Source organism: Hydra vulgaris, chromosome 02 (assembly GCF_038396675.1).
Source record: "Hydra vulgaris chromosome 02, alternate assembly HydraT2T_AEP".
Taxonomy (NCBI): domain Eukaryota; kingdom Metazoa; phylum Cnidaria; class Hydrozoa; order Anthoathecata; family Hydridae; genus Hydra; species Hydra vulgaris.
In genome coordinates, this window is record NC_088921.1 from 14,788,765 (window position 1) to 14,860,853 (window position 72,089).

At 28.5% G+C, this 72,089-nt stretch overlaps 3 protein-coding genes and 1 pseudogene across 3 annotated transcripts; 2 read left to right on the forward strand and 2 right to left on the reverse strand.

Annotated features, from left to right (window-relative positions):
* Positions 1–7,316: 7,316 nt before the first annotated feature.
* On the reverse strand, positions 7,317–49,925 carry LOC136075871 (NACHT, LRR and PYD domains-containing protein 3-like). Its single transcript, XM_065789310.1, has 7 exons — positions 49,787–49,925; positions 37,446–37,753; positions 31,684–31,731; positions 12,231–13,683; positions 10,660–10,784; positions 10,218–10,555; positions 7,317–7,403 (listed from the first exon to the last, which is right to left on the reverse strand). The coding sequence occupies exons 2-7, from the start codon at positions 37,741–37,743 to the stop codon at positions 7,317–7,319; spliced, it is 2,349 nt and encodes a 782-aa protein (XP_065645382.1). The 5' UTR covers positions 37,744–37,753; positions 49,787–49,925.
* LOC136076762 (uncharacterized) lies at positions 20,555–21,929 on the reverse strand. The gene is made up of 4 exons (XM_065790206.1): positions 21,809–21,929; positions 21,085–21,163; positions 20,878–20,961; positions 20,555–20,689 (listed from the first exon to the last, which is right to left on the reverse strand). The coding sequence occupies exons 1-4, from the start codon at positions 21,859–21,861 to the stop codon at positions 20,555–20,557; spliced, it is 351 nt and encodes a 116-aa protein (XP_065646278.1). The 5' UTR covers positions 21,862–21,929.
* A 15,564-nt stretch (positions 49,926–65,489) lies between the features above and the next one.
* On the forward strand, positions 65,490–66,545 carry LOC136075872 (zinc finger MYM-type protein 1-like). Its single transcript, XM_065789311.1, has one exon. It carries the CDS (start codon positions 65,490–65,492, stop codon positions 66,543–66,545), a length of 1,056 nt encoding a protein of 351 aa, XP_065645383.1.
* Positions 66,546–69,365: 2,820 nt separating this feature from the next.
* Positions 69,366–71,540, forward strand: LOC136076756 (zinc finger MYM-type protein 1-like; annotated as a pseudogene).
* Positions 71,541–72,089: the final 549 nt, after the last annotated feature.

Here is a 72,089-nt window from a genome sequence, read left to right on the forward strand (position 1 = left end):
AGCAATGCAACTAACAGTCGAATCTGGGACTGTTTTGATATATATATATATATATATATATATATATATATATATATATATATATATATATATATATATATACCCACATACACATTTGTAGTAGCAAAAACCAAATGTATATCGGCTCATTATTTTAATTAGAAAGATTTTAAAGTGAAAAGTAGAACATCAAGCTTTTTATACAATCATATGTTTATATTTACTTTATTTACTTTCTTCATAAAAATGTTTAAATTTACTTCATAAAAAAACAAGTCCAAGAAATAGTTATCTAACTAAAGATGATTAAATAATAGTTTGCAACTACTTTTTTTAATAACGTTTACCATGCCTTTCTTATTGGAACTATTGGACATCTCTCCATGCTAGCAATTTAACCTTGAATGTAAGCATTTCTTCTGGCCTGACCAAAGACATGACAAGCACTCTCAGATGTCATTTTTACACATCTTTTAACAGATTGCGTATGGGAAGGCCACTTTGTTACTTTCATTGGAGTGTTAATAAATTCTTTAACTGCTTCAGTTGATAAATGACATGTTAGAGGTGGTTCAGTAATATCACTCCAGTCTATAAATTCAGTCAAACAGGTTGCTTCCATAATGATGGCAGGAGTCTTTCGAATCCTTAAAGATCTCCAAATTGAAGTGCATCATTCCCTGCTACTCTTATTTCAGCTATTTTATCAAACAGGACTGATTTCTAGTAATGCAAATCTCTTAGGCAAAACTCCAGTTTTTTTTTTTTTTGTCACAATTTGGTGCGCATAGCTTTGATCAGTACTTAGATCTTTGATAATGTCAGGACTAAGGTAGATAAGTGGAGAGTTTTCACACACTTTTAAAAATTCTGGGTTAATTTCAAGTTTGGTAGCATCATTCAACATCTAACCCAGCGGTCCTAACCAATGATTGCTGGCTTTAGTAGGACGATCAAGAAACTTAATAAGACTTCTTAACCCTAGTTCCCTAGTGTGCAGATCACATACAACCCATACAAGTTTTTTTTCAACCCATTGTATTACTCCTCCTGCCTATCCAGTATTTACATTAGTACTATCACAACCTATGGCTTCCAATGTCAAATGTAAACATCTTTCTTTAAGTCATTCAATTAAATGATCAGCAACTATCACTGCAGGTTTTTTTAAATCTGATTCTTCAGGAACAAAATGGAATAGATAATTTCCACCAGGTTCACTGCATACAGTATAATGTTCTGCTTTTATTAAACCTGGGAATTTTTTGCCTTCAACATCAAAGAAAATTTTAGTGTTATCTTTTCTACCATAAAAAAAATATAACTCAAACCATTATTGTTAAGTTCATTTTGTAGTTTTAAAGTCAACTCTTTTCCAATTTTTTCTTGAGCTCTCTTAACTTTGTTGTGGTCAATAATTAAGCAAGTGTTTTGTTTAGTGATAATTTTAGCATCAATAAGGGCAGCAGTTGCTATTTCTGCAGTTTCCCTTAAACCTGTATGATGCCTTAAGCTTGCTAATACTATATGTTTTATATTCATGGTGTTATATAATACACTTTTTTCTTTTACTTTTTTGGTTTTTGAATTTTTCAAAAACCAAAAAAGTAAGAGAAATTTTTTTTTATTTTGAATATTAATTTTTGTTTTATTATTTGTATTTTCACAGACTTCATCTGAGTCACTCTTGAAAAAAAAAAAAATTTTCTTGATTAAGATTCTATTGGTCTGTTTTTTATTTTTTTTTGTTGTGAAACCTGATATTCTATTGAATGTCGTTTTATTTTTCTTTCCAATCAAGTTACTAAGTTAACAAGCTGATTTACTTTGGGTCTGGTTGTATATGGCATTTATAAATAAATTTTTTTTTAAAAAGATTCAAAAAATTGTTTATGATCTAAAAATATTTTATTTTATCAACAAATAAAAAAATAAGTCGGAGGCGTTTTACTAATACAGTAATCAGGGATGTGGAGTCCCAAAAAGAACTCCGGATTTGAAAGTCACAAAAAGATTACTTTATCCTAGTTTTTGGTATCCAGGAGCTTTAAAAATATAAATAAGTTTATGAACTACTAATAGGAAAAAAATTAAGACTTTTAGGTCAGTGGAACAATAGTTCCTTAGGTATAATGGCGACAAGGACTCCAGGACTCCGGGCTTAAAAACAATAAGTTTCAAGTCATTAAATCTCATGAATTTTTTTATTATAGCAGATAATAAGTCAGCAAACATGCTTAGAGCTTCAGGACACTACAGACTTGGAAAAGTAGAGATATAAAGCCAGAGTCCTTTTGGGACTCTGCATCCCTGACAGTAATAATTTTTAAATACATAGAGCCATCTTTCTGTAAAATAAATTAATTTTATTTATATAAATTTTTATTATATAAATAAATACATACATAAACAATTTTTTGAAATAAAAATAAATTTATATATATACATATATATAAATATATATATATATATATATTTATATATATATACATATATATATATATATATATATATATATATATATATATATATATATATATATATATATATATATATATATATATATATATATATATATATATATATATATATATATATATACACACACAAGTTTTTGAAAGGTATTAAAATTTATAATAAAAATTACAATTTGTGTCACCATGCTCAAGATTTTTCCGTTCGTTGCATCTGGAATTTCTTTGCTACAAGCCATGGCAAATCTCCATGCGATGGAATAGACAACCACTATTAAGTTATGACTTTAAAATAGAGAATAAGTTAAATACTAGGAAACGTATAACTGACGTATACAGACTTAAAAAGTTGTAAGTTGTATAAAAAAAGAAAACATGAAGTGAGTAAGAGTTATAAATTTTTTTTGATGTTTAAGGAAAAAAACTGGATTAATAAAAGTTTTTATAGCATGAAGGGGCAGATACAGTAAAAGGATGCAACTTGTTGAATAAATAGCCAAGCATTTTTATCTACATTTATTTTATCTACATTTTTGAATTCAGCACCCTCAAAAATGGTCAGGTACCAATTTTTAGCCACATTCTTCCACTAGATCTTAAATTATTCAATTAAAAGTACAACTACAAAATCCATAATGGCGGACTTCGTAAAAAAGGAACGTTTTAGGCTGAATTTCAAAACATCATAACTTTTGAACCGTTTGAATTTGGGAGCTCAAATTTTGCATTTTTTCATGTTTCATTAATAGGTACTACTGGTTAAAATTTAAAAAAAATACAAGGGGTGACTGAAATGACTGCCCCACTTTTACATGGAATTACCCTATTATGTTTTAAGTATCACTTTTACTCTAACAACAAAACACATAACTTGTTGTGAAATTAGGTTTGAATCTACTAATCCTGTTTATACATGCTTGCACTTGGTCACTTAATCACCTTTCTCCTAATTTTCTAATTTTTTTTTTCTGATCAATTTTTTCAAGCCTTATCTATTTATCTAAGCTATTGTTATTAGTAACTTTAACTTCACTCTGAATAGCTTAGCTCTAGTAAAAATGACACTTTTGATATCAATGAATTCACACTTTTAATAAAATTATCAAAAGTCTAGAACTGCAAGTTCAGATATTTAGTAGTTTCCACCACGTGTCCATGGAACTGCAAATTTAAATATTATGCAGGGATGTAACTGACTGGTTGTTGTGATTTTAATAAGTGTCAATAATTTGTCAATAATTAGCAAAGCTAATTATTGACTAAAAAGTCACACGTTGCATATTTTTATTATTATAACGTTTTCTATAACTCATATTACTCATTAATTATTGACAAGAGTCACAAGTTGAATTTTTAAATGCTATATATAGCGAACAATTTTTTGTAAAAACATTGACGTTGTTAATAAGTAATACAAATATTTGAAAATAAAATAAGCTGAACATCAAGCTAACCGGGCCTGTTTATCATCTTCGCAATATGAAGATGGACAGCCAAAGCGATTTATAAGGCAGATAACTTATTTCTTCGTGATAAAAAATATTACTTCAGATTGACACGTATCGTACTTGCTTGCTGCTCTGCTGTCGAAGATTTACAAGACCATGGAAGAATTAACAGTACCTGAAGTGACAGATTTGGTGGCGAAACTAGAAACGTTGGAAATAAGAAAATCATCGTTAATCTCATGGTATGAATTTGGGAAAACTTATCATGGCAATGAAGAATCGATACAGACATTTGCGCATTGAGTGATCTGAGCAGCTCAAGAATGAAAGTTCTTGCCTTCAGAGAGAGATGGCCAACTTCGTGATCAATTCATGATTGGCATTAATGATGGTGCTATTCTGAATATGAATAGAATAATTTGAATAGCTTTGACGATTGTATCAAGACTTGATCCATGGTTGAACAAACTAGATTAGATGTGGCATGTTTATCTGTAAATGAAGTAGTAAATGCTAGTTACTGAACAACTGGGGCTGTTATGATAAGTTATATACAAAAAGAAAGAAATGCGATGTTTCAACATCACATTTCTTTCTTGTGAATATGCAAATTATTAAGTCAATTTGTTCATGAATGTACCTCTTTATGCAAGAAATGCTCGCATAAACATGCTTCTACAAATGTCGACAAAACCAGGAAAACTTAAATGGGATGAGTTTGCATTAGGTATTTCAACAAGAACTCGACCGAAACAATACTACTTACTATCAACTTGGTAATAAACGCAAGAAAAGCAACAGCGCTTGTGGATACTGGCTGCACGCAATCAATCATAACCAAGAAGTGATTCGTATAGTGGATGTTGCAACAATGGGCATAATAATTTGATGTGAAGAAGTTGTTGCTAAAATATATCACCCGACGAATGGGTGCTTGGTGGATGCGTTGGTGCTATGTGTGGATGAAGTAATAAACAAATATGACATGATTATGGGATCTAATAAAGTCGTGTGATGAACTGAAAATTGGCACTGGAAAATTCAAACTCTGTAATTCTTTAATTAAGTTGCCATCAACACCTCGTGCTGCGACAATTAAAATTGGAACAAGCAAAGCTTATTTTGATGACCAAAAATGGATTGTAAGTTGGAAGTGGGAGAACGAACCTAAAATGAAAAACAGAACAAGTCAGTATAACGTATCTAACCAAATTGCAAGGCGTTTAACAACGAAATTAATGAATGGATCAAAGAAGACATATTTATCAAATATGATGACAAAATTATGGGAAAAGCTAAAGGATTACTACCATTGCACAAGGGGGACAAAATCAAGTTTTTCGTGGCAAAATTATTTTCGTAGTTTTTATTTTATTAGAATAGCTATATTTATATATAAAATGCATAAATAAAGTAAAAAACATGTAATTATATAAGACAACTTTTATTAGTGTAAACATCAAAAATATTACTTTTCAATGCATGTATTTTGTCATAAAATACCATTTTTAGATTTCTATTTACAGAACTTATATATTATAACAGTAATTAAAGACTTTGTAGGTATTCTTTGTGTGCAAACATCTTTTTTACGTGTTCAGTATTTCTCATCAACTGCACATTAACCCAAGACCAATGTTTTGTTATAACTTTTTTTATTGTAAAAAGTAACAAAATATTTATGATGCATGGCTATTTACATACGTTTAGCATGAGAATTGCATAATCAAATGTTTGGAGGATATTGGAGGATGGTTTATCTTATACCTAATAGCAAAGGTTGGTAGCCAAAAAATTATTGAAAACTGTCTGTTTTCGATGCATAAAAACTAATGATTACACTTACATTAAATTGTTTTAAAAAATCTGAGGAAAAAAAAAATTAATTAAAATAATATATTTTAAAGTTAAAGTCAATAAAGTTAATTTAAAACAATAGTAGTGTAAGAAAGTCGATAAACAAAAAGGTTTGAACCTGTTTGGTTTGAACCTGTGATGATGAGCTCAATACTACGATATGCTCTCCAAATTCTGCACTTACAAAATTAACATAAGGATACATTGATGACACCTTAGCAACCAATGGAAATGGAAAAAAGCTGGTGGCACATATGAAGAGATGGGTCTTCACACAAAAACACCTGAATATTTTGGCAAAAACCCAGTTCAAGCACTAGGATTGGAAGTAACAGCAAATCCATCTACAAAGGAAATGTTTTGGAAGAGAGGACGTGAGATTCTCATTATTAAAAATGTGCTCACCAAGAGGGAGATATTCTCATTGTGCGATAATCTGGTTGCTAATCTACCAGTTACTGGATGGTTGAGACTCGCATGCAGCTTTATAAAGAGATGTACAAATGAAGAAGGTAGGGATGAACCTATTATGAATAAGTACGTTAATGAAATAATGCAGGAAGTCGTGGATAAAGTCATCAAATGCAACACAGCAAAAGGCCTATGGAATGTCAAACCTAATGCATCTCTAACTGTATGGTGTGATGCAAGTTCGGTGGCAATAGGATTTGTGATAATGCAAGGTGACAAAAAAATAGGAGATGCGACATAGCTCCAACCAAAGTCTGATGCAATGCATATCAATGTAGCTGAATTAGATGCATGTATTGAAGGTTTCAGTATGGCATTGAAATGGAGCCCAAGGAATGTCTCTATCAAGACTGATTCTCATAGTATTTGGAAAATTGGTCGAGGATTACGCCATAAATGTAAATGTTACATGGGTACCAACAACAAAAAATATCGCTGATGAACTCACGCGAGTGCCAACAAAATAGATAAAAAACAAAATTGCAATGCAAGAATGTAATATCATTTATAAGCACAATAATCAGCAGATTAAAAAAGTTCATTCAATAGCACACATGGGAGTTTCCAAGAGGATGGAGTTATGCTCGCGTGCTGGTATCTATGTTAACAGAGACACAGTGAAACAAGTTGTCACTGAATGTGATGAATGCAATTCAATTGATCCTAATGTGATTTTGTAGGCTAAAGGAAATCTTGCTGTCAGCAAAGTGTGGGAAAGAGTTGCCTGCGATGTTACTCACATTGGTTTGTTGCTATATCTCACCTGTATTGACTGTGGCCCAACCAGATACACGTTGTGGACACCATTAGGCGACGAAAGTGCAACAATGGTTGTTCAATTGTTAGAAACAATATGGTCATGGACCTCATTCTGAAGTTCTCCTAAATAATTCATAGTCGTTTATATATCAGACTATGCAAGCTATGGCGTCGAAATGGGAAATAAGACTTATTTATCGAACTGTTGAAAAACCATCGCGAAATGGAATTGTTGAATGAGTTCATTGGGCGGTAAAAAGAACAAATGTGAGGGCAAAATGTGGTATACCCATGTTTCTATTCTTAATCAACAACCAGTGTTGTTTAACACTAATGTGTTGAACAACACAGGTAGGACAACTTGGTGAGAATGATTCACTTTTGTTTGGATATCCTACAATAAAACTCAGTTTAACTTCAGATTAGGATTTTCTCAGAAAGTTGTAGTATTGAAAAATTTCTTGTCGCAAATTTGTACAATTTATTTTTCTCACTTGAAAAGATCATCAAATCTTTCAATTTTCTATTTGGGTGGTTTCATATAACCAATTAATATTTTATGTTAATGTACAATTAAATGTTAACATAAGTATGTTAAATTAAATAATCATAAAATTTGTTCAGCAAAAAAAAATGATGTTTTCAATGTATACAAAAATTGAAATGTTAGATATTTTGGAAATACCCACTAAAAACCCGCTTTTTGTTGAAAAAAACAAATACCTTGAATGTTTATTAAAGTAACGATGTGACAAAAGTAATGTTTATTAAAATAAAGCATCTTCATCGTCATCAGAAACATATAGCCCGTTTAGTTAATTCTTGTGATTGACGAACTCATTCAAAGCCTCTCTTAAAAAAATGAATGTTATAAGCATATATGAAGAGTTTATTTTCAAAATGCGGTATGAGTAATTTTGTTTTTATGTGCCAACTTAAGTAAAAAACTTTAAGTAATTTAAAAAACAACAAATAAATAATAATAACAAATAGTTATGTAAAAAAGCAACTTTGAAAATTTATCAATTATAAATAAAATCATAAATACTAATTAATTCCACTTTCATGCGCAAATTACTTTTTTTTTAATTAAACAATATTTAGAGCAGCGCATAAAAACAAAATTGCTCATACCGCGTTTTGAAAATAAACTCTTCATATCAACTTAACGTATATTCTTTGTTTTATGTACATTTATAACGAAAAAAAAAAAATAATTACGATCTATGAAATGATGATTTTTTGATGCAACCATTTTCAAAAACTAATCATTGTAAATTTTGCATATCATTTCGTGGACCTATCCTTTGGAACAAAATTGTCTTAAATAACTTTGTTCTTCCTTGGAATGGAATTTTATATGTTTTAAAAAAAAGTTGAAAGAAGTAGTTTTTGAAATTGAAAATTTACAAATGTACTTTTAAAACCTTTTGAAATTCTTTTTATTTAATATTTATATCGGTTTATATGATTTGTAATGTATGATTTTAATTGTATGATTTGTATTTTAATTATTTACGATATGCAAGCCAGTATTGCTATTATATTGTTTGTCTATAATCTCAATAAGAATTTTTTTTTTTTAATTTTCTAAATTATTATGTGTTTTTATTTAAATCTCTTTTTTCTTGATATAATTTGTAACTCAATTATTTACGATCTGCAAGCCTATATTGTTATTATGTTATCTTTCAAATTATCTTTAAGAAATTTCTTGTGAACTTTATATTTTTTTGTAAATTTTTTAATTTTGTTATTCTTTTTTTATTGCAAAACACTTTTTTGTAAATTTACTTTTTTATTTACTATGTAAAATCTTTTTTATTTGGTATGTTTAACTATATTAGGCAATACTATTATGTTAGAGAAATTTATAGTATTTTAATATTCTTTATTTTATACAAACAATATAAAAAATAAAAAGTTTTTAAAAAATAGATCCAAAAGTATATATATATATATATATATATATATATATATATATATATATATATATATATATATATATATATATATATATATATATATATATATATATATATATATATATATATATATATATATATATATATATATATATATATATATAAATTATGTTAGTGTATTCTACAGAGTGCTCAATGTTATTAAAGAACATAGCAATAATAAATTAGTAAAAACACTTATCTAATTTTTTCTTTCTTCTACACAGTGTTTCTCCATCAGTAGGTTCATTCAGAAAAAATTTAGGAAGGATTCTTAAACTGATGAACCTACTGATGGAGAAACACTGTGTTGAAGAAAGAAAAAATTAGTTAAGTGTTTTTACTAATTTATTATTGCTATGTTCTTTAATAACATTGAGCACTCTGTTTGTAGAATACACTAACATAATTTATATATATATATATATATATATATATATATATATATATATATATATATATATATATATATATATATATATATATATATATATATATATATATATATATACTTTTGGATCTATTTTTTAAAAACTTTTTACTTTTTATATTGTTTGTATAAAATAAAGAATATTAAAATACTATAAATTTCTCTAACATAATAGTATTGCCTAATATAGTTAAACATACCAAATAAAAAAGAATAGAGTTTATCATTTAGAGAAATAAAGATAAAACAGCTTAATAACAAAACTTATCTAAATAATGCTGATAAACTTTTGATTTTAATAAATTGTTTTTATGAAATGATAAATTTATTAAACTAATACATTTATTAAATTAGGAAAAAATTTTGTATCAACAGAAGATTTTTTAAGTATAATTTTATATTATTTATATCCTCACACCCATGCTGAACCTGATTTTAGTTTGATGAAATGACATAGGGTGGTGTCATACTTTGTTTAAATTGTTACAACTATGCCATTCAGGGAAAGTTAGTGTGAAAAATCATATAACTAACCTTTAAAAAATATTTGGGTTTATACAGCGGGCTAAATAGGTCCAGGACTTGGGCACCCCACTGACTGATCTCAAGATTCACTACAGGGGTGCATGCAATCGCTGTACATTTTGTCAGTAAATATGACTAGTCGTTATATGCCCTTATCAGATGGGTATTAAAAACAGTCTAAGAGGCGCAAATGCCGAGCACTTTTTTTATCTTAAAATTAAAAGGAAAAAATAACATTTTCAAAAAATATTTATTAAATATTAAATAAATGTTTTCCATTGAAACTAACCACATCTTCTTTTAAATACTTTGCGTACTTTTGATGGTTATCAGACACTTTGAAACGTTCCCACGCTTCCTTTAGAAATGAGTAGTGAGCAGCTTCCCCTGCTTGTTCACTAAAGAAACACAATCCAATATCCTTGTCTTTACAAAAAGGACCTACAAGTTGAAATATGATGTGTAACTTCACAGTAACTGTCATTTCGTAATCTTCCACCAAGATTGAGTAATAATTCTTAAACAACCTGATGTCTTTTGCAAATGTTGACCTAATATTTACACCAAAACAAGAGCGAGCAAGGTTATCCAGAAGTCTGAATGCTACAGCCAATGGTTTTAATAGGACTAGAACCAAGTTATAGTACTTTACGCACTTTTTAAATAAATTTTTTGGCAACCATTACCATTATACGATCCATTTCTTATTGATTTTGAAATATTTTAATCACTTTCAATCTTTAATAGTATTGGATCAGCAAACTTGTTTATTGTTTTAAAGATATAGTTCATTGCCCCTTTCATCAAACGAAGTTCTGGAGGCGAAAGATGATTAACAACTAGGTCATTATCATTTCTAATTAAAAGAACTTCATCAATACAGTTAAAATATTCTTTTGCTCTAACTTTCTTTGATCTACTCGATTTATACAATTTACTGCTTAACCTTAGTGATTTTGGACCCCCAAAAGTGACCCAAGTGTTTGTAGCTCAGTGCTATCATTTTTAAAAACTCTGTTCTATTCCATGTACAATATAACATGGACGAGTTGCCATGGAACTTGAAGACATACCACAAATGACTTGACAGAATTTGATATCTGCTACACAAGTAAAGCATATTTTATCCAAACAGAGTTAGTTAAGCAGAATTTTAATATCATGATTTGTCTCTGGTACATCTGGAATCAGTGCTATAATAAATGATGCTTTCACAGATCCTTCCTTGAAATTTGATGATTTAATTTCTCCATATTTTCTTCTTTTGTTTTTAAATGTTTACTAGGATTTGATACAACGTTTAAACAAACCTAATTAATTTATAACAATTGACACAAGATTTTAAATTATTTTATTTTTATAATAACAATTATTATAAAAATATTTTAAAAACACATCGAAAACACACTTTAAAATTTTACATAAAATTTACGAATTTATATAACATATAATAATTCTTTAAAAAATGTTTCAAACATTCTATACAAGTATGCAAATATAACATAATATATTACAAATAAAAATGCTGGCTATTGTAGTATATAGGTTCCTTATTAAATGCCATTTAACATTACTTACAAGCTTTGTTTTTAACTTCAGTTTTAAAAATTAAAACAAATAAAATGAAAGTATGCACAATTAAGAAGTTACACATGTGGTAATGATGAGGTCTGTTTTGTATAAAAGTATTGTTTTGTATAAAAGTATTGTTTTGTATAAAAGTATTGTTTTGTATAAAAGTATTGTTAAGTATAAAAGTATTGTTAAGTAATGTTAATGTTAATTTACTAATGCTTAGTATAAAACTATTGTACAATATTTGTATTTTTTTAATGTAAACATATTTGACTATATTAATAAAGTGATTTTTAATATTTTATTTTTGTTGTTTCAGAATTATTAAGTAAAAGAATTATTCATTATTTATACACTTTTTTATAAAGTTTAACAATGATTATATACAAAAGGGTCAAAATGGGTGATGAAAATTGGTGCCCCTCGGGTTGTCTTTGGGGCTCTTTAGAGGGGGCAACTTATAACTAGTTATATCGTTTAACAAAATATAAAACAGTTGTTTGCCCCTCTCAGATGGGTCTCATGATCAACCAGAAGGGCGCCAATGTCTGGGACACATTTTGACCCCTGTTTAAATCCAAATATTTTTAAAAGATTAGTTTTATGATTTTTTTCACCAACTTTCCCTGAATAGCATGGCTCTAACAATTCCAAAAAGATATGACACAACCCTATGTCATTTCATCAAACTAAAATCTGGTTCAGCATGGGTGTGTCCTTTAAACACTTGTATCTTAATCTAAATTGACTAATAATAATGCAACAAAATATTAAGGACTTACCTAAAATGGAAAACAAAAATAAAGGATCTTCATAAGCTTTTTTTGAAGAATTAAGATTAAAAAACGAAATCAGTTTAGAAAATAGAGATTTTGAAGGATTCAGGTTAACAAGAAACTTTAATAAACTGTTTTGACTTTTATTGGTTAATCCACAAATCATTGATAAACAACTCTCCAGTCTTTTTTCAGCCATAATCTCTTTACTACTTAAACAATTGTATGCATATACAGATGCACAAAACTCCATTATTGTAAGATGTGCAAATTGATAATAATAACCTAGATTTGTTTCAATTCTTTCTATAAATCCCAAAAAATTGTCTTTATTTTCATCAAAGTCAATGATAAAAGCTTGAATGTCTTCTTTGGAAAAAATTACTTTATTTTCAACAAACAATTGATATGCAATTTTACAAATATTTAAAACATATTTTTTATTGCAGTCCTTTTCCATTATCTGATAAATTAATTCATTGCTTTTGATGATGTGCTTTTGCAAAAAGTATAAAAAAATATTTGCATACAAATCTGTCATTGTTAAAAAAGAATTTTTATCTACATTTTTTGCGTCACTAATAATTTTACACATGGAAGATAAATAAAATGGAACAGATGACATGGATTTTGCAATTGAAGATTCCTTTAAAGTTGCTTTCACAGCACCTTTTCTTTCTTCTAAAACATTATTTTCTATGTAATTGTTTATTCCATTTTCATTAAATCCCATTATTTGAATGGTTAACTTATCACTATGCTCTGTAGATATATTTTGGTATTGATCAATTGCATAAACTCTACCAGCAAGTACATATTTGTATTTTTGAATTTCTTTTAAAGCATTAACAATTGGATCGTTATAACTTGAACTTGGATTAATTAATTCATTTAAATATTTAAATTCATCTAATCCATCAATTATAAACAGTGCAGGATGATTGCCAATACTAAAATCATTTATAATATCTTTGTAGAAAATATTTAGTAATTCATTGATATTAGAAATATTTTGATATTGATTTAACCTCCTGCATTCCAAATAAAACACAAGTTTAACATTTTTCCAAATTTGATCATTTGACCAATCAAGCAAACATTTTCTAAGCAACCATGTTTTTCCAATACCAGCTATTCCAGATATTAATGTTACAGATTTTTCTTTCATAAAAATTTCACTATATGGAATTGGCGTATAACGCAATTGCTTTTCAAGAAATTTCTTTCGCTCAACTCTATAAACAGCATCTATTTGAGTATTAACTGCATCAACGATACATAGATCAATAAATTTATGCATTAAATCAACATTTGCAGACGATTTTAATGGTGGTTGAATTTCATTAATTTTTCCATAATTTGTAAGATAATGACTTTTAAGTGCTGTGCATATCTCAGATATATCTAAATACAATAACTCATCATCATCATCATCATCATCATCATCATCATCATCATCATAATCATTATCATCATCATCATCATCATCATCATCATCATCATCATCATCATCATCATCATCATCATCATCATCATCATCATCATCATCATCATCATCATCATCATCATCATCATCATCATCATCATCATCATCATCATCATCATCATCATCATCATCATCATCATCATCATCATCATCATCATCATCAATATCATCATCATTATCTTCATCAACTTATCATCATCATCATCATCATCATCATCATCATCATCATCATCATCATCATCATCATCAGTATGTGGTTCTGTGTTCGCTATTGTAACGCTATCATCGGCACACAGGATTTTAGAATTTACCCGCATCGCTTGCGATTTAAAATTTTTTTTTTTTTTAATTTTTATCAGAAAGATATAAATTTTTAAGATATGTTAGTTACGAAAAAAATTTTTGAGAAAAAAACCTTACAGGTAAGGCCCATAACGAAAAAGGCGTTGCATTACCGAAAAATCTAAAAAAGAGGATTTATGCATGGGGATCATCAAAAAATGATTCGGATATGTCTTTTTTATTCATTCCCTTTAAATCAAGCTATAAACGAAAAAAATCCATTTACCTAAACTTTGAGGTTTTTTATATCATCATGGCGATTTTAAGTTTCTGAGTTCAAGTAAACTTTCTATAATATATTAATGTGCAATCTCCTACTTTGATTTTGAAAAAAAAACGTTACATAAAATTTTTTTAAAAACTTTTTTAAACTTATTTTTCTTGGTGGATGTAATATATATCATGTCGAATGTCCAAAAAACATTTACTTCGCTTTTAACATTATTTTTTTTGCGGGGAATTAGGGTTTTAAACAGTAGTTGTTGCAATACCGAAACTATCTAGGTTGCATTACCGAACTCACTTATTTTTTGATAATGGACGAATGGAAAAGGTTCGTTATTTCTAATTTACTGTTTAGGTTTAATTCCTTTTTTTTTCATTAATCAAACTCCTTTTATAAAATCTAAACTCCATCGTAAAAAAGCAGGAATGCTCCGCGGAATGGGTTTTTTTGGGTTAAAGAAATTGACTAATGGAAAAATGAAAACAGAAGAAATTAAAATATTTTTTTACATTTTACAATTGTTTATACTTTTTTTTCAAAAAATAAATCTCAAATAAATAAAAATAGTTTATTACACTAGTATCTATACCAAACCAATACGTTTTTTGAAAATCCTTCTGTGGGCGTTTTTCCAAAATAAACAAATTTAGCAATTTTAAGTTTATAATAAATTTAAATAAGTTTACAATGATCATTTCGTATTCTTACATACATACATGCATCTTGATACTAGTTTTGAATAAGAAAAATAAAGTTTAAGGCATTTTACTTTCTTACTTTTATTATTTGAGTTTGATTTCAATCAAGAGCGCGTTTAGGGTGAGAATCAAGGTAGTAAGCCCCATCCCCCACGTCACCCCACGCACACCTCTTGGGGATAAGCTATATATTTTTCAAAGGCGAGTATTAAGATATTTATTTATAACATCAATATAATATAGTGCAGAACTTACTAACTAGACTATTGTGTAAAGGTTATTGATTTATCTTAACTATAACAAAGTCTTAATTTCAATTAGCTTTTTAATTATTTTTTAACTCTCAGACCCTCCCTTGCTGCAAGGGCTGAACCAGCGTGTTTTTTGTTGGAGAGATAACTTCCATACATAGAACTCCAAACACTTATTTGTTTATACTTACGTCAATTAAAGATGCTTTGCAAAAAATTGCGATGATTAAATTACTAAAAGACATTACATCTTAAAATGGAAAACTAACATACTCAATTAATGTGAGAAAAAGTTCAACAATAAGAGATTTATTTTTCAAAAAGAAAAATACCAAGAAATGAATATCATGTTTTATAAAGTGAATTGGGATGAAATATTTGATAAAATAAATACAAACCAATGTTATAAATACTTTTTAAAAATTTATGAAAAAGCTTGCAAACAATATATTCCTCACCACTTCAAACCCACTAGTTCTATCCAAAATCCATGCATCAACATAAAAATCAAGAATCTAATTAGAAAAAAACGTAATCTATGGTGCAGAGTGCGTGCTACAAACTTCAAAAATACAAACCTAAATAATGAATACAAACTAGTTAATAAAATGATTAAAAAGCAAATTAAAAAATCTACTCTTGATCATGCAATAAACTTAGCAAAAGATGTAAAACATAACCCAAAACTCTTCTATGCATATGTGCAAAAAAATCAAACACATACAAAACTACAAGCACTTAAAACTAGTGACAATAAAATAATAACAGATAAAAAAGTCATTGCTAATCTACTAAATTGTAGTTTCCAATCAGTATTTGTCAAAGAAAATCAAGATCTACCACATTTCATCGATAAAACAATGCAATTGTTTGAATGTGACTGGGACCAAGAACTAAAAGAAGATATTGTACATAATTATTTATTAGAACTTAATGAAAACAAGTCACTTGGTTGTGATAACATCAGTCCCTATGTGCAAAAGCATTGTGCAGAAGGATTATCCAAACCTTTGTCATTAATACTCGATAGAAATCGATTCATTTAGGAGAGATGCCAGAATTATGGAAATCTGCAAACATTGCATCACTTTTTAAAAAAGGAGGCAAGGAAGATCCGCTCAACTACAGACCTATCTCTTTAGTATCAATACAATGTAAGATAATAGAGAAAATAATTAGAAAAAAGCTGATAATTTATATAACAGAAAACAATCTGTTAAAGCCTCAACAACATGGATTTGTACAAAATAAAGGATGCCTAACAAACCTTTTAGAAACTTTCGATATTATTACAACTGAAATTGAAGATGATTATCCAGTTGATATATTATTCCTAGATTTTGCGTTCGATAAGGTGCCCCACCATCGACTTATATATAAAATTTCTAACTATGGAATAAAAGGCAATATTTTAAATTGAATTAATTTTTTTTAAAAAAACAGAAAATAAAGAGTGGTAATAAGTGAAGCTGTATCAGATTGGTGAGAGATTTATAGCGGTGTGCCACAGGGTTCTGTATTGGGTCCTCTTCTCTTTCTTTTACATATCAATGATCTTCCCCAATGTATCTCTTCAATTACAAAACTATACGCTGATGATACTAAAGTCAAATGTATGGTTATTGGATTTTAACATAAGCAAATGCAGTGTTATGCACATTGGGAGAAAAAATATTAACTATAATTACACAATGAAACACGACAATCAAAGTTTTATTTTAAAAATGACAACATAATAATTAGACTTAGGTGTAATAGTTTCATCCAATAAGAAATGGAATCATCAGGTTCAAGCAGCTACAAGTAAAGCACAAAGAATCTTATGTTTAATAAGAAAAAGCTTTACTTATCTTAACACTGAATTGGTAGGGCAATTATGCACATCGCTGGTTAGACCACACCTGGAATTCGCAGTTCCAGTGTGGAGTCCAGGTAATAAAAACGATATCAATGACCTAGGAAAATTCAAAGACGAGCAACAAAGGTAGCACCTGAACTAAAACATCTAAGTTATACTGAAAAATTGGCAAAGTTGTGTCTCACAACTCTGGAAACAAGACGTACAAGAGATGATCTTATTGAGTTTTTCAAAATAACAACTGGTATTGATAAGATATTGTGGTATAAAGAGCTTTATAAAGCTTCTTCCCAAAGTCTAAGAGGTCATTCAATGAAATTTGAAAGAGAATTTGCAAAAACAACCATTAGACACAATTTTTTTACGAACAGAGTGATACCTCATTGGAATGCTTTACCTGAAAAAGTGGTTTCTGCAATGACAGTAAATTCTTTAAAAGGTAGACTAGATAAACATTTGTTAACGGCTGTTAAAGTATAAATTTTAAATTTTATGCTCGGCGACAATAGTCGTTACAGCACCTTTTATTACTATTAGAGCCCGATAAAAAAAATGCCTCCAAAAACACCCCTCCCCTGACCTCAAATGTGAAGGTAACAAACTACCATAATATTTTTTTTCTATTGTTAACTAAAAACATATTCATCAATCAATTTTAAATTATATGCAATAATCTCTTAGCGTTTAAAAATTATGTCCATAAAAAGTTTGAATCCCCCTCAATTTGAGAGGGTTACAATATTTATCAAGCTATAATTTTTGAACGCTAAAAGATTATTTCATGAAATTTCAAACTAATTGTTAAATTTGAAATTAGTTTAGAATAGTATAAAAAATATTTTGCAAACTAATTGCCCTCACAAATGGGGTAGGGGGGATAAATTTATTTGAGTATATTATTTATTTTTATTTTAGTATTTGCAAAGCATCGTTATTTAATGTAAGTATAACCTAGTATAAAAGTTATTTAAGTAAACCTGTAAGTATAAAAGTTATTTCAAACATAAAAAAAAAGCCAAGATCAGCCTCTGCCTTTGTTAGTGAATGATTAATCCCGCCCCGAATTAAAATCAAGAAACTGAAAAATATTATCTTTTTAAAAAATAATCATTTTCAGGATTTGCATTTTATTTTGATTTGAAAATTCAGAAACACAATTTCTATAATGACAAATATAATTACATAATACTAATTTTAGTATTATCTAAATCATTAATAATAATGAAGTTCTATTTGCAACTTAGGCAAGTAAGGTTTCCCTTGTAAAATAATCATTCGACGCTGGCTATCAGCTCTCTTTAAAAGGTTTTGCAGGAATGGAGATAACGCTTTAGGATCAAAGGTGCTTACGGATCAAGGGTGCAAGTGCTTCCATTTATCTCTTTAATATTTGTTGAATATAAGGAAATCGGCAAAATGCAAAGTACACACTAGTGAAATGCGAACTTTTGTGCAAACCAAAATATCATATTTTAAGGACCATGATTATTTTATTAATATAAGTTAAATTAATATGAATATATTGGTAATGTATGTTATTAAGTGTAAATGCATTTACTGACTATTAAAGAGAGCATGCAGGTAAATGTAAATACATCGACTGAGGGTTTTGGTTGGAGCAGCGTAGCCATGTTTATAGTTCCTGTTTATTGATAAAAATAATAAACATGACTAAAAAGCTGTTGCAACATGAAATACCTTTAGAATAATGGTCCGCAATTCAATTTCGCATTTTACTTTGTATTTATATTGAAGCACTTTTTGTAGTTAATGTATCAACTGTAGTTAATGTATGCGGTAGTGGTGTAGTGGTAAAGTGCTCGCTTCAGAAGCGAGACGTCCCTGGTAGTACCGCGCTCAACTTGTTTCTCCGCGCAGCGGCCTTGTTCGTCGAGGTTCGTGTTTCGGAGTTATAGAGTTGAGAGAGGGTTATAACCACTAATGAGTAGCCTCCTCATCTGTAGTGGCCTTCATGGCCTTGAGGAGGTGAATTACAAAAAAAAAAAAAAATTATATTTTACATTCATTTTCACCAACTTAAGGAAAATATGTTGTACCTAATATGAGGAGCCCAAATTTAATTTCTCTAAATGTTTCAGTATTTATTTGTTTGATTATTTTATTATTTTCTAAAGGTTTCAGTATTTTTATTTTTTTTCCAATAGTATATTGTAAGCTATATTTCTATGATGTAACCATGTCGAAATATTTTATCAGAAATTTAAATATCAAGTTTTATTTCAATTATAAAAACGAAATTTAATAATTTATAGGTTTTATTAATAATAATGTATTTCTAAAATTAAAATAAATTGAATACAACATTTTCTGCAAACATCAAGAACGTTAGCGTAACCATTTCTGCCACTAATCCTATCGGCTAAGTCAGTTTAGCTTTTTCAATCTTCTACATTAGTTTCGATATTGAAAATATAAATAAAATATAAAAAATTAATCTATATATATATATATATATATATATATATATATATATATATATATATATATATATGTATGTATATATGTATGTATGTATATATATATATATATATATATATATATATATATATATATATATATATATATATATATATATATATATATATATATTTGCTGAACATCCAAGTGGTACATCAATGATTATAGTCGGATCTGTTTTTAAACCCTTAGTACTTATAGATGAATTTGATTTGCCAATATCTTTAAAGGATTTCTGAAAAAAAAAAAAAAAAAAATATATATATATATATATATATATATATATATATATATATATATATATATATATAAATAAAATAAACATTTATTTTTCAAATTTAAAGAACACACATTTTATAATTTATTATTTAATATCTAAAACTATTTTATTGAATTCTTTAATAAATTTGACTTTAAAATTCTCACATTTAATAATTGATTTTCTGAATAAATTGATACTGAAAAATCTACATCTAAAAGATAAAAAAAAAATATAAAAACGTTATTCTTATTACATTAAAGCTAAATATATTTCAATTCTTTTACATTTTTTTAAATTTTGAAAGTATTGCTTTACAGCCCTTGGAATTAGGGTTGGCATTTGGCAATGCAAACCTAACTGCCGAACTTAGCGTTTGAGGTTGCCAAATATTTCCGAACGGTTTAGGTTTCTACTTTTTATGATGGAACTTGTCAATAAATGTTTTTGCTGACCTGATGATGACCTAAAACATATCAAGGTCTGCAATTTTTTGCCAACTTTATTTTTTTTTATTTTTAAGGGTTGGGTGTTTTATAATAATAAAAAATAACTTATTTCTATACCTTGTTGCTATAAACATTAAATAAAATATATATATTGATTGAATACCAGTGTTACAGTCTTACCAGTTTTACAAGTTGATTCTGGTGAGCTACAGAAACGCTTTTTATCTCTTAAAAAAAAATAAATAAATGTGTAGTAATAACTAATAATGGTAAATTAGTTGAAAGAATAATAATAAGAATAAAATAAAAATATAAAAGTTTGTATTGCCTTTCAGAAATAAAAGTACAGAGAGCTACTTCAGCCTAAATCGAGAATGCGCAAAAATATTATTAAAAATAGTTATGATATTAATAAAAGTTATTTTAAAAAATCCCTTATTTATATAATTATACAAATTAGTAATATTTAATTATATAAATAAGTCATATTTAATAATTTAAGTAATTAATTACTAGAATAAAAAATTGAAAAACAAAAGCTTTTAGATTACCTTTATTCTTGACACATTACTAGCTTTACCAAATATAAATACAATAGATTCAGGCACTAGAATTTTAAATACATAGTCACTCTCCTAAAAAGATCATTACTTAAAAAACAAAAATAATACTGGAAAGTTGAATATTATCCAAATAGATGATTTTAAGATGAAATAATTAGAAATAAATATATGAATAATATTTTAGATTATGATTACCTTCAAACTATTAAAAGCTAAAACAAAAGCTTTAAAAAGATCATGCAATTGATCTTCTGTCATTAGGCTAAGGAGATCTCTGTAACAAAAATTTTCTGAATAAATAAACGGAAATACAAAAACATGTTAAATAATCAAGAAAAAATAAAAATAAAAATAAAGCAAATGGAATAATAGAGTGTAAATTCCTATATTTTTATGTAATACAAACTTTTATCTTATCCATCAACAATAAACCAGTTATGTCTGTAACTGTATAACTGAACATCAAATACAAAAATACTATTTAAAGATTTAGCATTTAGTAAGTTTTATCTACTTTGACTAAAAGTCGATTTAAAAAAAAAACTATTTGACTTCAAGTATTGAAAATTGAATACTCAAAAACAAAATATTGCAAAAGACTTTATTTATATTAAAATATTACATGTCATTTTGTTTCCAAACTGATTTTTAAACAACTCCCAATAAATAAACAAATGCTAAAATATATTTTTAAGAACACAGTATTTAATGAACTCTAGGGACCTTCAAATTTGTTCAAAATAAACTCCCTTCATAATTGAATAGTAACTGGCAAAGGTGGGATTTGAATCTGCAATCCTGCTGCGACAGGCTATCCATCACAATAATAGCAGCACACTATACAACTGAGCTATCCCGACTCAATAGTATATTATATAAAAATGTATCTGTGAATTATAAATTTAAGTAAGATACTTACTTGACCAGAATAAATAGATTATAGCAACTGAGAAGTGCTATTTCAACATACATTTCTTTGAAAACAGATTCAATCTTATAAACATTTATTATATCCTTATTTTATTACAAACAGTTATAAAAAAAATATTACCACAAAATAAGGTAGACTGTATCGGGGTTCTCTCACATCTAGACTTGAAATTTAAAAAGAATTTCATGCAAGTTATTAGATTGTATTGCAACCTTACACCTGTGAATCTATCGAACATAAAAATTCTGATCCAAAAAAAAAAAATCTATTATTAAGTCATCATTTAGTAAAATCTTTACTTTTTGGCTTTATTTTGACTGCTAATTTTATGAGTTCAAGCTTAACGCCTTATTAAGACTATATTTATTGAACAACACTTTTATTTCTTATATATTTACACGTCAAAAATTGTATACAAATATGTGTATCAAAATTTATAAAATATATATAATTTTTAACATATATATAATTTATAACATATAATATACACAAATACGTGTATCAAAAATTATATACAAATATGAATAAACCGTATACCTGCTGTAACAAATGTATCCAAGTCTTCGATATCACTTGAACTACCTTGAAAGAATTATTAGACAAGTTTGAATTTTTGTTTTGTTTTAAACAGAAAACAGAAAAAGTGAAAAACAACAACTTTATATTTAGAGTATAAGCAGAGTGCTCAATGTTCTTAAAAGAACAGAGCAATTATAAATTAGTAGAAAATCACTTAACAAAAATTTATCTCATTGATAAATTTTTGTTAAGTGATTATAAAATTAACCACTGAGTATCATCAATAAAGACTCATCAGAAATGATGATTTTATGATGAATCTTCATTTATGAAACACAGTGTTAAATGAGATAAATTTTTGTTAAGTGATTTTCTACTAATTTATAATTGTTCTGTTCTTTTAAGAACATTGAGCACTCTACTTGTAGAATATATTTAAAAATTTTATAAATATATATATATATATATATATATATATATATATATATATATATACATATATATATACATATATAAATATATATATATATATATATATATATATATATATATATATATATATACATATATATATAAATATATATATATATATATATATATATATTTATGTATAAAATATTTTATGTATGTATATAATATTTTATTTAGTATTTAATGGCGATTCAACAAATTTATTGCCGGATTACGATCAAATATATTCTTAAAAAACAAAAAACTTATAAGGCTCTAACGTACGTTCCCGGAGTTGCAATAACGAACAACAAGTTGCAATAACGAACAAAATTGTTACAAAAACGAACATAGGCCGCGTCAGGTTGCATTAGCGAACAAAAATGTTCGGTAATGCAAATTTTGCGTTGCTATACCGAATATCCATATGATCATCATCATCATCATCATCATCATCATCATCATCATCATCATCATCATCATCATCATCGTTATCATTATCATCATCATCATCATCATCATCATCATCATCATCATCATCATCATCATCATCGTTATCATTATCATCATCATCATCATCATCATCATCATCATCATCATCATTATCATCATCAACTTATCATCATTGTCATCATCATCGTCATCATCATCATCATCATCATCAGGCTTGGCCAGGAAGGCGTGCGATTTCAAGTCTTTATATGACCACGCAAATAATATTTTGTTTTGATGATTTAACCACGATTTTAAACAAATGCGCTGAAATAATTAGTTTTTAATTACTTCGAAAATAAATAATTTCGACACAATGATCTTTACTAATGTTTTTTTATTAGCAAAACGCTTTTAAATAAAGTAGCTAATGATTTTAATTATCATTTTAAGTATCATTTTTTTATTTATATTATTTAATTATATAAGATTTTTTTTATAAGTAAAACAAAAGTAAAAATTAAAAAAAAAAAAACTTTTATAAGCGACGACTTTAAACAGCGAAGGTCTCTTTAAACTTTATATTAGAATCATTAAAGTTTTTGCTGAGAAGAAAAAAAAAGATAAATTTATTTGAAAGCCGTTTGAATTAAATAACTTTGATTTTTACGTTTTTATATTATTGAAACACATTTAAATAAAGTAACAAACCACTGCTAAAGATTTTTTATAAAAACATTAACCCTTTGAGCGCTTGATAAAATTCAAACGCCATTCAGAAAAATTCAACTAAAAAACCCGGCAAAAAACATAACAAAAAAACAAACAAGAAAACAACTGTTTTTGAACTTTATTTTTTTGTAGGTTATGGAACATTAAAAGTACTTCTAGCCATTTCAATCTCTCTTGATGTTCATCTATTAGAAATTACTTTCACTGGAAAATAATCTCCGACTAAACTTTCCACTATAGCCATCATAAAACCTATTCTTGACATTGGCTTATGTTCATTTGTATTGAGCTTATACAATAAATAGCTATTTAAAATTGTCCTACCAAATAGAGAAAAAGCAACTTTAGTTGTCGACTTTATTGTTTTACGCTCAGACAAGTACACATAGAGCTGTGCATCACCCAAATCTACACCGCCCATGGTTTTATTGTAAAGGGCAACAGCATTTGGCTTCATAACTATATTTCCTCTTCTGTTACGCATTTCAGTAAAACCTGCTTTAGCAACAGTAGATAGTAATATAGGCTTTTTTTTACCATCTTGGTATGCCACACACAACAAAGGACCTTTTCTACATTGGCAAACCTCCTTGTTTTTTAATTTTGATTTCTCAGATTTCTGGTAGGCCTTTCCTGTTGACTCTCACTGTGCCTGTTGCAGTAGTATGATGAGCATATAGATCTAATAGCAGTTGAGGAGAAGTATAATAATTGTCAATACCTAAGTGATGACCTAGATGGAGGAAATTAGTTTGGCGCAAAAGACGAAAAACTAAACTATAAGGTACCATACCATAGGCAATGGCAGCTACATCTGGGTCTTTTCCTCCTTTGTAAATTTCAAATTGACACAAATAACCATTGGTACTGTCTGAAACACACCATAACTTAATTCCAAACCAAGAATGATGTTTGTTTGGCATATATTGACGCAGATGTGGTGTCTTTCCTTTGTAGCCAACCATACTCTCATCTATAGAAATGTCTCTTTGTGGATAATAATAATAAAGAAATTTGTTGTTAAAATATTTAACTAAAAACTGAATTTTATAAATTTAATTGAGTGGTTGTTTATTTGGCACACGGATGTCTGAAAAATGAAGAAATTTAAGCAAAAGTTGAAACCGGTCACGATTGAAGTGGGTAACAAACCAGGGAGTAGCACAAGGATGACTTATATCCCAGTTCAGTTTAGGGTTAGCTTTTTTGATGAGACCTTTTGATGTTAATTGCGACTCCAAGGAAAGCTCTTATCTCTAAAAGATTGGTCTTTCCCTGTTTAATTCATCCATGACCTCTTGATGTTGGATGGGACCTCAAATGTTGTTGATTATTTTGAATCCATGTATCAGAGTAATTATTAGTAAAATTTACTATATTTTGCAAAAATTCATGAGTAAAAAACAAGTCAAGATATTCAATAGGCTTAGACTCTGGTGAAATTGAGTGCTTGGGTCCTGATTCACCAGTAAAGTGAACAACATCAGGACCATGGTCATCTCCTAGAACAAATACCCAATCATCTAAAACATTGCCATCAACATCATCTACATCAACATCGCCATCAGAACTGAAGTCTACATAAAAATTAAAATAAAAACTCCAAATTATCATACTAGTTGATATATTTGTATTAAATAATATTGTATAAAATTTTTAAATTAAAGTTATCGTGCCTTCATCAAACAAACTGTCATCGCTGGAACTTAAAAATTCTTCGCTGGTACAACTTATAACATCCATACAACTTTCTTCACTGTTGCTCATTTTTAATGCCAAATATATAAAGACAATATACCAAAAGATAAAAAAAAAAGTGCTCTATTCAATACTACCATTTTTAATGAACAAATAGCGGTATTTTGCTGTAAAAAGTCATAGTTTCAAAGACCACTTTTAAAGCCACGATCGTGGCTCTTCGAGCTCTGACGGTATAGCCACGATCATGGCTCGTCGCGCTCTAAGGGTTAATGAATAATATGTGTTTTTTTATATTTATCTAAGGGTTAATGAATAATATGTGTTTTTTTATATTTATTTTTTATTATAAATGTTTTTAAATAAAAAAAAATTAAAACAATTTTTTAAATAAACGATTTAATTATTTTTACTTTTTTTACTTTTTGTGCGAAGAATTTTTAAGAATCTTTTTTTAAACTTTTAAATGTACGCATTTATTAAACAATTGTCAGTTGTAAGTTGTTATTTTATTTAAAAAGGGTTTCGCATAATATGAATTTATAAAAACATTAGTAAAGATAAACGATTCAAAGTTATTTATTCCAAACATAATTTAGATAATCTTATCGTTATAGTTTATTATTTATTTTAGTTAAGTTTTAATTTTATATTTGCTGTTTTAGTTTTAGTAAAGTTATTTTTATTTTGTTTTTTACTATTTTTTTTTATGAAGATTTATTTGCTTCTTTGACGAAGTTTCTTTATAGCTGAGTTAAGATTTTTATAGCGCGTTTCTAAAACGCATACAAATTTTTAAAACTTATTAACAGCCGTGGTCAAGTTACATAAAATCAAATAGTATTTGCGTGGTCATATTATGACGTGAAATCGCACGCCTTCCTGGCCAAGCCTGCATCATCATCATTGTCATCATCATTTAAAGAAATTAATGGTAGTTATGTAAAGTTGAATATAATACTCCTAATAAACTTCTTAAAGTTAATTATTGTTATTATTTCTATATATACCATGGTTATTACTTATATTTATTACTATCTATAATTAAATATGAGAACCAACTTAGAAAACATGAAATCATCATTCTTAACATTTTTTAAATAATTGTAGTTACACAATCAAGTATGTTATACAATCTGCTGTCTAGTTTTAAACAATATAATCATTTTTTTTGAACTGCATTTATCTGCTTGAGGCCTGGTGATAAATTCAACCTTTACTTAATCTTATAACTTTTCTTATTTAAACTTCCTTCTTGTTTAAAGCTAATGCACAACTATACAGGTTTGGTTGGGAAGCAGGTCCCAGTTTATTTCTGAATACACAAACCATATTTAGTCGCAACAACTTGGCCATGGCTTTTTAGATGTTTTGAGAATATTTCAAAAATGCGCAAAAAAATCTTAACTTGACTGACGTGAGAAAATTACAAAAAAAATTTATATATATATAAAAATGTGTATATATATATATATATATATACACATATATATATATATATACACATATATATATATATATACATATATATATATATATATATATATATATATATATATATATATATATATATATATATATATATATATATATATATATTTATTTATATATATTTAAACAACTTTAAAAAGTATTCTACACAATAGAGTGCTCAATGTTCTTAAAAGAAAAGAGCAATTATATATTAGCAGAAAAAAAAACAGTGTAAAATAAAAAAAATTTTTTACAAAAATTTTTTTCATTTTACACTGTGTTTTATCAACATAGATTTATCAAAAATGAATGATCAAATTAATAAAACTTCAATTTATACCAAAAATTAAATTACAGGAAGTTGCAAATGTCTTAAATACTGTAAAAATTCACACATTTGTGGAATTTGCTGACACTATCATAAAAAGAATTCTTTAGAAATGATTACTTATGCTTTTTTTTAAATGTTTTTTAAAAAAAGGGTATTTAATGTAAATATTATTTGAACTCATTTATTTTTATAGTTTTTTAGGAGAAACTTATTTGCGTGCCTACATTTAGAAATTAATTCCGATTTTTTGTTTAATAAGCATTCTTGATTTGCATGTGTAATTATTTCAAATTTTTCTTGAAGGCATAGTATGCATTTTTTGGAAATATTGTTATATGCAGGTGCTTTTTTAAGGATGGACCAATTCAGTATAAAATCATCAATATTTTTTTTTTTTAATTCAAAATACATATTTGACACTATGGTGTCTTCTGAATACTTTTTATTTTTGAAAGATTGCTTATGATTGGCAAAACGTTTTTTCCATTCACCCTCTGTTATGCCAATATATTGTTTATCAGGTACATTCTAAGAGGAAACAACCTATTTATATACCACATTTTTTGATAAACAACTTCCACTCATTGGACAATTATATATTTGTATGTTTGTGTTTTTTAAGGACCACTGGCGCAGTACGAGTTCATCTGTAAGTTACTTTATATAAATATATATTTGTGTTTTGTCGAACCTCTGGCATGGTTTTTATCTACTCATAATTTACTAATTATGTTTGTGTTCAGTCGTATGTTTTTAAATTCATATAATTTGCCAAACTTTATATAATTTTTAATAAAACTTTCTCAACATAATTAAAAAAAAAACAAAAACTAAACAATTACAAAACAACTAAACTTTTGTAATTACTGTTTTGTTTTAAATATATACAAGAAAAATATTTTTTTTTAATTTATAGAACTAAAATAACTGGTGAACTGTGTCAAGCTAACCTGAGACACTTCTTGCAGAAAAAAAATGTCAGTATCCTTACTTATGCTTTTATATTTCTTAATATTAATTTTCTGACTAGATGACATAGCATAAATAAGAAGTAGACAACAAAAAATCATATCACTCAGCTGATATTCTGTCATGTTGATTTGAAATGCTATCACTTAGCAGATTTTTCTAAATTCTTTATAGCCTATCTTCTGAGATATGAGAGTTAGTAAACTGGGAAAATCCATTTTTCCAGTTTAGCACTTGGGAAAATCCATTTTTCCAGTTTAGCACTTGGGAAAATCCATTTTTCCAGCTTAGCAACATTTTAGATTGTTTTCTTGCAATAGTAAATAGGCATTTGTTCAAAAGAAAGTTGTTCTTTTAAAAAAGATGAAAAAAAAATAAATACAACTAGATATAGCAGCTACAAAAGAAGATGAAAATCATAGATTAGAATGAGGCTTGACTTAAGCGACAAGACGGAATAAAAGTTTATAAAGCAACTTAACAATTGGCAGACAACTTAAAAGATTGCATATTATATGAATCAGGAAAGCAAGATATAGGAAGCAAATTTTTAAAGAATTGATGTTAAAGGAAAAAAACTAGACGAATTAGAGTACTTAGGAACAGTCACAGAAAAAGGATGAGACTTTATTGAATGACGAGTAACACAAGATTTAATTTTAGTAGTTGGCACAAGAGAAGCTAGCTCTTTAGAGCAGTGTCCATTATAGTATTTATAGAATAGATAAAGAGAAGCAACATTACAAAGATGTGATAATAGTTGGAGGTTGGCTGCAAGAGCAGGTCCAACTATGTTTACAATGCATTTTTGCACCTTGTCTAAAAGAGAAAGGGCATCATCGAAAGATGTGCCTCATACAAGGACGGATTTAAGATTTATAGAGATAAAGAATAAAATCCAGTGAGTAAGTCTCGAGCACGATAAAGAGATGCAACCTTAACAGATGCTAATTTTTCAATGGATTTTATATATGGTTTCCAAGAAAATTCATTTGATTCATTGAGTACATTACCATTCATAAATATAGGAAGATCTAAGTTATTGGCTGAAAAAATTGGGTTTTATCCGAATTAAAGTTCACCAGCCACTGTGAGCCCCGTGCTGTAACAAAAGTGAGATCCTTTTCAGGCTCAAATGCCTCCACCAAGCAATCAGAGAGTGTTGGCTTCTTATTAAGACAAAACAAATGGTAGTATCATCAGCAAACAATGCCACCTTAAATGTGAGAATATCTGGAAGATCATTAATGTAAATTAAAAATATTATAAGGCCAAAGACAGAGCCTTGAGGAACCTCTGAAGTTACAGAATATGAAAAAGAGTGCTGTCCTTCGAGGACAACTTTTATACTAGGATTGGAAAAGAAGGATTCAATAATCTTAAAGAAGTTACCTGATAAACCGTAAGAAGAAAGCTTATGGAGAAGAACAACAAGCCAAACTTTATCAAAAGCTTTAGAAATGTCAAGAGCGACAAAAACCTATCGGTTATTACTGTTAGCAATTCAGCTGTAGAACAAAATCGAAAACCATATTGATAATCAGAAAGTAAGTTATTAGATTCAAGATGAGAGATTAAGTGTTTGTTATTTAAAGATTCAAATATCTTGCTTATGATAGGAAGAAGACTAATAAGATGATAGCAAGACGAGTCAGAGTTTTTGAAAATAGGAATAACAGATGCCGCTTTCCAGCAGGTCGGAAAACAAGACTCTGATTAGCACTTGTTAAATAGTTTTGAAAGTATAGAGGACTGCTCCGGAAAACACTTCTGCAAGACTATGATAGGTATCGTGTCCGGACCACAAGTTGTAGAAGAGTCTAAGCAGGAAATCACTTTAGATACAGAAGTTGGAGTGATACGAATGTCAAGCAATGGATCAACCTGTTTGGCAGCTATATCAGGTAGAACGTAACTAGTGGAATCAAGAGATGATATTGATGAAAAGTTCTTAGCAAACAATTCAACTTTGTCTTTAGGTGAGGTGACAAAATCTGAACCATACAAGAGAGGTGGAATAACAGGTTTGCCCTTATTTTTGATACTGTTCAGGATTCTATAGAAGTCACTAAAGCCTAATTTTTGAGATGAAATATGAGATTTCATGACCTGAGAATAGTGGGCTATGGTGTTTGAAAAAAATTTTTTCAAATAGTTTCTAGCAATAGTAAACATTTTAAAAACATTTTTTGGAGAAGTGTTTTACTGATAGATATGAAAGTAATGGTTTTGATTAGAAATTGCAGCAGCACAATGTGAGGAAAGCCATGGAGAAGAGTGAGGCTAAAAATGGTCGAGAGGGAATAAAAGATTCAATGCCAGCCTGAATCCAAGAAGATATGTAAGAGCGTTTGTCAGAAGGAAGATGAAAGATTTCTACTGAAGGGCCTTCACAAAGAAAATTACAGAAAGTGTCCCGTCAGCTTTAAGGTAGTTTTAAGAAATACAATGATAGGGGGATTATGATGATGAAAAAGAATGAGATAATAGTTTTAGAGAGATCTAACTGTGATCAGAAGCAACAAGACATAAGTCGAGTAGAGAATGTAAATGATTTAGGTTATCCAGAAAGTGATTTGGAAAGTTGACTGCTTGAGTTAGGGATTGAGAAAAGCAAAAGTTGTGGGCCTTAATGCCTGCAGAGTCACTGTGTCTAGAGCCAAGCCATTCAGTGTGATGAGCATTAAAGTCATCGACAACAACAACAACATTAGCTGATGGATAAAGAGAGAGGACTTGGTCAATATGATCAGAAAAAATATCAAAAAGAATATAATCATATAAGGAGAAAAGCACATAAAAGAATAGCCTGTGGATTCACATTGGACCCTAGTTTCCCGACAAATAGGTGAATTGTTACGAATGTAAATGCCAAGATCAAGCACATGACTATTGGAGTCAACGAATTAAAGGAAAATAACTATCAATTTTAAGATCACAAGATGAGAGAGATGAACTCAAATTCTCACAAAGAACAAGCAAGTCTGGTGAACTTTGCAAGAGATAAGACTCAATAGAAGAAAAGTTACTTTGAAGACCATGAATATAAGTAAATGATAGGTTTAGAGAACTTGGTTATGACGATGGTTTTTTATGTTTTATAGTTTTTGGTATTTAGTCATTTTTGGATTAGTTAAAGAAACTTTATTACTTTTTCACCTCTTCATGCAAACAAAGCAAACTGAAACTCAATTGTTAACAATCATTCTGGAAAATAGTAAATGTCAAGTTTTTTAAACAAAATAAATATAATAATTACCTTTGTTGGCAGAAAATCTAGTAGAACTCTCTGGTAAATTTGAAGTTTCTAAATGATATATTAAAGTAATTACCTAAAATAAAAACATTTCACAAAATAAAAAAAAAATAATAAACAGAGACTGTCGTGGGTGCCTATGAGTATCATCTAAAACATTAAGGTCAAATTTCAGATACAGAAGGTATAAAAAGAAAAGGTATTAAAAAAATTAATGCGAAGGTTGTGCTGAGAAAATAAGAAAAAAGAAAGGAAAATCAAAGAAAAAATAAAATAAATTTCTCCAAGGAAGAATAAAATTCTCCAAGAAATTTCAACTTGTTAGTTAATAATAACCAATACTATTTAAATAACATAAGTTATAGTTTTGAACGAAATAATTGTAATATTGAAATCTAAAAAACATTAATGCGAAGGTTGTGCTGAGAAATTAAGAAAAAAAAAAAAAGATAAGAATTAAGAAAATAAAATGAAAAAAAAAATTTCTTGATAAATAAATATTTATCTTGATAAAGATAAATATTTAAACCTAGTTTTAATTCCTGGTGACAAAAATTTGACACAAAATAAACACAAGAAGTAATAGTACAAAAAAAAGTTTAATAAATAAAAACTTTGTAAAAAATAGTTAGCAATATATTAGTCTTTTACTTCTCGCCATTACGAAGTACAAACTTTTTTGTATAGAAGATTGCACATGCCTTATACAAGATTTTTATCAACTTTTTTTAAACAAGGATGAATTCTTTTTTGCAGCTGATCTTCATTTTTAATTTCTCAATTATTTGTATACATTTTTTATAGCATTTGAGGATTGACCAGAAATCTTCTATAGGTTGTAATTGTGGCCAAATGCTGGATTATCAACTTTTGTTACATATTACAGATATTTTTCTCATCAAATTAGTCACACTTTTAGCATAGTGTGAAGAGGCCAAGTCGGGCCATAATACATAATTACTATCACTGAGACATTTTTTGATAAAAGAAATCAGTCTTTTGATGATACAATCATTTTTGTACACTTTTGATTAATTGCTAATGTCATAGGAACAATAAATGGTTTTGATATTTCATGAGAGGATATGGTAATCCACACAAGAACTTTTTTTTTTTAATTTGCTTTTGTGATTACATTTTACATTTTTTGGCAGCCATTACACCTGAGTTAATAACGAGAAAGTGTCGCAACACATTTTTTTAGAAGAAAATGTGAACGAAAGTGTATGCAAATATCTTACTTATGTAAACTTCAAATTATGTAATGTTAAAAACAATATCAAATTTTACTTAAAAATTACTTTTACTTAAAAATTGTATTGCGGCAATATCTCTTTAATTTTTAATAAAATTCAAATTTGCCATTTTATAAAGTTATAGTCTTTTATTTTATATTTAATGTAAAAAACTAATTGTGCATCTTTATTTTGAGTAACGAATAATGTTTAATAACTTCTTATTGTAAAATCATAAACTTCTATAAAAAAACCGCGATGGTTTTATTAACTTTTTTTCTTTTTTAAGAATAAGTTTAAAAAAATTTTTTTTTTCAACATTCACTACTGGACCCAACAGATAAAAAGCCAACACTCTCTGATTGCTTGGTGGGGGCATTTAAGCCTGAAAAAGATCTCACTTTTGCTACAGCATGGGGCTCACAGTGGCTGGTGAAATTTAATTTCTTAATTCTTAGGAATTTTTTTTATTCTTAATAAACTTAATTAATTCTTCTGATTCTGGACTTTCTCATTTGTCTCTAACTTTTTATTAAATTTTTTTTTCACACCATCCACTGCTTATTAGGACCTCGCCACATTAATTACTTTTGAAGAAAACAAAAGTTTGAATGTAAAATCTTTTTTCCTATAAGTATGAAAGTTGTCTCTTTAATGCGTGTTTAACATGTAGACTTAACTAATAACCTAATCATATTATAAAATAAAATTATCTCTATCTTGACTTTTGCGCAAAAAATTTCTTGCAATGTTTTGATGTTTTTAGAAAATTCAAGCTTTTTGAAAAATTCTCTCTCCTTCGTTTGTTATAGTATATAATATATTTATATATGTTATGTAAATTGAATTTATAGAAGTTTTTAAATGTTTTATTTTCCTTATTATCAGTAACAAAGCATTCAAATTTATGTGTTAAAGATTCTATTGCTTCTCTTTTTATCTAAGTCTTTAGTAGAATATCTTTTATCTATTTTTATAGGATAATATCAGAAACACTTTATCAATGAGCGCGATTATGAGGGCTCGGCATAAAGTCCTCAAGAGCGATAGTCAGAGTCGGAAATTAGTTGCCATAGCGCCAGCAATAAATTATGAACGCAATTCAGGGTTCTAGCCAGGAAAATATTTTATACCACGTTTTTATGATATTGGGAATTTTTATCATTATTGTTCCCCAAAATATTTGTAATTTTCATTGAAATTTTACTTTTACCTCTAAAAAAAAAAAGGTCATTGAATTTTGGGAACTTAAACCCATTGGGAATTCTGCGTTATACGTGGTGCCATTGGGCTAGCTAACACCCTGCAAGTATGGGGAGGGGGTCACACAAAAGTGTACCAGTGCGTACAAGGGAAAAGGGAGGCGATTTTTTGCTTGAATTTTTTTCATGTAAAGTCCGAAAATCAGACAAAAAAGCTTTGGTTTTTTAGTTAATGTATTAGTCTATCTACCAAAAAAATATATTACTGCATATTTAACAAATACAATTAAATATCGCCATTTACTAAAAGTTGACAACATAACATGATATGACAACATTGTTTCTTATTGGAGTTAAATTAACATGCTTGATTGCGGACATTCTAAACAACAGAACTATTTTTAATTTAATTTAAAGATAAATATTAGTTTCAAAAAAATTAAAAGATTAAGAATGTTACTTTTATTTACAAAAGATGTGCAAAAAAATTAAAAACAATAAAGCAAAAGAATCTTACTTTTTCAAAATTCAATCATGTTTTAATTTTTTAATTTAAATATTCTATACTAATTGGGACGAAACGTTTTAAAAATAGTAAGCATTCTATTCTATCTGTTAGCAGTGATGACTTCATACTTTTCACTCAGTTTTCTGTTTGTACAAAACAGAAAACTGCATTCTAATTTAAACTGAATGAACGATTTAATTATTATCAAGTGAATAATTTTTTTATATACTTGATTATATATAATATATAATCAAGTATATAAAAATAATAATATATAATAAACTTATACTCGTATAATAAATTAGTATAAATACTTAATAAATATATAATAAACTTATACTCGTATAATATATTAGTATAAATATATATACATACTTACAGGCTTGGCAAGGAAGGCATGCCATTTTAAGTCTTTATATGACCACGCAAATAATATTTTGTTTTGATGATTTAACCACAGTTTTTAACAAATGCGCATTAAAAATTGATTTTTAACTATGTTGATAATAAATAACTTCGACAGGTTTATCTTTACTAACGCTTTTATATTAGCAAAACTCTTTTAAATAAAGTAGCTAATGATTTTAATTATAGTATCATTAAAAGTTGTTTAATTTTCTATTTACATTATTTAATTATATACGATTTTTTAAAAGTAAAAATAAAAAAAGTAAAAATTAGGAGAAAAGAATTAAATTTTATAAGCGACGACTTTTAACAGCGAAGGTCCCTTTAATAAACTTTATATAAGAATCATTTTGAGGAGGAATAAAAAAGAACTTATAAACATTTTTGAAAGCCATTTGAATTAAATAACTTTAAACTTTACTTACGTTTATATATTACTGAAATGCATTTAAATAAAGTTACTAATCATTGCTAATGATATTTTATAAAAACATTAATGAATAATATATACTTTTTTATATTTATATAAGTATTTTTTTTTTATTACAAATGTTTTTAAATTAAAAAAAAAATTATTTCAATTTTTTAAATAAACAATTTAATTATTTTTTTCTTTGTGCGAAGAAATGTTAAGAATCTTTTTTTAAACTTTTATTAAAAAATTTAAAAAGGGTTTAATTTAAAAAATTTATTTAAAAAGGGTTTTGCATAATATTATACTATAAAAACATTAGTAAAGATAAACGATTAAAAGTTATTTATTCCAAACGTAATTTAGATAATCTTATCGTTACAGTTTATTAATTACTTTAATTTTATATTTGTTTTAATTTTATATTTGTTATTTTAGTTTTAGTTAAGTTATTTTTATTTTGTTATTTGTTTTTCGTTATTCGTTTATTTGTTATTCGTTATATTTTTTTTACGAAGATTTATTTGCTTCTTTTACGACAAGTTTTTTTTTTAAGTTTCTTTATAGTTAAGTTAACATATTAAGTTAACAATTTTTTTGGCGCGTTTTCAAAACGTATACAAATTTTCAAAACATATTAACAGCTGCGGTCAAGTTAAGTAAAAACAAATAGTAGTTGCGTGGTCATATTATGGCATAAAATTGCACGCTTTCCTGGCCAAGCCAGTACTTATACAAATATAATATATAAAAAACTTATATACTGATGTAATTTTGAGAAATGCGTTTTAATACAAAGTTATTTAAGTATATATGTATAATATGTATTGTTTATCGAAACTTTTTTTTTTTCAATTTTTAGTGTTGTGTAGCATTAATTTTTTTAATAATTACACTTTAATATAAGTCGGATTCGAAGATATCAGTGGAAAGATATAGTTTATTAACTTATATTTGACAAAAAATATTTGATATTCCAATGTTTTGATGTTTTTGATTTTTATATATAAGTCATTAATTAATAGAATGTGATTGAACCTAAACTATATTGAAGCTATAAGTGAAGTTATAGCTTGATAAATTTTTTATGCTAGATATTTATTTATAAGATATTTATAAGTATTACACTGAATATTTATAAATATTGTGCAAGATATTTAATTTTTTAACATTTAAGTTTAGAATTTTTATTGAAGTGTTGCAAGATTTGATATTTCATTACATGGACTTTAATGCAATTCAACGTAAATGTGAAGTTTTTTATCAAATGGACCCAAAGAATTGTATGAGTTGGCGAATGGTTCGACTTAACAAGAATACGATTAAGCGGATATTATGATAAAGTTCAACTGAAATTAAAAAAAAACATGCTGAATTTTGCTTTCAAATAGAAGAAATAGATCATTTTTAATTCGAACTTATGCCGCATGAATTAAAATTAAAGTACATCTAACATAAATTATTCGTGACTTTATAACAATATTTAACAACATGCAAACTCTACTGTTTAAACATATTTTGACTTCAGCAAAAAAAATATTACTTAAAATATTTTCTTTAAAATCAACTTATCACTTTCTCCCTCGCAAGTTCTTCAGACAAGAGCAATTGTTTACTCTCGTAATGAAACTAGCGAGCGCTATTCGTCGCTTCTGGAAGGCCATCTCCGGGCCAACATTACAATTGATATTAATTTGTTAAATCCACAAGACTCAAGTGCTGGAATTAAAAGAATTTTTCAACATTCCAAAAAATAAGAACAAGATGAGATGTAAAAAAGTGGCAAAGCTTACTTTTATATAAAGAACATTAAATAATGGCGCATTAACAATATAAAAATTATAAGTTTAAAACAAATTTATATGTTTACCATTTTAATTTGTACAGATATTAAAAGCAGTGTGTTGTAAATAATATTATTTAAATTAAAGTTTTTAATGTAAATAATGCAAATATTTTCACAAAATATTATTAACTTATAGTCATTAAAAAAAAATTACTTGTAAATTCGTCTATTTTCCTTATTAGATCCAATCTTTGCATGTTGTTCAAAGCTGTTTTTAACTCCTCAAGCGTTGGATTTTTATTCATTTGGATCCATGTAGTTAACATTGAATATGCTTTTTCATTGGTTTTATTATTATCTTTATCGATCATATCTAAACAATTGTCTCCAATATTTAATCTACGACCAAGTGTTTTCCAATCTCCTCCAACACTTTCACTAAAATTTAATCTAAACTCTTGACTATGAAGAATGTTATTATCTATATTTGGATGTGAATTATATTCTTCCATCTTGATGTTTCTACAAAAAAACAATAAACATGTTTATATATAAATGGATCAAATCATTATATTAACAAAAATAAATTGAAAATTAAAAAAGCACTCTATATTAAATGGGAAAACCCATCTTTAAATAAACAAACTGTTCATTATAATATAAACTTGTCAATCTAGCTTTTTTTTTTTAATTTATTTACAGTATCATAAATTGTATTATAATTTTTATTGGTTTGTAATAATTCCAATTGTCTACAGGGTGACCACAAAGTATCCGCACACGAGACGGTTTCATCTTGTGAAAATATAAGCATAAAAGCACTTATGTATTTTCTTATTTATTTGTTGTTTTTGGTTAATATTATGTCATAAACTTTATATACTTTACTTTATATACTTTGTAAACTATGTTCAATTGGTTTTTTTAGAATGGTGCGCGTTTCTCCTTATCGTCAATCTATCATCGAGTTTCACAAAAAAGGCTACTCAGCGAGCTACATTCAGAACCGTTTACATGCGCCAAGACGGACAATTTACAACACAATTAAACGCTTTGACGAGTTGGGAACAAGTTCTAATCATCCAAAATCCGGAAGACCTCGAACAGTGATCACTGCGAGCAATGTGAAAAAGGTACGCGATCGCCTGCGTTTGAACCCCAATCAATCTGCTCGAGGTCTCGCAAAGAAAATGGGGATAAAACGAACTTCAATGGCAAAGATAATCAAAAAGAAGCTTAAGCTCAAACCATACAAGAAGAACAAGTCGCAACTTCTTTCTCAAGCAGCTAAAGTCAAACGTAAAGACCGTTCTCTTGGACTTCTGCACCGTTTCAACGGAATTGATTATCGCAACATCTTGTTCACTGACGAAAAGATTTTTACAGTGGAAAGCATTCTTAATAAGCAGAACGATCGAGTTTGGGCAAAATCTCAACCAAATGTCTCGGTTTCACGCAGTTCTCATCCTGCTTCAGTTATGGTATTCGCCGGGATAACGGCTCATGTTAAGACACCGCTCATATTTGTTCCACAAGGTATAAAGGTCAACGGTGACAATTATTTGGATATGCTCAAGAAAGAAATTGTTCCTTGGGCTCAAAAAGAACTTGGAAATCGTATTTGGACGTTCATGCAAGATGGAGCTCCAGCCCATAAAAAGAAGACAGTTCAGGATTTTTGTGCGGCAACTTTTCCTGATTTTATCAACTTTTCTCAATGGCCGCCATCGAGCCCCGATCTTAACCCGATGGATTTCTCAGTCTGGAGCGTCCTAGAAGGAAAGGCATGCCAAAAGCCGCATAAAAATATTGAAAGTTTAAAAAAATCACTACTGAAAGCTTGGGATTCTCTGGACCCTGCCTACTTGCTCGCCACCGTCGAAGCATTCCCGAGACGCCTACAGGCCTGTTATTTTGCTGATGGAGGAAAATTCGAATTCAATCTTTGAATCATAATTGTTATAGTTCAATAAATGTTTTAAAATAAAATTTGTGTTCCAAATACTTTCTACATGCTTTTTATTAAGCTCTTTATCTGTGCGGATACTTTGTGGTCACCCTGTATTAATACTTCTCTGTAATGTCTTCAAATTTTGATTTTATATTTTTATTCAGAGTTTTTAATTGTATGTGAACTACGAAACATGTATATATATATATATATATACATATATTTATATATTTATATATATATATATATATATATATATATATATATATATATATATATATATATATATATATATATATATATATATATATATATATATATATATATACAGTGAGCAAAAAAATAAATGGCACAAACATTTTTTTTGAAAAAATTTGTAGAAAATGATTAAAAAACAGTAGTTAATTTTTGATTTTGACGTATAAAAATCAACTGTACTTATATTGATCAAATATTTTCTAGCAAAAATAATAATGGCACAAATGAGAAAAATTCCAAAATTAGACAAAAAAATTAGTATTTAGACAAAAGATCAATATTTTGTAGGGCCACCTTTTGCCAGAATAACTGCTTGCAGACGTCGAGACATCGATTCCACAAGAGATTTGGTTTCTTCTGGAGTGATTTTCTCCCATGCTTTGACTATTGCTGCTTTTAGATAATTTTGTCTTCTGTAAGTTTGATCTCCAATTTTCTGTTCAGAATGTACACAAATGCTCAATCAGATTAAGGTCGAGGGACTGGGCAGTCCCTCAACCTTAATCTGATTAAGCAGATTAAGGTCGTTGCTATGGCAACGACCTTAATCTAAACATTCCTTTGTTGCTACGGCAGTATGTTTTGGGTCATTGTCCTGTTGAAAGACGAAGTTGCTTCCAAATCGAAATTAACAAGCAGAGGGTTTCAAATTTTGCTTTAAAATGTCTATATACGAACTGGCGTTCGTAGTTGATTCAATGAAAGTCAATTTGCCAGCTCCTGTGTGTTACAAATATATTTTATATGTTACATATGAACGCATCTGTTACATATGTATATAATGCATGTGTTACATATGTAAATATAATTTTAGACTTAAGCTTACCAAAATTTAATTTTTTTCCCACATAAATTCAAAAATAAAATTAAATAAAATTTTTGTGCCACTTATTTTTTTGCTTCCAATATAACACCTGTGTGCTTTTAATGTTTTTAAAAACAATAATCCTTTGGTAAAATCATGCACAAATACATATAAAAATCTTCATAATATTAGTACTCTTACTAATGTACATTTAAATTTTTTTACAGTTTTAAAAATACACGAGAAAACGGAAAAGTTAAAAAAGTTAAAAAAAATGCTTGTGCCATTTATTTTTTTGCCTGTACTGTAATATATATATATATATATATATATATATATATATATATATATATATATATATATATATATATATATATATATATATATATATATATATATATATATAAATATAAATATACATATAAATATATATATATAAATATACATATAAATATATATATATATATATATATATATAAATATACATATAAATATATATATATAAATATACATATAAATATATATATATATATATATATATATACATATAAATATATATATAAATATACATATAAATATATATATATATATATATATATACATATAAATATATATATAAATATACATATAAATATATATATATATATATAAATATACATATAAATATATATATATAAATATACATATAAATATATATATATATATATAAATATACATATAAATATATATATATATATATATATAAATATACATATAAATATATATATATAAATATACATATAAATATATATATATATATAAATATACATATAAATATATATATATATATATATAAATATACATATAAATATATATATATATAAATATACATATAAATATATATATATATAAATATACATATAAATATATATATATATATATATAAATATACATATAAATATATATATATATATATAAATATACATATAAATATATATATATATATAAATATACATATCAATATATATATATATATATATAAATATACATATAAATATATATATATATAAATATACATACATATATATATATATATATATATATATATATATATATATATATATATATATATATATATATATATATATATATATATATATATATATATATATATATATATATATATATGGGTCAAATCATTATACTTCAACTAATGGTCACAATCTCTGATTTTCCTGATTTTTACATAATGTTATGTGCATTATGTAGCTAAATTAAATTTGAAATTTCAGACTTCCAAGTACAACGGTTCAGAAATTATAGCCTAAGAAACATCACACAGTGGCCCCCCTTGATATACAAATGGTCAAAACAGACTATTTTACAGCTCTATAACTTTTTTCTCACTTTTAATAAGTTTCTCATTTTTTCTAGAACTATTTTCTGGACAGTTCTCTTTTTAAAAAAGTGGTTTTTATTACCTTGTATTAAATAAGAGAAAAATTATGACCTCCGCAAATTTGGAAAAAGTCCTAAAATTGCTAAAATATGCCATAATGAAACTAACTGTAGCGTTTTTCTATTCATCCACAAGTCTTTACAGATAAGTTTTCTGATTAGCTACGACTGTCTGCAATAAATGGGCAAAATATAGGCAGCTTGTTGCAGTTTAGATCTCAAATATATCTGAAAGCAAAATGTCCATCTGCTTAAAAAGTCCAATTTTGAGCCATTTTGAGATGCTTGTAAACTTTTCTAACGCTTTTAAATTTTATTTAATTATTTAACTTCAAAATCCAAACTATACAAAGAGACAAGTTCAAAATCAAGAAATTCAAATTTAAAAAATATAAACATAAAGTATGCCACATTTTAAGCATAATAGAACAAATTGCGTTATGTTAGAAAGAAATATAAATTTTTATAATGTTATGAAAAATAATAAAATATGTTATATAAAGCTATGAATCTATTTTTTTATTTCCATTTCTCTAAGAACTTTCCAATTCACATGCACAAAAGCTAGATGTTCTCCGTGTCTGCAGTTAGTCAGGACCGTGTCGATTCATAAAAATTTCCCGCAGTACTAAACAATCTTTCGCTGAACACAGAAGAAGGCGGAGCTCCTAAATATTTATTTGCTAGGTATGAGAGGCCAAAAATATTATTGCTACTAGAGTGTTTCTTTATACATGTTTCTTTGTAATTTCCCCACCATTTATAAGGACATTTTCATTGATGCAGGTCAGGCAGTGATAAGTAAAAGTTTATTTCATCAGCTCTATAAGAAATGTAAGTAAATAAAAAAATCAAACTATAATAAAAACTCCTAATTTTTATTGTTCAAAATATTAACCATTAATGAGTATTATCAATATTATTTTATTTCCATAACTATTATTTTTATAATAATTTATAATAATTTGGCATAACATTTTTCCTTAATAATTTAATATAAATTAGACAAGAACAAAATGTTAGCAAAGTTTTTATTTTAAAATTATTACAACTTACATTTTTTCCTTCCTCTCAAAATAAATTTGTGACTCTGTTGAAAGTTTTTTACAGTTCTTCACTTTTGTTGATTTTGTTAATTCAAGTGGTGTTTTTGAACTTGATAAAAATTGTATATGCTTTCTGCAATTTTTAATTTTTTGAGTTGAGAGCTAGATACTTGGCTTGATTCAGATGAAGCGTTTGTATTACCATTTGATTGAGTTAAATTGTCGGTAGTTATAAGGCTCTCTGTAATATCCGTTTTATTTAGATTCATGTACTGTTCTAGAATTTAGATTCATGTACTGTTCTCCTCATCTGATTTGACATAACTCAGTTTGAATCTTGAATCTAAAACTGATTTTTAACTCTATTATAGTTTTTATTTCACCTGCATTTTCTGAAGCATAGGCTAGGTACGCTTCCATTAAAACTATAATTGGAACAATTTGAGACACTGATGCCCTGTTTTCACTCATCTCTAGTGTAGTCGCCTCAAAATGCTTTAAAACTAAGATAAGCATCTCAGCCAATAATCATTGGTCTTCTGTAAGATTAGAGGCATTGCACTTTTAATTTCTAATAAAAAATAATGTTAGTGAATAATGTTAGTTTTTTTTGTTCAACTGACCTTTCTAGCATGTAAAATGTTGAGTTCCATCTTGTAACTACATCTTGTATAAGAGAATGTAGAAGTAACTTTAGCTGTTATTGAATTTCATGTAGCATGTCTATGGAGGAATAAGAATGGTGAAAGTGTGTGACAATTTTTCTAGCCTTAGCTATAAGATCATTCATAATTGTTTGCTGCTTGAAAAACTTAATGGTTATACAAAGTTGAAGAGTGTGGATTACGCAACTTAGAGAATTTTTTTCTAAACCAGCTTCTTTTATGGCTAATTTCATATTAGCAGCATTGTCAGAGAGAACAAAGTACACTTTGTTAGTTGGTATTTTCCATTCATTTAAAGAATCCTTTCAGAAATTTTGATATCTTTACACCTGCATGAGAGCCTGTCATCTTTTTAAGTTGAAGCACAGCTGTCATAGAATTAAACTCTGAGTTTATCCAGTGTGCTGTTAAAGAATAAAAGCTTAGAATATTGTGATGTGTAGTCCATCCGTCAATGGTGAAACTCAAAAAATCCACTTTTGCTACATCATTCATAATTTGTATTTTCATTTTTTCATAAATTAGAGGAACAACTGTTTCGGCCATATGTTTTCTAGAGGGCATAGTATACTTAGATTCAAGATGCACAATTAGTTTGTTAAATCCTTGATCTGTAACTAAAAAATATGGCTGAATGTCTACGTATATCATTTCTCCAATAAGCAGAGTTATTTTTTGAGCTCTTTGTTCACTCTATGTCCATTTCTTATGCTTATTAATAATATTTTCAAGCTTAGGTTGAAGTTCTTGGTCTAGAGTAACTGTAACACTATTGCTAAAGGAATCTTTGCTGTTATCATTCTATTTACTGGTTGAAGTAGATCTAATGACACAGCTTTTTTTTTTCTGTGTTAATTTTTTTGAAAGCTTTTAGATCTTCTATTTTCTGGAAAACTTTTACATATTTTGCTTTCATATGTCCTCTTAAATTGGATGTTGTCATTTTTTTGCCAGATGTGCCTCATCCTAATATTTTCATTTTGCAAAATTTACAAATTGCCTTAGAATGATTATTTTCATCAACATCAAAATAGTCCCAGATTAGACTATTAGTTGCTTTGCTCATTGTTGATTTATTTCTAATTTACTTTCATCTCTAAGTTTAATTCTAATTTACTATTATCTCTAAGAATGAAAAGTCTTTACAATGTTAAGAATGAAAAGTCACGCTAGAAGCGTAGAATAAAAGAGAAAGATTTTTTTGTATAATTTTACTTTTAATGAATGATAAAGTAGCATTTTAAATTCTTCGTAACTTTTTTTGCTTTTTCACTCTTTTTTTAGAAAATTAATAAAGGTCTCTAAAGTAATTTAGATATTTACTTAATATCTAAATATCTAAATTAACTTTAAATTGAAATTGTTGTTTCTTTAAAATCTATTTGGGTCAAATCATTATATTTCAACCAATGGCCTGTGGCTCACCATCTCTGATTTTCCTGATTTTTACATATTGTTATGTGCATCATGTAGATAGATTAAATTTGAAATTTCAGACTTCCAAGTACAACGGATCGGAAATTATAGCCTTACAAACATGACACAGTGGCCCCCCTCAATTCACAAATGGTCAAAACAGACTACTTTAGAGCTGTATAACTTTTTTCTCACTTTCAACAAGTGTCTCATTTTTTCTAGAACTATTTTCTGGATAGTTCTCTCTTTAAAAAAGTGGTTTTTATTAACTTGTGTTAAATTAGAAAAAAATTATGACCTCCTCAACTTTGGAAAAAATTATAAAATTGCTAAAATATGCCAAAATGAAACTAACTGTAGCATTATTCTGTTCATCCACAAGTCTTTACAGATAGCTTTTCTGATTAGCTACTGCTGTCTGCAATAAACGGGCAAAATATAGGCAGCTTGTTGCAGTTTAGAACTTAAATATATCTAAAAGCAAAATGTCCACTCGCCTAAAAAGTCCAATTTTAAGCCATTTTGAGATGCTTGTAAATTTTTCTAACACTTTGTTTTGATCTAAGATTAACAGCATATAAGACCATTAGACCTAATTATCTGAAAATGCAAACATTATGAACTTTTCAAATCCACACCAAAAATGCCAGCATTTTTAAATTCCCTATTTTTCAATCATCAACGGTTGTATGTGTTACTAGAAACCAGTGCCCCTCTAATCTGCCAACTGGCCTATGTAAAGGGTGCAACTAATTATAAGTCATTTCTTAATAAAAAGAAAGATATGGTTGGTTGTCCTCTCCTTGATCTGGTCTTTATAGTAGATAGGGGCACAAATAAAGGGGGCAGCAACTTTTTAGAGACCTTCATTATGATTCAAATAAAGGTCTCTAAATTAATTTAGATATTTAGGTACTTAATACCTAAATATCTAAATTAATTTCAAAATGAACCGATTATTTCTTTAAATTCTATTTTATTATAGGTAATCAGTGGTGTTTATGTGGTCTGGACCCCTCCTTCCCCCCCCCCCACTCACTAAGGTGAGGGTGATGGGGGAGGGCGTTTGGAGTGGCACCAATCAAAGGGGGAAGAAGGGTAAAACTAAAAAATTTTTTAGTTTTATCTGAGTTTTATAAAACCATTTAATATTACCATAAAAAAATAAGCAGTAAAATGAGAAAATTGAAATTGACGATCAAAAAGTAAGTTATTAGATTCAAGATAAGAGATTAGGTGTTTATTAATTAAAAAATGCGGTAGTGTAGTGGTAGAGCGCTCGCTTCATAAGCGAGAGGTTCCAAGTTCGATTCCCACCACATCCCTGGTAGTACCGCGCTCAACTTGTCTTTCCGCGCAGCGGCCTTGTTCGTCATGGATCGTGTTTGGGAGTTATAGAGTTGAGAAAGGGTTATAACCACAAGTAGCCTCCTCATCTGTAGTGGCCTTCTCGGCCTTAGGGAGGTGAAATACAAAAAAAAGAAAAAAAAAAAGAACCGAAGACCTTGCTTACCATAGGAAGAAGACAAATGGGATGGTAGTTAGACGAGTCAGATTCCGTATCAAGAATTTTTAAAAATAAGGATAAGAAAGGCCACTTTCCAGCAGGCTGGAAAACAAGTCTCTGATAAGCATTTTTTAAATAGTTTTGAAAGTATAGGCGACAGCTCCGGAGAACATTTCTGCAAGACTTTAACAGGTATGTTGTCAAAACTACAAGCTGTAGAAGAGTCTAAGCAGGAAATCACTTTAAATTCAGAATCTGGACTAATATGAAGGTCTGGCAATGGATTAATCTGATTTTCAGCTATATCAGGTAGAATGCGACAAGAGGAATCAAAAAATATTATTAATAAGAATTTCTCAGCAAACAATTCAGCATTGTCTTTAGATGAGGTGACAAAATCTAAACAAGAATGGTGAAATAAGAGATTTACCCTTGTTATAGATACTGTAAAAGATTCTCCAGAAGTCATCAGAGTCTAATTTTTGAGATGAAAGACAAGATTGTGCTATCACAAAGAAAATCACGGAAAGAGTCCCAGTCAGCTTAAAGGTAACTGTTAAAAGTACTATGATAAGGGAATTATGATGAAGAAGAATGAGATAATAGTTTTAGAGAGATAAAACTGCAATCAGAAGGGTGAATGTGGAGAAATTGAGCACTGACTAGGATCAGAAACAAGACATAAGCCAGGTAGAGATGGTAAATGATTCGAATTGTCTGGAAAGCAAATTTTTGTGGACCTTAATGCTAGCAGAGTTTCTGACACTAGAGCCAAGCCATTTAGTGTTATGTAAATTCAAGTCACCAACAACAATGATATTGGTTAAAGAATAAAGAGAAAAGGCTTGGTTAATTTGATCAGCAATAACATTGAAAAGAGTGCTGTCTTGAGATGAAGGATAGCAATATAGAACAAAGAGAAAAATATTTGAGTGAAGTAGTGCTAAACAAAAGCACCTAAAAAAATAATCTGTAGATTCAAATCTAGTTTCCTGACAACTGGGTGAATCCTTACAAATGTAGATTCTCAGGTCAAGCATGTGACTATCGGAGTCTTTTCAAATTAAAGGATGAAAAAAACAAATAATAAAAGTAAAGTTCCCTCAAAAAGGATAAAGCTATGAAAACAGTGTGTACAAGATGTGTTTAATGTTTTTCTTGTAAATGTTTCTTGTAAAATTTTCAAATGGATATATTCAGTGAAAACAAAGCTCTGTTAAATGTGACAACCTGCGACTTCAATTCCAGAAGGATAAAGTGAAGGAAATCAATCTTACTTTACAAAAACAATATGCAATGAGTTGATTCAAAGAATGGGATAATCTCAAATTATAAAAGAGATTTAGTCGCTCGCTATTTTAGTGTTTTAGTCAAGTGTTTTAACTTTTTACATAGAGGTCGCTAATTTTAAGAGCGTGTTGTATAACAATGTTGATTTCTAAAATTGTGAAAAAACTGAGAAAATCTTTTAAACAATTTTTTGTTTAATTATAGTTATTAATTTTAAAATAGATTGAAAAAATAATAACAATATTTAATATAATTAAAAGTTAGTAATCAAAAGATTTATCTCATAATTTTTTATATTTATGAAAAAAAGGCTTACCTGCATTTGTAAATATTTATATTTATAAATGTACAAACTTTGTTACTTCCAGCAACATAAAATTGTGATTTAAAAATAGGGCCCCAAAAAGTTTGAGTGTCTATGGCCTTATTTTTTTCAATCAGGCACTGACTGGAATTAACTTTTATGATAAATAAGAATCATAGAAAGAAATATTGATTCAGCATCAACAAGATAAGATAACATATCATCTTACAAAACTGTTAACATTGCACACATTGTTTATTGTAAAAATAGTTGTGGCATGATATAGTGAGATCTCTTTTTTCATGTTTAGCTTATTTGAATCAAGTTCAACCCAATATATTTAACCCACATTAGTCTCAATTTAAGGTTTCTGTTTAGTTTAAAGCTTTTTTCGGCTGATCACTGATCAAAATGAATTAATATTATTGGATAAATCTTTAAATATCAAAACAAAAATTTTTGATACTCAGCTTTTAAAATTTGGTATTAAGTAAAATGTACAGCAAAACTTGATCAGATAATATTATTGTTATAGATTAGAAGTGTGATAATTACTTTTTTTCCTGCTGAAGAAAGTACCTTTAAAATGCTGTCACTTCTTGTCCTTTTATTTTAATTTATAAGTTTAGAAGACTGATATGTGTATATAAATATTTATACACGGTATGTGTGTGTGTATATATATATATATATATATACATATATATATGCAGTAGTGGTGTAGTGGTAGAGTGCTTGCTTCATAAGCGAGAGGTTCTAAGTTTAATTCCCACCCCGTCCCTGGTAGTACCGCGCTCAACTTGTTTCTCCATGCAAAAAAATATATATACATAAATATATATATATATATATATATTAGGGTGTCCCAAAAAAACACTTCAAAATTTCAATGTGCTCTCAACTGATTCCCATTCTATGGGTTCTAAATAACTACCAAACTCTTCTTTTTGAATTTTTGATTACTAGAAATGATAGACAAAAATTTTGAGTTTTACGGTTCTGTACACATATGTGTATTTATATAAAAACAGCGCTATCTAGTATTTCAATATGTTTTAATGTAATAATTGGTACACAAATAATTCTCATAGGACATTATTAAAGATTGGCATCATTCCCTATGAACATTGTTAGCGATTGATATAATTTCCTCTGGACAATATTATTAGTTGGTATAATTCCCCATGAATTGGTTCACAAATGATTCAACTTAGAAATTTTTTTTTTTTAAAAATTTCTAAATTGGAAAAAATTTCTACATGGAATTATTTGTGCACAAAGGAATTTAAATTTGTGCACGAAGGAATTCTTGTGTAAACGGTTATAAAAGCTGCAACTGTAAACTTAGATAAAATATGATACAAGAGGGAATAAAGACTTCATAGATTTTTGATGCAAGTGTAAAATATAGTATAAATCCCATTAAAAAACTGATCATTTTGAAATTGATATAAAAAATGGGTAGAACAGCTAAAAAAAGGATGATAATGGGACAGAAAAAGAAAAATGGAAAAATACAGAAATGTTCAGGTATATTTACCTATTTACCTGTTGAAGTACCCACTGAGGGATTTAAATCAGAGACAGCTTCCATCTAATGGTGATATTCTAAGATACCATCAATTTATCCTTCTCGAGTCACAGGTTAAATACAAACCCACTTCTACTAATGTTGGTTGCAAATTGAAATCGAAATCCAGGGATCTTGTTTGTGAAAATGGTGTTTGTTCAGATCCTGATAATTCTTGCTTGGTAATTATGATTTAAAAAATGTGGATTAATGCTGGGTTTGGCAAGAAATTTATGATTTCTGGATACAATATAAAGACAAAAATCATTAAACCTAATTTAAAATACAAGAAATTTATTTAATTACCTTCTTTAAACTGGGACAGCAGTCTTGATAAGCAATCAAAGTTAGAGAAAGATTTTCTTACAGAATTATATCAGCTTTTTGACAACTCGACTAAGAATTTTGAAAAAGATATTCTTATTGATAGATTGAGAACAGATGATGCCAACCAGGAAGATATAAAGTAAGTTCATTAAATAACACTTTTTTGTGAAAGTGTTATTTAATGAATATTAAATGATTTAAAGTAACTTAAGTAATATCATTTTATTTCCTTTCAAATATTTACGTTAAACTCTTTCCATGGTTTAGTCGTCTTCCAAGAAAAACTAGAACAATTATTAACTTATTTATAAATTTCTTAACAGATTTAAATATTTTTTAGTTTTTATGAAGACCACAAGTTGGATAGGATTGGATATATGAGAACAAAAGTTGATGGAGACTACAGAAGAAGAGTACTAGATGCAGATAGGAGAAAGAACAAGCTAGATAAATTGAGAGATAAAGAATTTTTTTTTTTGTTATTCACCTCCTTAAAGCCGAGAAGGCCACTACAGATGAGGAGGCTACTTAATAGTGGTTATAACCCTCTCTCAACTCTATAACTTCGAAACACAAACCTTGACGAACAAGGCTGCTGCGCGGAGAATCAAGTTGAGCGCGGTACTACCAGAGACGTGGTGGGGATCGAACTCGGAACCTCTCGCTTATGAAGCAAGCGCTTTACCACTACAGCATTTAATTAGAGAGACAGAAAAACTTAAAAGATATCAATGATGTTTTGTTGTCACATGACTCCATGACAGAAGAGATTCAATTCAGCAGTGAAGAAGAAAAGTCAAACAAGGACTCTGAAACTAGTGAGGAAGAAGATTTCATAGGTAACGGTCTGAAACGCAGGTATATTATCATTTTAATAACATAGTTGTAATTTTCACAAACTAAAGCTGTTTTATTAAAAAATATATAATTATAAATAGATAGAAAAATATTATAAAATGATACATAGGTACAATTCTGGAGATAGGATAAATCTAGCAGCGAATGTTAAAATGCTCATTGAATATACTGATATTCCAGCAACAAGGTTCAATCTTGATGTACGACTTATTCTTCATTTTGATACCAAACTGTTGGAACAAATTACCACTGGGCTTAACATTATTCAAAAAATTGAGTGACTTGCAGTCTCAGTGAGCTCCCCGGATGACGATACCATGCAAGACCATCTTTTAGGTGTTGTTCAATGTCCATCTTCAAAGGGAGTTGACCAAGCAGAATAAGTGCACAACCTTTTAGAATATTATGGATGTAAAGAACAGATTATTGGTATATGCTGTGATACAACTGCAAGCCATACAGGCGGAGTCATTGGAGCAGTCCAAATTCTTACAGATATTTTAAAATTACCAATGTTGTGGATAATGTGTAGGAGATACATATATGAAGTACATGTATCTCACTATATGGCTGCTCTTACTGGTGAGAAAACTAAAGGTCCAAGAAGAGCTCTTTATGTCAAGCTAAAGAACAAGTGGCCTGAAATCTGCGAGGAAGTTAATGAAGTGAAAAATTTATGTAAATTGGACTGGCAAAGAGATGATCTGAAGATTGGCTCTGTTCTTCGCACTGTTGCAGAGGAAGCCCAGACATTTTTGACTAATGCAACTACTGATATATTGTTTTCAAGAAACGATTATGGTATAGTTTATTACCTTGCCTTCCTCTTCCTTGGTACAGAAGTACAAGATTTCCATTAACCTTGCGCCTGCCATGAGGCAAGGTTTTTAGCAGATGAGATCTACATCCTGAGTCTTCATATGACAAAAAATATCAGTAATATCTTGACTGAAAAAGAAGTGCTGCAGTTGAAGGGTGCAAGTTTGTTCATTGCAATTTGCTATGTTCCATGGTTTTTGAAAAGTTTTTTAGGATTTCTGGCTTCCTACAATGAAAGTTATCCAGACAGCCATGCATTGAGAAAAGTCTGTAAGAAGGTTGGAAATGCTTTGCTTCTCAGCATGGGATGCCATATGTGGTACTTAACTCCACAACTCTGTGTTTTGTTCTTTAGGGATAAAGAAGTTGCTTCTAAAACAAAGCTAAAAATGCTGTTAGCTCTAATTGAGTTTGAAGAGCCAAATAAATTTTAGCGTTGTAAACCATCAAATCTACAAATTGGAGAGACCACAGAGCTACCTGAGCTGATTTCCGAGCAAAGCTACATTTTCTTCAAACATTTTAAAATATCAAGAGCAAGTATAAAAGAATGGCTCAATAATAGTCTTAATACTATAGATGTTTTTAACCATCTTCAGTTGCTAGATTTTATTGTATGGGTAAAAAACATATCTGTTGTAAATGATGGTGCAGAAAGAAACATTAAGCTCATTAAAGATATTATTTCAGCTACTAGAGATGAAGATCACCTTCAAAATAAACTTTTTGTAGTTAAAAAGTCTAGAAAAAACTTGACTAAGAGTAAATTCTATTTATGTTAAGCGCAACATTAAAAGCGTAAAACTCAGATTTTACATCTAGCACTTCCTGTCAAAATAAAACCGTCAAATTTTTTTCAGGGCTTATTTAGGTCACATGGAATGGGAATTAGTAGAGAGCTTTTCTTTTTTTTGGGACACTCTAATATATATATATATATATATATATATATATATATATATATATATATATATATATATATATATATATATATATATATATTAAAATATGTAAATTATGTTAGTGTATTCTACAAATAAGGACTCGATGTTCTTAAAGAAGAGGAAAATATAAATTAGTAAAAACATGAATCTAATTTTTTCTGCAGCCTGTTCCCAATTCTGAGGGTTTATCAAAATGGTTTAATGCTCATCACACTGAATGGCTTGGCTCTAACGCTACTGACCCTCCTGGCACTAAAGCCTATAACTTCTGCATTTCTCAATCTCTTGCTCAGATAGTTAACTTTGTGACTAGTTTTCCTGACAACCCTAATCATTTACCTTTACTTCTTGATTTCTTACTGGTCTCGTATGCTAGAATGTGTTCAGTTTCTCCTTTTTCTACTTTAGGTGGTTCTGACCATGCAATGATCTCTTTATATCTTTTATCTCATACTTTCTTTTCAGACTCACATTATCATTGCACTACTTAATACTACACTGAAGCTGACTCAAATTCTTTTCAGAATCCTGAAAAATGTACATCCTACGTAACTTCATGGATTTAGGCAGGAATGGAAGCTTTTATTCCTTCTTTTTGGTTCCAAGTCGAGCCTCATGGTTTTCACCCTCTTTTGCAGCTGCTATATCTAATAGTAATCATTTTTTCATCTTTTTTAAAAGAACAACTTTCTTGGGAACAAAAGGGTATCTATTATTTCAAGAAATCAATGTAAAAAGGTGGTTTCAGATGCTAAGCTCCAATATTCTCTGTTCACTAAACTTTGTATCTTATCGCAAAAGTTAGGCTCTACAGACTTTATTAAAATCTTCAACAGTGTAGTTAACAAAGTTAAGTCTAACATTCATCTCTCATTTATGGGGTGGATCTTATTACCTCTACCAAGGATAAATCTTCTCCATAAGCTTTTTTTTATTGTGTATCTGGGAAAGTTTTTGAAATTATCAAATCATTTCTTTCTAACTGCTTTATTAAAGTCATCCTCAAAGGCAAATACTCTATTTTATTTCCAGTAACTTCTGGGGTACCCCAAGATTCTATCATTGGTCCTGTTTTGTTTCTTACTACTTTAACGATCTTCCCGATAACCTTACATATATATAGTAGGTCTTTTTGCTGATGACTCAACTTTATACTCTTGTCATGACAAAAAGTTTTCTATTTTGGATCATTTAGAACAGGCAGCTGATCTAGAATCTGATCTTACTTATGCAACAGATTAGGGCTAACAGTGGTTTGTAAAATTTAACTCTAACTAAACTCAGTTATTTACTCCAAACAAACGTAGCAGAACTGACAACATTCCGCAATTAATGAATGCCAACCCTCTCACTGAGTCCTCTTCTTTACATCTTCTTGTACTATTGTTTACTACTAACCTTTCATGGAAGCCATATCTACAACAGATTGCTAAATTAGCATCTTCTAGGGTTACTTTTCTTTATTGTGCTCACCATTTTCTCTCTCCTGATTCCATTCTCTACATCTACAAATCTCTTATTCGTCCCTGTATGGAATACTATTGTCATATTTGGGCTGATTTTTCTAATGATGTTCTTTCTTTTTCTAGACAAGGTCCAAAAACACATTGTAAACGTAGTTGTACCCGTTCTATCTGCTAAGCTTGAGCCTCTTTCCCATCATTGTAAAACTGTATCTCTTTTTCTTTTCTACAAATACTATTACGGTCGCTGCTCAAAGTAGCTATTATCTCTAGTTCCATCAACAAAAACTCATTCTTGCTTGACTTGTCATTCATAGTCTCGTTCTTTTACTGTATCTGTCTCTTCATGCTCTAAAAACTTTTATTCATCAAGTTTTTTTCCTTTCACTTCAATCCTTTAGGACTCTCTCCCATCTACATGTTTTCCTGACTCATTTCCAGACCTTCAACTTTTTAAGTCTTCTGTCAACCTTTTTCTCGCTCTATAACTCTATTCTTTTTTTCTTGTCTCAACTTAATAGTTAAAGTTAAAAAAATTATATTAGAAAAGCTAATATTGCCATCTTTTTATAAATGTCTTCTAATCGGTTTTTATTTAGAAATCAATCATTTAGAAAATCTTTTTGTTATATTTTTATTATATTGTTATTTCATTATATTATTATTATTTTAATTACTTTTTTAATATACATATATATATATATATATATATATATATATATATATATATATATATATATATATATATATATATATATATATATATATATATATATATTATTTTAATTATACTCAGTGTATTGTTTGTAAATATTCAATTTTTAAAAAAACAATGTAATAAGAACAGCTTAAATATTAAAAAATAAGCATACTTGTTTAATTCAACCTTCTGTTGATACCATATGATAAAAAATCGAATCTTAAAAAAGGCTGAATGTTTATTATACGTTATTTTAATTCATAACAGTTATTTAACATTGAAACAATGCCTCACACCCATTTGTTGACTTTTTTATTTTGTATCTTTCTCAATTTACACTTTAGCAACGATGTTTGTCCAAACATTAAGTTCCGGATATACATCCGGAACATAAAGGATCAACTCCCGGAACTTGTAAGGAGACCATATGTCTTGTATATTAAGTTTGTGAATAGTAAATGACAAAGAAATAATAAAAAAGTTTTATATACTTTTATATTATTATTATAATTTTTAATATCGTATTTTTTTTAGAAAACTTTTCGGGTATTAACTAATGAGTTAAACTATAAAAGAAAATATACAGCGGTGGCCAAAAATTAAAGACCACTCATTTTTTAGTTGGTTTCTTAATCTTTAAATTAAAATTAAGAAGATTCTAATTGACATATTAAATTTTTTTTTTAATATCTTGTTAATTACGGATTAAAGTGGTATAATTTTTTTAATCTAATTCTAATTAAATAGCGTTTAACTTATTAAAAAACTGGTGAGTACTTATAAATCTTCTTTAAATAAATTGGACAAAATTTAACAAACACTTTCAAATCTTTAATTTGCACATATTAAAAATAATAATCCATTATTTTTTTTAACTGTCTTAATTGCTTATTACGTTATGGATTTATTTTCTAGCAAGATAATGCGCCGTGTCATAAAGCGCATGTTGTTAGCGATTGGTTCAATTCTAATAAAATTCAAGTGCTTCCATGGCCTGCCAATAGTCCAGACTTGAATCCAATAGAGAATTTATGGTCGTGGCTTGATCACAAGCTTGGTAAAGAACAACTTTACAATTTGGAAGATTTGAAATCTTCTATCTCTCATCATTTGAAAAATGTGCCTGATGAAGTAATCAAAACTTTTTATGAATTCAATGCCAGAACGAGTACAAGAGTGCTTGAAAACAAACGGAGGAACAACACGTTTTTAAATTATTTTTTTATTGCTTTTTGAAATATTTTTGAAACTGGTCTTAAAATTTTGTCCAATTTTTTTCCCATTTATATTTTTTACTAGTCAGTTTTTTAATTTTTTAACATTATTTTGTAAAAAAATTATAAATTCTTTTGTAATAAATATAAAATACAATAAAAATTCTTTCTAAAAATGTTTTTCTTTTTTTGATACCTTTTTCCAAAATAAAATTATACTAAGGTTAAAAATAAATTTTGAAAAAAAAATGAGTGGTCTTTAATTTTTGGCCACCGCTGTATTTTCACTAGAAAACATCTTTATTTCTAACGATTTATTTTTTTATGATTTTGACTTATTCTTTTTAGCAACCATTTACAATATAAGGTGACTTCTATCATATAAAATATTTAAAATTATTAACTACAAATACATTTCCTCATATACAAAAGTTGTAAACAGAGGCGATTCAACGAATAAAATGAAGGGGGATTAATTCTAAGAAAGAACCGACTGGTTCCCTAGAAGAAAAAAAAAAGGTCCTCAAAACTAAAATTTTGACCGAATTGTGTCAAATACCCGACTAGCAGATTAAATTTGTAAAAAAAACCCGACTAAAACTTAAAAACCATATTCTTTGGGGGAGGGGGAGGAACCCCCTTCCTTACAACCCCCTAAAATCCCTACTAGTTATAAGATTGGAGGACCTGAAAAAGAAAAAATCTTATCGTCAGTAACAAAAGTGTATTGTTAGAAAAAATCAAGTAAAGAATTTTGATTGACGAAAAGTTCAATTCTTCTTTGTTCTTTTTTAATTTTTGAGCGGTATTGGCGTCTATAAGTTTACGATTCATGTTTGTTAAATGGTTCCATAGCATTGGGCCACGATAAGATTTGGAGAATCTGTAAGTTTTTATATATGGCAAGGTTTTTACAAATCATTTTGAAGATATATTGGTTTGATGTTTTAGAAAAAAAAATTTCAAAAATTTTTGGATTTTTTTTTTAAACTGATGAAGGAAAATAAATTATTTGAATTTGAATATGTTTATTTCAAAGGAATTAAAAGTCCTTCTGCTTCTTAAGGCCGTTTTCCACACGTCGAAATATTTTCTATATAATATCTATAACCTATAATATATATATATATATATATATATATATATATTTATATATATATATATATATATATATATATATATATATATATATATATATATATATATATATATATATATATATATACATATATATATATATATATATATATATATATATATATATATATATATATATATATATATATATATATATATATATATACACATATATATATGTATAAAAAGCTGTAGTGGTATAGTGGAAGAGCGCTCGCTTCATAAGCAAGAGGTTCCGAGTTCAATCCCCAACCACGTCCCTGGTAGTACCGACCTCAATTTGTTTTTCCGCGCAGCGGCCCTGTTCGTCAAAGTTCGGAGCCACAGAGTTGAGAAAGGGTTATAATCACAACTAAGCAGCCTCCTCGTCTGTAGCGGCCTTCTTGGCCTTGGGGAGGTGAATAACCAAAATATATATATATATATATATATATATATATATATATATATATATATATATATATATATATATATATGCAATTATAATATATGTTATAAACATATAACAGATAATATAACTGCAAACATATAACATATAATGAGCAGCCGTGGCGCAGTGGTTAGAGTTCTGTTTCAGAACCCAGAGGTCCTAGGTTCGACGCCGGCTCTAGCCCAATAAGCGACATTCGTAAGGAAGGAGGCGTGAACCTCTAGTTAAAATTTAGAGGGAGAGGAGAGCATTTAACTGTTAAATGCTCTCCCGCGGTGCTCCGTGATAAGACCGAAAGGACTTCTGGGAGCACCTAAATAACCTAAATAATATATATATATATATATATATATATATATATATATATATATATATATATATATATAAATATATATATATATATCACTGTTCCATAATTTGGGGGTGAGTCATCAATGAAAACACCCATTCATTGGAGGGATCAAAGTACATACCCATGGGATATCAGAACAAGTGATTTTAAAATCAATGATTTCCGTCCGTGAGAGAAACTTGCATTTTAATTTTTTTTATATACCGGCTAAATTTGAGAGATGGGTTTTTGTTAAAATTTTGACTTTGGCAACTATACAAAGGTTTTTTCTTTCAAAATGTTTATTTTCTGAATAAATAACAAAGGAACAAGAACAGACCAAGACATAAAAATGATTTTTACTTCAAGAATGACTTCTTAGAATGCTTTACTCTAATAGCAAAAAAGTCATTGTTTTAAATATTTCTAAACATGTTTACTGTTATAATCTACAACACGGTTAGCCAAATGAGATCCATATTCTGGGTGAGTCCTGTCTCTCTTGTACCGCTGCCATTTAGGCTTGAAATTTGAATGCCGAGCTTCGGTGGCCTGCTCACAGTAAAGTCCAAGAGCTTAATTGCTGATAGAGAGCCTTTGGGCCTGGGCCTTTGGAGTGATTGAGATTGGAAGTGCCAGATAGGCATCTTTGAATTTGTCAATGTGCTCTTGAAAATTGTCATCCCGTTCTGTCACAAAGCAAGCTGTGACTACCTTTTCAAATTGTTGAAATGCTTCAACAAATGGAAATGCTGCATCTATAGCTGCTATTTGAATTTTTTGTTTTAGAATATCAACATTTGTTAACATAGAATATCAAAATGACCACCATGAAAGGGTTGAAGAGGTATGTTTAATTCCATAGGTCAATCCTTCCCATCTGGTCAAATGTTGATCAGATTCTTGTACAAATGGTTGACAACTCCCAACAACAAATGTAACTCCATAGGTGGAATTGCTTTCAAAATTAGTGTCTCATCTGTTGCATTGAGCAAAGGTGTGTTAATGACATTTGCAAAATGCTTCGCACTCTTCAAGTCACTTCCTTTCTTAACAAATACTTGATGAGCCTTTCTGATATTTCCAAAAGGTTTCAAGGAACCACAAGTGCCAAGGTTTGAGGAGTCAGCATCACACCAACAGCAAGGTTGTCTGCAAGCATGGGATTGAAGACCACAGACAATGTTAGCTACTTTCATTTCACATGAAAAGATATAGGAAATAGAATTAGCACCTGTCAGCTTCAAAAGGTTTTTGATATTCTCATATGTCTCAGGCATTCCTTCTGATATAGCTATTATTGGCTGTTTCTTTACTCCAGAATCCTTTAATGAAGAGCTGCAAAGCCTAGGAGACTTCAAAACAGGACTGTTTGGTGCTGCAGCTATCTGAAGAACACCCAAACTCATCGTTAGAAAGTCACCTCCACCATCTAATCCAACCTTTACAATGTGTTCTTCAGGGACAGCTTGTGCTAATAAAACAAATTGCAATAGGCGACCAACATTTTTACAATACACAACATCTCTTAAAGTCTCATTGGTTGAACATTTTATTTTAGAAACAGTAAAATGATCCTTGAGCATCTTTCCGTGTTGTGCAAACTTCTTAGCAAAATTTGGCTCAACAAGTCTTTGAGGGGCGATAGAGTTGAGGGTTGAGACAAGCTGTGTCATCTTATTATCATCAAATCATCAAATAGGTAAACCTTGCACAAAATAATAAGTCTTATCTAAGAGTTTATTCTTTCTGAAATTAAAATTTAAGTTTGAGTTTTAATGAATATTGGCACATATAAGAAACTTACCAAGTTTTAATGGTAATTTAGGACCTCCACCTGATTGGCTGAGTCAAACTGTTCCATTTGGAGATGTATCTTGAGTCCCTAACACTGAAGATGCCACAATTTCAGCAGTTTTTGTGTTTGCTTTTGCTTGGGCAATCAGATTTGAACTTCTGGCTCCAGCAGTGCATTTATGAGGTAATCCTGGACCAAGTAATGTTTGACATTTTGCATATCTTTTTTCAGTTTTAGTTGACTTTTCATGATTTGTATCAACTGCCAATGGAGATGGTGCTTTGCATTCTGTTTTGCCAATTTGACAAATGATACAATCACAAGACAGAAAGTTTCTTGTTTGTTGCTTCACAATGATTGAGTTAAAATTATAGAGCATGGGAAATGGCTTTGTTGATGTTCCTTTGTCTATTTTTTGCAAGTGAAAACGACAGTTTGTATACATGCCATATGGAAGGCGATCATCTGCAAAGTTTAAGGGTATAGGGCTATGTTTTTTCAATCTGTTGATCAGGAAAGGTGTTAAGCAGCGATCACTTTTTGACATGCAGAGAATGCAAACAGAGTTATGACATTCAAAATGATTTTTTGCAGAATTCGGCATTTTCAATAAATTTAAAAGTTTTTTATGAAATAATTATGTCTCCTAATGTGAACACAAAGTAAAAACGGTAAAAATTATCAAAGAAAAAATTAAAATGCAAATTCCTCTCACGGACGGAAAACGTTGATTTTAAAATCACTTGTTCTGATATCCCATGGGTATGCACTTTGATCCCTCCAAAAGATTTATTCGGGTGTTTTCATTGATGAATCACCCCCAAATTATGGAACAGTAATATATATATATATATATATATATATATATATATATATATATATATATATATATATTATATATATATATATATATATATATATATATATATATATATATATATATATATATATATATATATATATATATATATATATATATATATATATATATATATATATATATATATATATATATATATATATATATATATATATATATATATATATATATATATATATATATATATATATATATTACTGTTCCAAATTATGGAACAGTAATATAGCTTACAAGAAGTATATCAGACTCATTTAATAATTCTAAATTCACATTGGGAGTATTTATTGATTTAGCGAAAGCGTTTGATACCATTAATCATAAAATTCTTGCTAAAAAAATAAAATGTTGTGGTATAACAGGCAATATTTTAAAATTGTTAAAAAGTTATTTAACTAATCGCAAACAATTTGTTTACGCCGATGAAACATTATCATCAAATTTGTTAAATATTACATGTGGAGTTCCTCAAGGATCCATATTAGGACCTCTTCTTTTCCTTATTTATATTAATGATTTATACAAAGCCTCGGATTTAATAACAATTATGTTTGCTGGTGACACCAATTTATTCATGTCACACAAAAACATTCCTACTTTATTTAGTTGCTTGAACATCGAGTTAATCAAAATATCTGACTGGTTTAAGACTAACAAATTATCTCTTAACATTGATAAAACTAAATGGGTTCTTTTCCATCCTCTTATCAAAAAACATAAACTGCCAATTAACATGCCTCATCTTGTTATTGACAATATACAAATTAAACAATAGATGAAAATCTTACATGGAAAAGTCACATTAAAAACTTATCAAGTAAAATTTCAAAAAGTATAGGAATATTGTACAAAGCAAGAAATGTTTTAAATAAACGTACTTTAGTACAATTATATCACTCATTTATTCATTGTCACATAAACCATGCAAACATTGCTTGGGGTAGTGCAAAGAAAATTAAACTTAAACCTCTTTATTGTCAGCAGAAGCATGTAGCACGTCTCATATATTTTAAAGACCGTTATACTCATGCCAAGCCTCTATTATTTGAAATGAAAGTTTTTAATATATATGAGCTTAACATTTTTAATATTCTTTGTTTTATGTTTAAATGTAAAACCAATTCATCCCCTATTTCTTTCCATAATTTGTATTCATCGAAAGATAAAAATAAATACATTTTGCGGAATGATAATTTTATAAAGCAGCCCATTTTTCAAACAAATCTTTTTAAATTTTGTATTAATTATCGCGGACCATTCTTATGGAATAAAATAGTTTTAAAAAATTTTACTAAGGATTTTATTCATCAAAGTAACTACTTTTCTTTTAAACGAAAGCTTAAAGAACTCATTTTTACAATTGAAGATGTAACAATATACTTTTGATATTTATTTTTTTTTTTTTTTAGTGATCTTCCTTTTTACCCCCTATTTCAACTATTGATTTATAAAAATTATATATGCATCATTAACAATTGTAATTTATAATAATGTATCTTGTATTTGTAACGGAATATTTTAAGTTTCTTACTTCGTTAACTTATTTCTTATCTTGTAAATATTTTATAAATTTTAACACGATCATTTCTTAGAGGTACTCGACGACAAGACCGTCTGGTCTTCTACGAGTTCCCGCGTTCTTTTATTATTTAATAACGATTATTATATATATATTTTTTTATTATTATATATTTGTATTTTAAATATTGTAACGAAATGCTTATTTATAATGTAATAAAAAGAACAAAAAAAAAATAAATAAAAAATATATATATATATATATATATATATATATATATATATATATATATATATATATATATATATATATATATATATATATATATATATATATATATAAAGAACACGGAAACTCATAGAAGACCGTATGATCTTGTCATTTAGTAATGCTGTAAAAAGATGCTGATGCATTTTTACATTGTTAAATATTTTACGTTGTAAATAAAAAAAGTGTTTAACGTTGTAAATAAAAAAAGTGTTTAACGTTGTAAATAAAAAAAGTGTTTAGCAATAATAAAAGAATAACATAAATAATAAAAAATATCAAGATTTAAATAAAAAAAAATTACCAAAAAAAAATGTTCACAAAAAATTTTTTAAAGATAATTTGACAGATAAAATAACAGCAATATAGACTTGCAGATTATATCAAGAAAAAAGAGATTTAAATAAAAATAATTTTTAAAATTTGACACAAAAAATTTCTTAAATATAGACAGACAATATGATAGCGATACAGGCTTGCAGATCGTAAATAATTGAAATATAAATCATACAATTAAAATCATACATTACAAATCATATAAACCAATGTAAATAATAGATAAAAAGAATTTCAAGAGACTTTTAAAAATACATTTGTATATTGTCAATTTCAACAACTACTACTTTCAACTTTATTTTAAAAGATTTGTAATTCCATTTAAAAGAAAAGTCAAAGTTATTAAAGGCAATTTTATTCCAATGTTTAGTTTTCGGAAATGGTTGCATCAAAAAATCATCGTAGATTGTATTTTTTTTTTTTTTTTGATAAATAAGTTATGAAAAGAAGACGGATATAATTTCGTTTTACATTTGTACATAAGATAAAGAATATTATATACGTTAAGTTGATATGTGTTTAAAACATTCGTTTTTCTTAAGAGAGGCTTTTAATGAGTTCGTCGATCACAAGAATTAACTAAACGTGCAATAAGTTTCTGATGACGATGAAGAGGCTCTAGTTTATTTTTCTTAGTACAGTGAATAATACAGTTGCATTAAAATGCGCATGTTTAAATTTCTTTCTGATATGTATAATATTCCAATACTTTTTGAAATTGCGTTGCTTAAATTTTCGATGTGCTGTCTCCATGTAAGATTTTTATCAATATATGTTCCTAAAAACTGAGTAGTTTTTACTCTTTCTGCTTGAATATTATCAAAGAATAAAGATAGCGTTACGTATGGTATTAGTTTTTTTTTTGGAAAGTGGATGAGAAAGAGTCTAGTTAGTTTTTTCAATATTTGCTGAAATTATTGCTGAAACTTTGAAGGGGTCGGAAATTTGTTTAAGTTCTAAGTTTATATTTTCAAATAATATTGTGATGTTGCTGTGCGATAAAAATAAATTTGTGTCGTCGGTAAACATTGTTGTTATCAGGCCGGATGCTTTATGGAGATCTTTGACATATAATATATGTCAAAGCTATGACCTATCTTTTTCTTATATATGATATATAAGAAAAAGATAGGTCCGAGTAAAGAACCTTGTGGCACGCCACAAGTAATGTTTAGTAACGTTTTTGGTGATTTATCGTCAATGTGTACATATTGAGCACGATTATTAATATAACTCTTTACCCATTTTAAATCGACTGTAATTCCATATAATTCGAGCTTTTTAATAAGAATTTAATGGTCAATAGTATCAAAAGCTTTTGATAAATCAATAAAAATTCCTAATGTATATTCAGATTTATTAAACGACTCGTTAATACTACGTATAAACAAGGGTTGTTCGCCGATAAGCAAAAAATATGAAAATTTCGCATTTTTATCTGCCGTAATTAAAATTGCTATTCAGGAAGTTGTACATGCGCAAATTCCGTAACATATACAAAAAAAAAAAAATAATAATAATAATTCTGTAATAACGCTTTACGAAAAGAAACTTGCAAAAAACAATCATTTCGAAAGAATACTTCCAAAACAATTCCTTACGGAATGAGCATTTCAGAATGTGCACTACAGAAAAGACTTGAAAGCATCCATTAAACTAATATAAAAAAAAAAAAAAAATGTTATTATTTAAATAAGAATTATGTTGTTAAATGATTCTTCAACAATTTATATATATATATATATATATATATATATATATATATATATATATATATATATATATATATATATATATATATATATATATATATATATATATATATATATATATATACACAGGGCCGTACCAAGGGCGGGGCCAGCCGGGCCGCGGCCTGAGGCGCCAAAATTGGGAGGGCGCAAAATTCCCCAAATTAATTTATTTATTTTCACATTATGAAACTAATTTGCGTGGCGTCACTTTTATGTTGATAAGAAAATTAATTAAAATTGCGCCTCCTGACGAACTTTAAAATAAAAGCTCATTTACCAAACAGAAGAGCGCCCTTAAACACTAAAAAGTTGTATTTTCTGAACATTATTTTTTTCAATGAATCGTGCAAAAAAATTATCTGGTGCTGCATTTAAGAACGACAATTAAAAACCAATAATTATTTATAATATAAACAAATGATTCATTAAGGATCATATAAATTAATTTAACGCACACATTAAAAATTATTCTAAAAAGAAAAAAATAAAGACAAAAAGAACTTCGAATTTAAAAAAAAGAACACTTAATTTAAGCGGTTTAAAATAAAGAAACAAATGAAATGAAAGCTAAAGAAAGTAAAGTAAGCAAATAATAATAAAAATAAAGAGGGAGAAGAAAAGAAAAAAGAAAAAATAAATAATAGAAGAGCGCAATTAAAAAATAAAAAGTTGTATTTTCTGAACATTATTTTTTACAATGAATCGTGCAAAAAAATTATCTGGTGTTGAATTTAAGAAGAAAAGAAGAGACCGTCTTGAAAGTGACGCAAGCTAAGAAATTGTTTCAAGAAGTGGTTGGTAACAAACTCTTCTGTGGAAAAACAAATTATTTCAGAGGATATTTGCAATGAAGTTGATAATGATTCAACAGCTGAAGTTGCTGCTACATCTTTAATTACTGACTTAAATTCATATCATCCATTGGAATTAATTGAAGAGGAGATTTTCATTGGCCAAAGTCAAGACGAATTTGGACCAAATGATTCAGAAGCACAAGAAGATAGAAATTCTCAGCTTTCCAAACCAATTGAAATGAGAAAAAGTGAATTTCCTCCTGAAATCTCAGAAATTTCAGCAACCTCAGGAGAAAACTTTCAACACAGTGATCCAGCTACATGGCCTAAAATGACAGATAAAACAAGGTGCTTTTTGATTCAGCATGGGCCGGAACAAGAAAGAAGAGAATTTTTCCCAAACACACTTTGTGACTTTGACAACAGAATGCGACACTTGGTATGAAAAAACACAGCTCAAAATGGTATGAAAAAATTCATCCTAATGGTGAAAAATTTGTTCGCTACTGGCTGCTGTACAGCAACAAAAAAGATTCTTTGTTTTGTTTTTGCTGTCTGCTATTTTCAACGACAAAAACCAACAATTTTTCAGAAATTTCAAAAGGATTTTGTGACTGGAAAAAACTAAACCCAAGAATTCCAGAACACGAAAACAGCAATGAACACCAAAGATGCTATTCTGATTGGAAAAATCTGGAAAAAAATCTCAAAGAAGGAAAGACCTTGGATTCTGATCTGCAGAGAGTTATCAACGGAGAGATGAAAAAGTGGAGAGATATCTTGAAAGTGATTGTTGATGCAATTTTGTTCTGTGCCAAGAACAATCTTGCCCTTCGGGGTTCAACAGAAGTAATTGGAGAGCAAAACAGTGGCATCTTTCTGAACTTAATTGAGCTGATAAGCCATTATTATCCTTTAGTGGCTGAACACGTTGCATCCGTTAAGGCAAAGAAAACCACAACATCCTACTTTTCTTCTCGAATTCAAAATGAGCTGATTGAATTACTTGGGCAGAAAGTCAGGAATGAAATTTTGTCAAATGTCAGAGAAGCTAAATACTACTCTGTTTTGTTTGACTGCACTCCAGATGCCTCCCACAAAGAGCAGATGACCCAAATAATCAGGTATGTCCACATCACTGAGGAAACCTGTACAATTGAGGAAAGCTTTGTGGACTTCATTGAATCTCACGAAAAAACTGGAAAGGACCTTGCAGCTGAAATCACCGAAAAACTGGAGAAGGATGGCCTGAGCATTTCTGATTGTCGGGGCCAAGGTTACGACAATGGAGCCAATATGTCTGGAAAATTTAATGGCGTCCAAGCTCACATCCATTCTCTAAATGAGTTTGCAAGATTTGTTCCATGTGCAGCTCACACTTTAAACCTTGTTGGTGTCCATGCTGCTGAAGTTTCTCCACTCATGATTATATTCTTTGGAAAAGTTCAAGCCATCTTTAACTTTTTCTCAAGTTCTACCTTAAGATGGGAAAACTGATGAAAACATTGACAATCTCACTACAATACAAGATGGTCTGCCAAAAAAGAAGCAATCATCCCACTACACAGACAAATAAAAGAAGTTCTTCAAGTTTTGGAATCCATAATTCACACTCCCAAGACAAATGCTGTCTCAGTTTGCAGTGCAAAAGAGCTCATCATTCAAATTGATTTCAGTTTTCTGTGTTTGTTAGATTTTTGGTGTCAAATTCTTTCTTTAATTGACCGGGAAAACAAACTGCTTCAGTCTAAAAACATCTCAATTGACATTGCAGCAAAAAAAATGAAAGGACTGAAGGCTTCCATTCAGAATCTGAGAGATGTTGGGGCGGACAACATTATCAAAGCTGCTGCAGAAACAGCTATCCAAATTGGAATTGAAGGAGACTTTCCTATGAAGAGAAAGCGCAAAGTGAAGCAGATGGCACTTTATGAAGCTAAAGATGACTTTTGCCGTTTGTCACCAGAAACAGATTTCGGATCCCAGTGCAACCTTGTGTTTGACAGCATTCTCACACAAATTGAGTGGCGGTTTGAAGCTATGTCTTCAGTATCCTCAGATTTTGACTTCCTCAGTGGACATTCTCTCTCCAAAAGTTCAGTGGATGAACTTAAGACTAAAGCCAAAAATTTGTCTAAAATTTACAAGGCAGATTTAGATTCTTTAGATTTCCAGTCAGAAATGGCAAGCTTTAAATATAATGCTGCTGCCATGATGGAAAACTTTGAAAAATCTAGCCCGATGGACATTTTGCAGCTCATTCATAAATACTCATTGACTGATGCTTATCCTAACACGGCAATTGCTATTCGCATCTTCCTCACCTCACCAGTTACAGTTCCCACGTGTGAAAGAAGTTTCAGTAAACTTAAGATCATAAAAAACTATTTGAGATCAACTACGGACCAAGAACGTTTGTCTTGTCTGGCAGTAGTTTCAATTGATCATGAAGTGGCCAACGCACTTGATTTTGATGATGTCATTAGTGACTTTGCCTCCAAAAAAGCCAGAAAAGTGACCTTGAACTGAAGTTTGTGAAACATTGGTGACAAATTGTTCTTTTAACTTGATGCGATAAATTTTGTGATCAATAATTAATTTTTTTCATGTAAATATATATATATAATGTGTTTTTTGTATATTTTTTTGGGAGGGGGGCGCAATTTTATTTGCTTGCCCGAAGCGCAAAGTTGGCCTCGTACGGCCCTGTATATATATATATATATATATATATATATATATATATATATATATATATATATATATATATATATATATATATATATATATATATATATATATATTTAAATTTTCTTCCTTTGCCCCCTGTCGCTACGCCAAAGGAAAAATCTTTTAGAAATAATCTTTGAAAAGGATGTCTTTAATTTTTTTTTAATTTACTTGTTGTTATTAAGGTAATAAAAGCGAAAGCTCATATAACAGAGCACCTCAAAAACAAAAAAAACGAAACTGACTAAATATAAAATTGCTCTATTTGAAAAATAGTGAAAGCTTTTTTTACGTTAATATATAGTTAAGTTTTAGTATTCATTACTTAAATTCTCTTTTTGATTTCAACAAAGACATTGTTTCCCGATTACGCAACTGCATTCGTATGTTTTTTGTATTTTTTTTGTTCTTTTCAGTGCCGGCCTTAGAGGAGGGGGGGGGGGCTACCCAAGAGCGCCAGGAAACTGGGGCGCCAAACGTTGTATGCAAACTTTAACAATATAATAAATAGAAAAAATAAGTCTAAATAACCTAAATTTTTTCGAATGTTTGTTTTTTTTATAAAAATAATTTCTTTAAATAATTTTTTTATTGTATTATTACACTGTTAAAAATTCTTTATGCAAAATTAATAATTTGATTAAAAGTGTTTCAATTGTAGCATATATTTTGTGACTTAAATTCATTTTTTTACTTGTATCTTTCTTGGCGCCAATTATTTTGCGTTCCATCTATTTAAAGTTTAAATTTTAAACATTTTCGGTACGAGTTGCGAGCGCGTTGTTTATTAATTTGTAGAAGAAATTTAAAGTTGTATTTGTGATTCAAATTCAGTTTTTGTCAAGTTTTTAAATTTTGCGGTAATAAAAAGCAGGTAAGTATAAATAATGAAATTGTTTATGAATTATTAGCTTGCGAGTAATTTTTTATTTTAAAATTTTAGACAAATAGAAACTGTCAGCAGCAATCTATGGAGAGTACTCATAATAAAGAAAAAAATGTTTTAAAAACTCATAATAATAAGAAACCATCTGGTGCTCAATACAGAAAACGTAAAGCAGAAAAAGTTGATAATTTGAAGAAAAATTATAAAAAACTTGAAAATTATTTTACATCGGAAAATAGTGATTGTAATAAAATAAAGGAAGGAGAAAATGTTGCGCATGTACTTAGTGGTACATCAACCAGCGATGAAGAAGACGGAATAGTATCAGTTGGAAATGTTTACTACGATGAAAAAGATATCGATAACGAAAATGATGATGGCCAAGATGGTGATGTAAATGATCGCACCAAAGAAACAGCAATCGATTACTCAGACTGTGGTTTGTGGCCAATTCATCGCAACATTCAATTTGTTGATTATGTAATTAATATAGGTGCAATACAATTTGTGATGTCGTCTTCTATTATCGCGTGGAAATGTGAATTTGGACACATATCCACGCGATAATAGAAGACGACATTTTTCAAATGCTTATTACAAACGAAAACTTTCAAATGGTGAGGTTATTTCACGACGTTGGCTTGTGTACTCAGTTTCTAAAGATGCGGTATTTTGTTTTTGCTGCAAACTTTTTGATTTCAACATGAATTTAAAGTTAAATGGAAATGGATTCAATAAATGGAAATATTTAACAGAAGCATTAAAAATTCACGAAAATAGTAAGTCACACAGAAATGCTTATCAACTATGGATTGAGACAGAAATACGAATGAAAGTTGGTGAAACTATTGATAAACAAGAACAAAAACTAATCGAAAAGGAGAGTTTAAGGTGGCGAAGTGTTCTTGAACGATTAATGAACATTACTTTATACTTGGCAACATATAATATGGCCTTCAGAGGTTCTTCTGATAAATTGTATGCAGTTCTTAACGGCAAATTTTTAGGGTTGGTACAATTACTCGCTAAATTTGATCCCATCATGTTAAACCACGTCACGCTAGCTCTTAAAGGAGATATTTCTGATCATTACTGTGGAAAAACCATTCAAAATGAAATGATATCTATCATTTCATTGGCATCAAAATTAACCAACATAATTATATCCAAAGCTCCAAAAAGTACATATAATTCTATTATTGCTGACTGCACTCCTGACGTATCTCACGAAGAACAGCTCTCGCTTACGATTAGGATTGTAAATATATCAGAATATTCTATAAAAATAAATGAACACTTTCTTGGGTTTTTCAATGTTAACGACACGACAGGTCTTGGTTTAACAGAAATCATAATTGGAGCTTTAAAAGATTTTGGACTGAATATAAGCTTTTGTCGAGGGCAAGGTTACGATAACGGTGCAAATATGAAAGGTAAAAAAATAGGTCTACAAAAGCGAATATTAGATTTGAATCCTTTGGCTTTTTACCTTCCATGTGGAAGTCATTCTCTGAATTTGGTTATTTGTGACGCAGCGCAGTCTTCACTAAATTCCATTAACGTTTTTGGCATAATACAAAGATTATTCACATTATTTTCTGCATCAACTTCACGCTGGAATGTTTTACTTAGTCAAACTTCTCTCTTAAACGATTATGCGACACTCGTTGGGAAGCCAAAATTGAGAGCCTCAAAGCCATCCGATACCAAATAAGCAGCGTACATGATGCTTTAATTACTATTGAAACTGAAACCAAAACTCCCGATATTGCACACGAAGCGCAAACATTAGCAGAACAATTAAAAGACTATAGTTTTTTAGTTTCTTTAACCAAATAAGCAGCGTACATGATGCTTTAATTACTATATGAAACTGAAACCAAAACTCCCGATATTGCACACGAAGCGCAAACATTAGCAGAACAATTAAAAGACTATAGTTTTTTAGTTTCTTTAATTGCATGGTACAATGTACTATTCCAAATAAACGTTGTTAGTAAAGCAATGCAAGCCAAAGACATGGATCTAGTACAGTGCGCTGAAATGTTGAAAAATGCATCACATTTTTGGAAAATTACAGAACGTTTGGCAACTGTTGATGCCAAAGAGTTAGCTGAAGATTTAAACATCGATCCAATATTTAAGCCGCTTAAAAGAGTGCGACGAGTCATTATGATGGAAATGCTGCTGACGAACCAATTCAAAATCCCGAGAAGAAACTTGAAGTGACATTTTTTAAACCTTTATTGGATACATGTCTGTCGTCAATAAATGAAAGATTTGAACAACTTAATGAATATGTAAATATATGGAGTTTTTTATTTAATTTGGATAATTTGCCCATCAAGAATGAACTTTTAAAATTATGTAAACAATTACAAGAAAAATTAACTGTAAATACAAAATCAGAAATTGATGGTGCTTTGCTATGCGACGAACTAATAAGTGTGCAGTTTTTTATTAAAGATAAATTAAGCAATGTTGAAAATGAAATAAATACAAAAGAGATGACACCACTTTTTGTACTGAATTTTATTAAAAAACATTGTCTACAAGAGTTATACTCAAATACATGGATTGTTCTGCGCATTCTTCTTACAATACCTGTTACTGTTGCTAGTGGAGAACGTAGTTTTTCTAAACTGAAGTTAATCAAAACATATTTAAGAAATACCATGTTGAAAGATCGACTTAATTCTCTAAATATGTTATCAATTGAGCAAGAAATAGCTGAAAATTTAGATTTTTCTAGTTTGATAAGAGATTTCGCGGACAAAAAAGCTAGAAAAGTTACATTTTAAAATTTAATAACTCTTGTTTATATAGTTAGAGGATTTATTATATGTTTAATAAAAACATTTGTTATTTTAAAAGCAGCGTTGCGTTGTCTATTTACCCATATCATGAAAAGTCTAAGTTTATAATTTTAATAAAAAATTAATTAAATAAGAAACTTGATGCACAATATGGATCTCTTTGCATTAAACTATATATTCCCTTTAGCACTCTTGTTCATCATTTTAGAGCATTGGTCTTGTTGTTAATGGTAACAACCCACCCATATATACCTAGGGGCGTGTTAACAAGTTTTGCCCAACCTGTCAAAAAAGCTAAGGCCGGCGCTGGTTCTTTTTATTACATTTTAAATAAGCATATCATTACAATATTTAAAATACAAATATATAATCATAAAAAATAGATATAATGATCGTTGATAAAAAAAATAAATGAATGCGGGGACTTGTAGAAGACCATACGGTCTTTAGGATCTGTGGGATAACGAGAAAGTTATTCAAGTTACTTTTATTATATAACTCATATATAAAATGACATTTAAAAAAGTATATTTCATGAAAGTCTTGGTTTATTTATAAAAGTTTACAACTGAAACTTATCAATATCATATAGTAATTAGTATTTTAGTT

Coding starts and splice junctions, on each gene's coding strand:
- LOC136075871 (XM_065789310.1), bottom strand. CDS start 37,743: ATGGAAGAATATAATTCACATCCAAATATAGATAATAACATTCTTCAT. Junction 13,684..31,683: donor TAGATTTTCTGCCAACAAAG/GTAATTATTATA, acceptor TATTGTATTTAG/ATATATCTGAGATATGCACA. Junction 7,404..10,217: donor AGTATTTAAAAGAAGATGTG/GTTAGTTTCAAT, acceptor GTTTTATTGTAG/GATATCCAAACAAAAGTGAA.
- LOC136076762 (XM_065790206.1), bottom strand. CDS start 21,861: ATGTATGTTGAAATAGCACTTCTCAGTTGCTATAATCTATTTATTCTG. Junction 21,164..21,808: donor AATCTATTTATTCTGGTCAA/GTAAGTATCTTA, acceptor TTTTTGTTACAG/AGATCTCCTTAGCCTAATGA. Junction 20,962..21,084: donor TAGCTTTTAATAGTTTGAAG/GTAATCATAATC, acceptor TGATCTTTTTAG/GAGAGTGACTATGTATTTAA.
- LOC136075872 (XM_065789311.1), top strand. CDS start 65,490: ATGAAAAAACACAGCTCAAAATGGTATGAAAAAATTCATCCTAATGGT.